Below are 72089 nucleotides of genomic sequence, written 5' to 3' on the forward strand. Positions count from 1 at the left end.
CATAAAGGCATATTTTTGCTTATTTTTTAATTTTTTTGGATATCTCTTTGAAAGAATTACAAGCATAGTAGTAAGACGTAATTCCAGAACACCTGAGATAACCCCTAGTTTTGGTGGGGTTCGTGTTGCTTATTCTTTAGTTTTCTATGTTGTATGATGTGTTCTATTGTTTGTCTGTTTATCTTTTTCATTTTTAGCCATGGCGTTATCAGTTTATTTTCGATTTTATGAGTTTGACTGTCCCTCTGATATCTTTCGTCCCTCTTTTAGATCCGATTTATACTACTTTGTCCAACGAATAAACTTTAAAAACATCAAACATGAGCACATCCTTAATAGGTTCCTGGTCATCATTATCATATAGATGCTTTTTTATCTATTATATATTTCTCCAGCCAAATATGTCGATATTAAACAAACAAATTATCTTAGAAATATATTTTTATGACTTTTCATTGATTATATATTATGTATATATATGAAGTGAGAAATAATTCAATTATGCGTATTTATATGAAGTAAAGCACATCCAAAAACTGCTAAAGCATTACTTCGGATGACCCCATCAAGGTCATCCTCGTAAAATGGTCAGATATAATTCTCTTCTACAATTATATAATATAGTATTAATTAGAAGTGAATTGGTGAATAATTCAGACTTAAGTGAATTAAAGTTCTTCCTACAGAAAATCGGGTAATATTGTAGGACTTGCGAATATCATGGCAAATATTATCCTACACGTGCCAAACAATTTCAATAGCTCTCGAATCGAAACTGTTAGAACGTCCAATCAGATACAAAATGGAAGAGCAATAAAACCCAACAATTTCTTTTTAAAATTTGTTCCAAATATTTATAAAGCTAAATATGCCTTACTGTTCCAATCTATGGCAAGATTGTAAAGACTTGCTATGTTTTTTTTATAGTTTTTGTAAGAGGTGAATTAAATATACAAAATTGACTTAAGCTGTTGTGATAGCTGAGGCAGGTTTTTTCTTGTCCTTGTCAACAGTGCTTGTGCAGAAAGATTTTCTTTAAATCTTCTACAAGGTTATAAAAAGGAATATGCATACTAGTACCATTGTTAATTTTTTCTTGAAAGTGATTCTATTATAGTTTGTAAAAGTATATATTTTCTGAAACAATATCCGCTCCTCAGCAAACACAGAATAACCAACGAAAAAAAGAAAGTAAAACATCATCGAGAAAATCTGCTTCCTCATTTGACATGAAAACCAATTCAAGTGATAATAAATAGATATAATCAATTAAAAACCCTTTTCCGGTTATTTTGAAGAAGGAATTCGACAAAATTGAAGAACTGAATTAAAGTAATGTCTTTTGCTTTTTGTGCTTTTTTAAATTTTAAATATATGTCTTATAGTATCTGTGAGATCAATGAAACTTGCCTGTACCAACTTTTTGTTGTTGTTCATTCTTCGGTTAGCAGAGGAGCGGCTAGAGAGGGAATATATACAAAGAGAAACTATATGAAATAAGTATTAGTAAAGCATTGTAAGCTAATTTGACAATGGCACTTGTATAAATATTATTATTAATAAACTTAATGAAGATTGAAAGATTTCCTTCTACGTAAATACTGCTATCTAGGACGGGAACGAACTGCCTCAGCTATCGCTATAGCTATGTCACTGTATTTAAATCTCATTGGTCAACATTTCTAACAGAGATATATTTAAAACTTTAAAAAAAATGCAAAGGAACACTATTTTTATTCCTGTTTTTCTATTTTGTCTTCTTAAAAAACAGGAAAGGTTTCTTTTGTGTGTGTTATCTATTTTGCTATGCGTGTACTTATTTTGTGTCCTTGGTGAATACCCCATATCCTTCTTTTCTTTTCTATTGAAATGTTGCCAAGAGTGTTACACTTTAAATCGTAATATAACGTAATGGTTCCCAAAATTGCACCTATTTTCATTTTTAGACAGTTTTTTCAAATTGTTTTTTTAATGATCCAGACAAAAATTTCAATTTTGTGTTTACTTTGTAGACGCGTCCTTCTTTACTATATATTGACGTGCATTATATCAAGTCACAAAATTACCAATGGTTTATTCTTCAATTTTTCAATAGGTGCAATTAGGATACTCGATGCAATTTGAGTTATTAACGTTGTATGTAAACGATCTAATAAGACTTTATTAGATATATGCGAAAAATGATAGGTAAGAAATTTATAGATATTCTAAATTGTAAAGTGCTCTAATAAAAGAAGGGAGGGTGGTAATAATAAATTTCTCTAATTTTGACTAATCGTTGTACGAAACAGTAAAACAAAACCACAAATTAAATTCTAATTCGTAAACGCAAACGAATATAAAATATTTATCAAATAACCACAAACTCTCACATGGGAGACGCCACTTGCAGAGACAAGTGCACATTTTATTATTCGTATATGTATAATGAAATCAATGTTTTTTTGTGTAAATACACCGAACATTCTCAGCTGGTACTGGTTACCGCATACTAAAGATGAACAAATCTGAAAATAAATAATATAAAATTATTATATTATTTATTTGGAAAAGTGCTACTGTTCACTTTAACCAGTCGGAAACCAGGTTGAAATAGAACAAAAGAATCGAAGCTCTTTGTTAGAGAAGGCGATAAATGTTTACTGTATTGTTTACTATAGTGACAAAATTTTTAAAAGTTAATAGAAACAAACAAAATTGCAATTTTCTTCTCAATTACGAGGTGTTTTATTTTAAAAACACCATTTGCATAAGTTTTCAATTTATCTAGTACATAGATAAGCAGAACAATTAGATATCAAGTCGACGACATGGGTATCTTTCAAGTTGAATGAAGAAAATGCATAACCTCCGATTTTTATGAAAAAATTACCACGGACGGAAAACATATCAATCTATTAGTTCAGTAATTTTCGTGTCTGCCCTTCCATTATGTGACTGAAGAAAAAATTTCCAAAAAATGGGTAACAATTGTATCGAAAAGAGAAAATCGAGTGCACCTTTTTATGTTAAGGCGTGTTTGAGTTGAGTATTTTGTTTTGATATCGTACAAAGTAAAAATATTTCATACATCGTCTCGCTTCAGATTCTATCATTTTTATATATTAAAGCTACAGGTGGACTTTATAACACAAAAAAATCACAGTACTAAAAGATGAAATAGATGGGTCAAGTGAAATACCTATCTAATGAGTCACAAAAACAGAGAAGGTGTGTTCGAATAGCTATTTTTTAACTGAAAGTACTTGACGACAGTCTTTCAAGTTGGATGATGAAAATGCATATCTTCGAAAAATTCTATTTTTTTGTGTGTGATTACTAGGGTTTATAGTCTTCATACACTAAAAAAATCTAGTCTGCCCTTCCACGAAATATCTAATTAGAATTTTTTTAAATGTTTATGAATTTTCGAAAATTCCACCTGACAACCGACCAGACAATAGTTTTAAGTTCAATCAATGCAGACAAGATTATTAACTGATGCTCATTAGCTAGTTGATACATTTGTCTTTTAAAATACAACTGACATATAAGGATCGTAATGGTGCAATGTGGATAAATTTATCGGTTTCCAAGAGCAATATTGGTAGCGCGTCATCCCTACAATGGCTTTCATTTCTACGATTGTGAAAATGAACAGGCGTAATGGGGAGATAATTTTGACGAAGTAGACTCCTGACTGTAACTGCAATGGCTCGAATGACTTTAAACTACTTGAATTCACTTGTGCATGAAACTTTAAACCCCTTTCAAACCGACCTTACTATAAATAACTAAACACGTGTTAACTATAAACAACAACAACATTCTTCATGTTCGACTTTTGTACAACTTTGATAATTACATCTATCCTTATGCCTAAGCTTTCATCCATACTATGAATAAAAGGCAGACAGTGGCTAAAGTGTGTCTGACCAAAGAGCCAAGGTATGTCAACGGAGAAAGGCATATATAGTTTCAAAGTTTTGGTCTGGCAAGACCCAACCATTCCACGTTTTTTTTTAAATTTCCCACGGCAAAGCTTTCATAGATTCTAGTTACAAATGATGGACATTTGCCTAAGTTTTCCCGGGTCGAACGGATTATGTGGTTAATACATCTTAATTATATATTTAATTTGTAAGATATCTAATAAACTTAATTAGATATCTTATAAAGTCTGCAATATATCTTGTATTCCTCAAGAAATATCTTCTTTAATTTGAAATTGATAAAATATCATAATCATACTGAAGGATATCTGTTATCCAAAATAGTTATAGATTATTACCTCAAATATTTCCTTTTTTTATTATTGGTGTTGTTTTGTATTCTTTTTAGGCGTTTATGTATATATTGATTTATACAATATATAATTAAACACCCACTCAGTCAGTCTATGCGGCCAAATGCATTCATTTTGTAAGTTGTTATTGTAGTATAGCCAAGACATATTCAGGAATCATTGATGTCGACATTTATTTTTATATTTTATGATTACGTGAAAAGTTTTTAAATATTCAATGCAGTTATTAATCTAATGAACCGTCATTATTTTATGAACTAATTGTCTAGCTAGTTTAATATGTTAAGAATAATTAGATTCTAATCAATCTGTCCTTCAAAGGACACTTTGAATGGTTATATGAAACGAGATTCTTGTAATTATGATGTTATTAAAACTATTATACCAATGCATACATATGTACTTAAATAAGTTCGACATGCAAATCTATTACTTATATTTTGATTCTATAACGTCTAATCGACAATTAATTTGTTATTCCTTGATTATGGATAGCAAGCTAATTAATTTTCGACATTGTTGCCGAATTTTGCAGGATCGTGACATTGATAAAAAGTAAAATCACAAAAATACTGAACTCCAAAGAAAATTTAAAACGGAAAGTCCGTAATCTAATGGAAATCAAAAGTTCAAACCGCCAAACGAATGGATAACAACTGTCATATTCCTCACCTGGTCCAAGCATTTTTTTATGAACAAATATGGTGGATTTAACCTGATTTATAGCTAGCTAAATCTCTCACTTTTATGACAGTCGCAACAAGTTCCATCATAGACAACGATGTGTGAACAAAATAAACATGTTACCTCATTGGATCTCGGTGCAGAACCTTATATAATTTAAACTGCTTTTATATAATTTCAAAATTATGCATGGCATAGCGTCTACCTATCACTAGGAACTTATTAGCGCCTATTTTAACATTGCTTCTAATGTATATGAACAAAAAGAAAGGGAGTGAAGGTCGTTCAACCTTTTATAAGTTGGTTATTGTTTGGTTTGTTGGTTCGTTGGTTTGTTGATAAATTGGTTGCATCAAACATAGAAGCATATTTTTCATATAGATTAGTTGATCGGTAGATTTATTGATTGGTTAAAATTTTCATTCTGTCAAATTTGACGTATTTCTTATCCATTAATCGTATACTGTAAACCAAGTAATTTTTGCGGATACTTTATTTCGCGATATACCAATTCTAGTCCCTTTCGCTGCTTTTAAAATTCGCGACTATCGTATTTACTTGATGTCAATTAAGAAAGATTTACTTGTTCGCGACGATTTATCACGGTGGGTATGGTTGTCCTGCGAGAGAACGTACTGTGCTGGTGATTTGGTCCTGACGGGTGCTGGTGGGTCCTGATTCTGTGCTGGTGGGTTTGTTTACATTGTATCAGAACGGCAATAAAACGACTGTTTTGTTGCTTAATTTTTCTCTGATGTGTCATAAGTACCATGCAAAGTATATTACAACAATATTATATTGCAAAAGTCGTGCAAGTTCTTTAAACGGAATTGTCCTGACGCTGTGCTGGTGATAAGAAAAACGGTCCTGGTTCTGTGCTCCTATGTCCTGGTTCTGTGCTTTTATATTTTAGTTAAAAGTGGCATATATTCAAGAGAATTGATGCTGTACTGTTGTTGACTAATTAGCTGTTGTCTGCTTTCTTGAAATTGACATTGTTGTGAATCTGTTTACTGTTATTATGAGAGAAAAAATACCCCTATTTAAAAAAAAATGAAATTAACTGTAATCTTATTTATTGGCCTGTTAATGGAACCCTTCTTGCCCCCTTTTAAGTTAAGAAAATATGTTTACGATTTTCGGGATTACGATCATTTTGCAAGATCACCAAAATACGTTGTAATTTATACAATACTTAATATAATGTAGATGATGTGGTATGTTTGTTGTCAATGGACAAATTTCCATAAGAAACCAAAGGAAGTATGTGTTAACAACCATACGTCATCGTACGACCTTCAACAATAACCCATAAAATAAAAATGTGAAAGGTTTTGCATAAATATAAATAAAGGATTTTCTGAGCGTTTGAATCATGTCTTTAGCAGCTTAAAACACATTTGTTTGTGAACAATTGAGTGTTGACTATAAGAATGACAATAGTATTGCGGGTTTGTTTGTTTGGTGTTTTTTTTGGGGGAGGGTGGGGGAGGGAGGGGGATAAGTTAGAGCGAGGTTACAGTGAAAGCTTCGAATAGTTTCCCGTAAAATTTTAAAGGTGGATTGTAAAAGAAAAATGTATCTTATATTAGCCTTGGTCACACCTTACCGGATAGCTCGAACGGACGCCTAACGGATAACTTTTTCTCAATCCGTTCATGTCCGTTGGACGTCCGTTCTTATCCGTTAGGCGTCCGTCCATATCCGTTGCATGTCCGTTAAGCGTCCGTTTTATTCGTTGACATCCGTTCTGTCCGGTGGAACATTTTGAGCATGTTCAAACTTTGAACGGACGTCCAAAGGATAAAATGTCCGTTGAACGTCCGTTAGGCATCCGTTTTGTACGGTACTCGTCCGTTTTGTATCCGTTACGTATCCGTTATGCATTCGTTGGAGATCCGGTAGACCAATTCACCAACGGATGTCTACCGGACGCCTAACGGATAAAACGGATGTAAAACGGATATTAACGGAAGGATAACGGATAAAACGGATGACTACCGGATGTAAAATGGACAAATGCCAATTGAAATTTCTCATGGTTTATTGCCTTTAATTTTTAGATGGTTTATTGCCTTTAATTTTCAGATTATTTTGTTCATCCGTTTTATCCGTTACGCTTCCATAGCGGTGTCTGTTTTATCCGGTACTCGTCCGTTGGATGTTCGTTACTACACCAACGGACTCCCAACAGATACAAATTTTGTCAACGGATAACTTTTTTTTTATCCGTTAGGCGTCCGTTCGAGCTATCCGGTAAGGTGTGACCGAGGCTATAGCTATTAAGAATCACTTGCTGTAAGATTTTTCCAACATATTTTTTTTTGTCTAAGCGGTTATCAGGTATTTGTTTTTCGAAAATTCGATAAAACACTAAAAGAATCACTATTTTATGAAAGGGCAAGCTAGAATATGTCAGAGAATGAAGACGAGATAACCTAGAAAACACTAAAAAACCTAAGATTTCTTAGCTTTTTCATTTCAAAATAAATATTTTTGATAAAGAATTACGGGGGAGGAAGTGAACAATGTGTCCTACTTTTCTATATTTAAATATTTTTCATGAATAAAAATCAAGTGTGCCTTGATTATAATTGAAAATGAGTAAATGGAAAAAATACCCAACTAAAATACACTTTTATTTTAATACTGGTAATATCACTAAGCTTTTAAGTTTTGTGTGTCAAACACACCATCTCTGTTGTTATGGCTCCTTACTAAGATATTTCACTTCATTCATTTTTTTTCTGCATTTTTTTATATTGTGAATTCATAGAATTATTTATAAAACATAAACACGCCTGGAAAGTAAAATGCGTACTCGGCTGTCTGTAATCGACCATTTTTAGACACCCCAGGCTCCTAAAAAACAAGCCGGGGTGGGGGTTCCAAGATGCAAATTAAGTACTTATATCAATATTTTATCTTTTCGTGTACGGTTTATGACAATGTCAATTACGAAATGTGCATATATCAAGGGGAAACTTCTTGCAAAGCATTATTATTTATTATAGTTCATTATTGTATTTAGTAGAAAAAAGAGAATTTAGTGAAAATAAAATCACTATTTTTGTAGAAAATTCACAGACCTTTGTACAGAGATTTTTGTTATGTTTACCATGGGATTAACACAAGGGTTCATTACCGAGTAAACAAATCAAAATGTCTATCTACCTTGCACATTTCAGAAAATTCGGATCAGATAACGAAACTAGGTCCAGCAACATTTATAAGCAATTTAAGATTTTGACCCTCACAGTTTCCATTCACCACAAATATTCTCGTTACAACGAATCATTTTAAATACAAAAATACCAGTTGCAGCCTTTCGTTTATCTATTAATATATGTATACGGATGAAGTTATGAAAGGCAGCAGGGTCATCATGGTGAGGAGTCCATGTCATCTGAAATAAATGCTAAGCATAGATCTAGAAAGCGACAGATAATCATGACATTAACTTAAACTCTCTTCTTTTCGACTTTTTTCGAACAAATTGATACATAAAATGAATTATATAGTATTGTGGAATTTTTAACTTATTTTAGATACTATATATTGTTATCTGATATTGGACGAAAGATGTTGCCCTTTTATGTTATTATGTAATACAAGTTAAGATCATTTGAAAACACATATTAAACAGCCAAATGGATGCACAAGAGCTAAAATAGGAGTCATAGATCCTGTTGGCAACAATTATCTGCCCAATTTTATTGATTTTGTAACATTTGTTTCAAATATGACCAACTTCTTATCCAAAATCACCAGCACCGTATCAGGACCCACCAGCACAATGACAGGACCCACCAGCACAGTATCAGGACATGCATAAATTGAGAAAATGCTAAATTTTAAGAAATTGCAATGTTTTTTCACAAAATTGTTTTGTCGTGTGGATTGCGGTATAGAAAGCGGACTCTATGAGCATTTTTGTTTTATTTTTTCAGTTCGAGATTTTCTGAAAATGAGCATTTTTGTGTTACGCTTACTGAAACAGTTTAGAGGGTCAATTTTTTAATGGTTTATATATGAACCCATAAGAAACGAAATTGAAAAATCTCAACTGTTTTCTTCCATTTTTTATGAGTGAAAACGTCAAAAATCATCATTTTCGTCTTTGTTTACATTTTTTCATTGATCACCAGCACCCGTCAGGACCGAATCACCAGCACAGTACGTTCTCTCGCAGGACAACCATACCCACCGTGATTTATATTCGCGTTATTTTTCTACTCGCGAAAGTCGCGAAAATAAATCGCTCACGAAAATAAGTTTGTTTACAGTATATAATCGATTGAAAGGTTTGGTCGACTTCTTGATTGAATGATTTATTGATTATCGTTTTGTCACATTAACTGAGTTGTATATTTCATGTTTGTTAATTGATTGATTGATTGATTGTTTCCCTCATTTTCAGTGACATATCTAACTTTTTACTCTTTAAATGACAAATGCATGGCACCCCTTTTCAGCACTGTTGTTGTGTGTTAACTTTCATTATCAATCTTCAATGAAAAGTCATCCATGTCTTGCATTCTATAGTGCTTTGATAGTCATGTGGTATTATAAAAAAAAAATAGAAGAGAAAATCCGGATGTTCCATTGGACGAGAAGAGACGAGTATGTTCTAAAGACGAGAGACATACATATACTAGTATACATAAAGCTTAAATGAATAAAGGCTAAATTATTACTTTTTTTTTTAAAGTTATGTCTTCAGTCTTCAAACAACACACATTTATGTAAGTTAATACGTCTTATAAACAAACGAGTGTGTGTGTGTGTGAGTGTTCGTTGCTATATATATTGAGGACATCATGTATTGCATATTGATAATACGTTATTCCTCTTGGCTTTCGAAACATCATTAAGCAAGGTGTTTTAAGTAGTAACTTGTAAAACACTTAATTTGCCTTGAAATAACAAACCATTCACCGGAACATATTTTGCAGTCTAAGCCGTCCTTTATTTGGTCATGGTTTACTTCAGTGCAAATTATTGGTTACTGCAATCCAAACAAATTTTTTTTCCACAACCAGGACAACTCTTTCATTATTATTGTCATGAACAGAAAAACTCGGTCATGAAACTATTACAACACCCATGTCTAAAGAAGTATAATTATTCGCGCTTCTTTAAGCTTTATAGATTAAAATAATATAACTATCTACTGAACAAGATATTTAAATTATTTTGTGTGAACGCAATCAACATCGGACAATGGGGTTATTTGAAGGAATTTCTAAATTGGCTGTTTTATCAACCTTTGTGACTGCTGTTGGATTTCTTGTACATTTAGTCGGTTATGGAGCACCATACTGGGGAAAAGATGATAGTTTAGATGTTGGGCTTTGGAAATATTGTTTAAAAAAGAAGTGTTATGATGTAGTTGGTGGTGATTTTCAAATTGAAGGTTTGTATTTTTTATTTTTTTTTTAAATTAACTGTTTTTTTTTTTAAATGCGTATGTTGTCTGAAATATAATAGTTAAAACAATTAGTGAGTTTTTCTTCGTCTTACTTTTATTAAAATTTACGCTGAAAGCCTTTTTTAAAATCATTTTAAAAGTATATATATACCATGAACATACATGTATACTATAAATATAGTGTATCTTCTATTTCATCAATTCCAGTTTTATTATTCACGGCGGTCACTGAAACATTAAGACAGTCTCTTTATAATATATCAGTGACCACAGTAGAAGTTAAACTTGAAATTGATAAGAAATAGCATATACACTTTATTCATAGTCTATGTATGTTTATATTATACAGTCTACAGAAATACGAGAAAGTAATTGAAATGAATAGAAAAACAAAAATAATTGATTTTGGGGAAAAAGAGGGAAGGATAGACAAAAATTGTCCCGTCCCAAAAAACATGTACCTATAACTTTCCTGAAATTCTCGAGTTATAACCAGTCCTAATCTTTTACAAAATGTCATCCTTACTTTGGCAAGTCATTCTGCTATTTATTCTAACTTCAAGAAATTTAAAAAACTTGATGAATATCTTATATACTTTATAAAATATTTTATATAGTTAATGAGATATCTATAAAATAACTTATAGATTATATAAGATATTTTATAAATATAAACGATATCTTAAATACAAAATATTCATAAGATATCTCATATTCTATAAAAGATATCTCATATTCTATATAAGATATCTCATATTCTTAATAAGATATCTTATATTCTTTATAAGCTATCTCATATTCGTTATAAGATATCTTATAACGTATATAAGATATCTTATAAACAGTATGATATACCCTTTATAATATATGAGATATCCTTTATAATATATGGATATCCTTTATAATATATGAGATATCCTTTACAAAATGTATATATAATAATTAAGATATCTCAAATAATTAAATTATAAAAGATATCTTATCTATTAAAGATATGCTATACTAGTATATTATATTAGATATCTTGAAATTCTAATAAATCGTTAAACGGCTTACATATACTTTCAACCACGCTCTAAATGCCCGCGATGTCGTTGTTGTGCTCTTTAAAGTGTCCATGATTAAAACGTTGCTTCAAATCTGCCAGATCAGATGAAGTATATGTTTTAGGCAATGCACGTTAGTGTCTACCTGTGTTTATGTCATTATATTAAAAAGGAGACTGAACAAAACCCGAAATCGTCATATTTTAAATTGAAAATAACTGCACGTACGTGTTTTATTTTAGGATGGATGAAGGCAGTCCAAGCCTTCGAGACACTCGCATTTCTAGCTAATCTAGCAACGTTAGCCTTAATGGGACTAAGATTTACAGTCATGAAAGAACAGAAGATATTGCCAATTGGCATCATTTTATTTCAGTTTGCTTCAGGTTGTACATGTAACATTAAGATAGACGAAAAATTGCTAACTAGTCCTTTCAAGTATACAGAACACTGACATTTATGTTTTTTCTTTCGTTTGAACTAACATTTAACAAAATCTTAAAAGTTTATATATTTCGACCTGAAAAATCTCTTCCGTAATATTTTTTTTTCATGACATTGAACTCTGTATTCAACTATATAAACAAAATGAATTAACATTTTTAGCTTTGAGTCATTATGTGTGATTTGTGTTTCTTTAAGCCTTGTATTGTTTCTGGTAAATTACTGTTTTAGTGAACTGAAAGACCTTTTGTCTGATTTTTGAACTGTTTTATTGAAATATCTGAAATAGGCTCTCGTGGCGGTACAGCATTTTGTTAACCAATCGCCAATTATTTAGTATCTCAATTTACTGTATAATAAGACTTAATAATGTTTTGTTTTGTTAAAATATATAAGCGTGTAAATTGTATGTCATAAATGATTCTCTTTAAAATGATAAAATTTTCAAAGAATGAACTATTTTAAATGTTAACATTCTCAAAATTACGAATATTTTGTTAAAAAGTAAGAACTGGCAAATCAGAACTTTCATTCCTTTTGTTTCAACGATGAAAACAAAGAATGTTAATAGTGTCTCAAGGAACTTTAGACAATTCTGATATACTAGATATAAGATCATCATTTTTAAAAATACTGCCAAAAAATAATTCCGTATATTGTAATGGTATTGCTATGCAGAGCGTTTAAAAGCAATTACCAAACTGTCTCATTTTATTCTTATAGATTTAGTAGGATGATAACATTCTTTTTAAGGTCACTGATTAAGTCAATATTTTGTGCACATATTTAAAATTTTCTGTAAATTTTGTCTTTGTCAACTATTAAATCTATTCACCGACCAATTTACAAACGAGGGTCTAAATGGGATTCTTCATTTCTGTATTCCTTACTACTTTGTCAACTTTCTCTTTTCTCTATTAATTTTGACAATTATTCTCTATTTTCAATTTTACATCCCAGCTCCTTTGTTCTAACTGGGGTGATCTGAGCCGGATCACCCCTACCAGATCACACCAGCTTGAGTTTCTTTGTTATGCATGCTTTCCTTTGTTCTGTAACATTTTGGCGGGAATGTCAAATCCACTATAAAACTTATAATTAAATGTACAATTATACGGAAAAGACTATCTATCAAAATTCACGTAGAAAAAATCCAGTGTATATGCTGGGATTCGAACTCAAGACCTTTAGCATATCAAGCCACGACACAACCACTACACCAGGACGACTGGATACGAACTATCAGTAATTTAACATACTTAAAGGAAGCAAGATATTTTTATAATTGGGGCGAGTTGGCAGACCTTTATTCAGTGGGGTTTAAACCCTTTCGTTAAAAAGTGTGTGTCAGTGATTGTTCAGTTTGATTTTACACTTTTTCAAAAGTTGGCAGAGTCGGTAAACAAGAGTGGGGCGATTTTTTCATAAAGTGGCGATATAGGTTGGGCCGATTGGAAGGTGGGGCGAGTTGACATTGTATTATATCTACTTATCGTGTTCGGGGGTCAAAAAGGGTATAAATCATATAGTAATGTATAAAGTATATTATAATGGTTGTGTGGCGTTCTAAACTAGATTTTATGAATTGTAAATGGTTTTTCGTCTAATCTAAAACAGCTGGGATGTAAAATAGTTATCCCACTCGGACTTGGTGTGTCAGTGTTAGATCACCCTCTGGCCTCCGGCCATCGGGGTGATCTTACACTGACACACCGCGTCATCGTGGGATAACTATTAAGTACACACCATTTCAAAGTACACACCGAAAAATAAGTCAGTTTGACCACAGCACAACAATACAATGAATAGAAATTCACAAAGAGGTCACGTACGCCGTTTCAGAATCAAATCAACCTGGTCCGAGACCACAATTATTTCGAAGTGCATTTCTTTTAGAACATAAATGAAAATAAAAAAAAATCCCACCTGCGCTTTCTCAAAGAAATTTTTACAGTGTGTTGTACTACTTTTGGGACAAATTATATCAAAATTATATCGGCTCTAACTCAAAATATGGACAATTTTATGTTTAGGGCGTCTTGAAATCTTTTGACAGCTTCCGAAGTGCTAATTTTTAACCTTTTTCAGCTTGATCAAATCACTACTTTCCTTTAAAATTCTGGACCCAAATTTTTTTACAGTGTAATTTCACCCTCTTCTTGCAATTTGAGGCATTAAACATGGAGAAATAAATTTGGAAGGGGTATAAAAATTAATGGCAAGTAACCCACTGTCAACACTATAGGGACTATATTCGTGAACAACGAAAACGAAAATCAAGGGACGACGAACAACGAAAACGAAAATCAAGGGACGACAATTGACGAAAACGAAAATCAAGGGACGACAATTGTGGTCTCGGACCACCTGGGTAATATTATGATAATAAGCATACATCAAAATTGTGTGATTGGTTTAAAACATCACCAACAATGCAATCAATGACGTAGCGTTATCTTCATTTTGGCGTACAAACACCGAGGTTGCTCATAGTCCTTACATTATGAAAAGGCGTAATTATTTTTATACCAAAAGAGATGCCACGGTTACCAATTTTAAAGTTGTTTTCTATTTTCTGCATATGAATAAATAAATAATGTATATAAATCTTTTATTTCAGTTGGTCTTATCCTTCTAGGTGTGATCATATTTGGTGTCAAAAGCCCTTTTTCTACCTATGGATTCGCGTTTGGTTTTGAGATTACATCTGCAAACATGATTCTTGTTGCTGGTATCTTTAGTTTCGTGGATTGGAGAAGCACTTCTTTACCTGCAGTTAAACAATAGTACAATCGAAACAAGCATTGCAAGTTGGATTTATTAATATTACTACAGAACTTTCGTGTATATTGTGTTTGAGCTTCCGAGTACTAGTATATTGTTATAAAAATACTGTAAATGTTAATCCTGCTATTACAAACTAGGTTGGATGTAAGAGATAAACATATTTACCCACTAACCATGAATTTTTTACAAGAGTGCGCTTATTTCCAAAAAAGTTTTGTAAACGTTGTGTGCCGTTTTCTATAGTTTGTTAAGCGTTACAAAAGTAGAAACAAATTCATCGTTTAATCAGTGTTTACTGACCCTGTTTGAACTGTCAGAAACGTAAACAAACTTATAACGCGGGAAAACAGCTTCTAAAGAAAATGTTTTAGACACACAGGACTTCTGTGCATGTCTAATTTTATTGTCAGTTCTTCGTCGTCATCAGATGAATGTAAAATAGCAGCACTGAAAAAAGGATGGCATACACCTAATATACCAAAATTTGAGTAATTGTTGTCATTGTTTTGGGTTATGACACTCAGGATTATACCTCTTTTTCTTTCCTCAGAATCAATCTTTTTTTAGTTGGCAAAATATGAATAGATAATTGATTCAATGTTAAAGTTTGAAAGAAATGCAGCATATATTTTAAGAAACGACGAACGACAAACTGTAGACGGATTTTTAACGAGTCTATAGTTAGTCAAAGTTTATGCAAAACGCATGTTAGAAACAAATGACCGTGTGTTCGCTGAACCGTTTGTATCGTTTGTGTAAGAAGCAAATGCACTCTTGATATTCCAAGTTATTGTCATTTAAGGATGCTCGCTTGTCATGTTTTGGGATTTTTGTCAGATCTTTGGAAACCTCTGGTTTTATCCATTTGAATACCTTAACAATATTTGCAAATTGATCCCCATTTTTCTTTTTTTTTTAATCTTTTAAATGTATAATGATAAGCCATCTGTAAAAGTCTTATAAAATTGTAAATATTCTTTAATAGTTTTTGAGAACTTTTAAAAACTTTAAATTTATAAAAAGTCAAAAGTTAGAGAACATTTCCGCGCCAAAATTTCAATGGCTTTTATCTTGAAAACAAGCACATTGACATATACATTATATATATTTTGCTCTTTTGATTCTTTTATTAATCCAATATAAATATATATATAATAGTGTTATGAAAAGCTTATTATTTTGAAACTTAGTAGCGAACTCCCTTAAAAAGCACAATGAATGATAGGATTTTATATTCTTTGGTGTGTGGCTATTGCCTTCAAGAAAGTTGTCTTTAAACACATATTTGTTTTTCCTTTTGTAATTTTATCATTGAAGAAAACCCGAATATTTGGATTTTATTTTTAAAGGCAGTACATTTGAATTTAAGAGCCACGAAAGCTCATAAAAGAAAGAATTATGATTTTCTGCATGTCGATTTAACCATTTTTTTTAAAAATACTAACAACCTTAACATCAGTCAGTTAAATTATTATTATTATGCTTATAGATATTTAAAACATGTTTGACGTATTGTTTTCAATTTTTTTCTTGACGAACTTTGTTCACCATTCATATATATATTTGCTTAACTGAAACTTATAAAACTTATTTATAGTCTTCACCAGTTCATTGTAACATATACTTGAATTGCCGTGATCGTCTCAAGCGAGAAAATCAATCTCGTTGAGGTAACCAACGATAATCTATAAATAAAGCAGTTGTTGAGACAGCTGGTGGTTGAAATAGCTTTTAAAAAATGAGTACATCATACATGATTTATTCTTGATTTAAGCTTAAATAAATCAAAAGAATAAAAAACGGTGTCCCGATTTTAACAATTATAGTTAACGATACATTCATTTTTGTTGTTGCGATAGTATTTTTTGCTGCATTGTACACCTCTTAATGTTGAGATGATACTTTATGTGATTTTGTCAGCTATTCAGAATAATCTTCCCGTACTTGTGTAACAATATTTCGGCACCACTTGCGTATGGCGTTTTTTTCTCTGATGCATACGTTCATTGTGAGCTTGTTGACGTTATAAAGTTTGTTAACTGACGTCGACCCAAACAAGAATTTTTTGTCCCACGTTTTTTGTTATCCCTCTGTAAGTTTTGTGGTAGCAATCATGAACTAATTAACCTAACAACGTTATTTACCATTGCTTGACGTCCAATGATTAAAAGTTATCCATGTTCAGGACCAGAACAAATTAACAATCAATACAATAGGTAGGTTATGTTATAGATAATCGACCGATATGAAAGTTAGGACTGCTACTGGAAAATGAGAGTAGTTTGAGAGGAACAGGAATTTATCTTTTCAACAAGTCACTTCCATACCAATACAGTAAGCGTGACACTCTCTCCATACAAAGCATCTGATTTAACCGAAACACTGTCGCTGTGGCTGTGAATATAGACCCCACATAGCTGAACGGACGTCCTACAGTAGAAGTGTTTTACTGCTATCACAAAAGACCAAAAGAATACATATGTCTGCACCTCTATTGTCCTTGTTTTGAAGAGAACAGTCCTAAAGGAAAAGTCCAGACCAACATTTCCTCTCCAAAAGTCAAAACTGAAAAAAAAAATTACTTGTACATGTATTAATGAATAGAAACTTATTTATCCGAGTATAATGTTTTCCATTCATCTACACTGAATTTGAATTTAGAGATCGCAACTTTATAATAAATGATAACGTTTGGTTCTATAGTGAATACTTTATATCCTATCGCACTAGAGATAAAGGATACAACATATTCAGTTAAGTCTGCATCATATCTTGACTTACATCTAATTGACAATGAGGGTCGGTTGAAAACAAAACTTTACGACAAAAGTGATGATTTCAGCTTTCCAATTGTGACCTTTCCATTTCTGAGAAGCGACATTCCAGCAGCACCTGCATACAGGGTATATATCTCCCAATTGATACGATATTCCCGTGCTTGTTTTTCCTATCATGATTTTCTTGATATAGGGTTGCTGCTCACAAGGAAGCTATTAAACCAAGAGTTCCAAATGGTGAAAATGAAATCATCCCTTCGTAAATTTTACGGACGCCATCAGGTCAGGAGTTTATTGACAGTTTTCACAGATGATATCGGATATGTTCCTCACGTTGTAACTACAATCCCCTTCCCTTTCATGACTTTGACCTACCGATTTAGACTATTTACCGGATGTGTTATAACATGACCAACACGACGGGTGCCACATGTGGAGCAGGATCTGCTTACCCTTCCGGAGCACCTGAGATCACCCTTAGATTTTGGTGGGGTTCGTGTTGCTTATTTTTTATTTTTCATGTTGTGTCATGTGTACTATTGTTTGTCTGTTTGTCTTTTTCATTTTTAGCCATGGCCTTTTCAGTTGATTTTCGATTTATGAGGTTGACTGTCCCTTTGGTATCTTTCGTCCCTCTTTTAAAAAGAGAATTACAACCATAGTAGTAACACGTAATTTAAGATCCGAGTTATGCTACTTTGTCAGACGAATAAAAATTGAAAACAGCACGTTTAAGAATTTCTTGCGTCAGAAGTGCTTTTCTGGATTTACCTTCACCAGGAACGCTCAAAGCCAAACATTTGAAATTCAAAGATAGATAAGTATCGAAAATAGTTGAAGAGCTGTTTGTCAAAAATAACTAAAATAAATAGCAAAATTCATCTAAAGCCAACTTTGCCTGAGGGAGTTGAAACCTTAGTTTCATAATAATTTTTTAAATTAATAAACTTTAAAAACACCAAACATGAGCACATCTTTAACTAATGAAGTGATAGAGAATTCAATTTTATGTTATCAAGCACACCAAGAAATTACTACAAGTTTATTAGTAATATACTCAGGTACACATTGTTTGCAACTAAAGCATTACTTCGGATGACCTCATTCAGGTCATACTCGTAAAAAGGTAAGCTATGATTTTCTATTGCAATTATAAAATACAGTACTAATTAGAAGTGCATTGGTGTATAATTCAAACTTAATTGAATTAAAGTTGTCTTTCTTGCTTCAGAAATCAGTAATATAGTAGGACTAACGATTTGATTTTGATTCTTTTGTCTTTTTAATGCAACATTTAAGTACCGCATTTTGGCTATTTCGTGGCGGCCAGTTTTTATTGGTGGAGGGAGCCGGAGTGCCCGGAGAAATCCACCGACCCTCGATAGGAAAACTGTCAACCCTAGTCAATTAAAATTGGAGTCGAGTGCAACAGCAAAAGCGGGGTTCGAACTCAATAGCACAGTGTTGACTGGCTAGTGATTACAGTAGTAATTACTTAGACCACTCGGCCACCGAAGCCCCTAGGACTTATGAATAACATGGCAAACGTTATCGTACATGTGACAAACAATTTCAATAGCGCTCGAATCGAAATTGTTAGAAACTCTAATCAAATACGAAATTGAACAGCACTTAAACCTTGAAATTTCTTTCTAAACCTTGTGGGAAAATACAACTCTTACGTTCTATATTCTTTCTTTTCCAATCCATAGCAAGATTTTAATGACTTGTTATCTGTAAACGTTGATGATCAATGAAACATACATACACATAATTGACATAGCTGTTGCGATACTGAGGCAACTTGGTCTCGTCCTAGTCTGCATTGCTTGCGTAGCAGGATTGTTTTCAATCTTCCTCAAGGTTATGAAAAGGAATATTCACTCAAGTACCATTGCCTAATCTTCTTGAAAGTGATTTCATTATAGTTTTGTATTAGAGTATATTCTCTCAGACAATATTCGCTCCTCAGCAAAAAAAAAAAAAGAAGAACTAGTATCTCAATTGTTTGTAAAACAATTGAAAGGTCTTTCCTGTAAAAGTGATGTTTTCGTAATGTTCTTTGTACGACCTTTCGTTTGATATACGACAAGCATACCTTTTGAAACTTTTCGCTTTTTACACTTAATGACCTCATCCGTCTACATTTTTGAGATCGGAATTATGATATATGTAACACGGGGTAGATGAGCTTTCATTTGATATGCGACAACGCCATGTTCTAAAAAGTTTGATTTTTGCACTTAATAACCCCATCCAACTAATTTTGGGAATTTGATATTTCAAATGTACACATAATGACCTTTCATTTGATATACAACAACCCTATCGTAAAAGAAAATTTATTTTTTTGCACTCAATGACCCCATTCAACCAATTTTTGGGGGACATCAATTTGAAATTTGAAATGTACGCTTTATGTTCTTTCATTTGATATGCGACAACCTTACCATCTGAGAAATTTGAATTTTTGCACTAAATGACCCATCCTTCCACCTGGGATGAAAAAGAGGTTTAAATTTTTCATTTTTAAGTAGAGTTTATCGAGACCTTCAATTTGATATATCAGATGACCTCTTTTGACAAAGTGTCAAAAATGATGCAATATCAAAGTTCTGTATATAAAGTTAGGAGCTGCCGGAAGTCGTCTATAAAGCATTTCTTTACAAAATGTGTATCAAATTAAACAAGTTTCAGATATAATTTATAAAACAAGCAGAATTTGATATTTCAATTGAAAAATAAAAACTGCCCTACACTAAAAAATAAATAAGTCGCACAGCGGGATGGATCCGCAGAAATTTGGAGTCAAACGAAATTCACGGGCAAATCATGCATACAAAATACAAAGTCAATGCAAAACATGAAAATTTCAAAATGATTTTTTGGTGTTTTTTTCAATGGAATGTTTTTGGTATTTGGTCAAACATATAACTATGTTAACCTCTTCAATTTCTTAAACATTTTAAGTGGTAAGCTGTTGTTGATTCAGAAATACATACCACAGCTCGCAAAATTTCAAACTGCATTATCTCTAAAACGACAATAGATATCTCAAATCTGTTAAATGGTAAATGATCTACAGTTGAAGGACAACATTATAGAAAAAGAATTGGGACAACCACCATTCAACTCAGGACTACTTGACCTTTCAAATATCACAAGGTCAAGGTCATAGTATAATGTGAAGGTCAAGGTGAAATTTCATCATGACCTGACATTGACCTCAAATTGAAGGTCTGGAATTACTGATCATCTTTGCAGTTTATAGTAGGTTGATATCTGTTACCTTTAAAAAGATATACACACAATACTATACTTTTAAGAATCATCCCGTTGTAACTTTTGAAAAGACGGTCAGACATTTTTGGGCTTATTGTATAAAATGTAGACCTCGTCGAGAAGAACATTTTATACGCTGTATGTATGCAGGAAAGTCTTATCGTTTTCCTAATATGTAAGCTTGAAATTGCAGCGTAATTTTTTTTTGCACTCGGTGACCTTTGACCTTGGGTGCATATTAAAGGTCATATAGATTTAAGATTATTGGTGAAGGTTACAAGTCTCTATGACTTTCGGTTCTCGAATATAAATTTTTGAAAAAATCTTTTTAATTTTTAAAGGGAAATAACTCCTTATAAGGGTTAATAACAAATTAATTGTTTATGTTTATAAACATTGCCATCTGTTCTAATACATGCTGTCACTTTCAATTTAATTCTATCTCTAATACTTTTTGAAAAAAATGCAAATGAAAGAAATTGCTTCAAGGGGATATAACTCTCAAAGTAGATGATGAAATCGTATGCAGCCTCATATGGTAATACATCATGATGAGATCTACCTATTGTCCAAATAAAGTCATGATATCTTTTAACACATTTTGGGGGGACCATGTTGAAAAAAATCAATAAAAGGGAGGTAACTTCTTAAGGGGAAGGTGAAATCCTACAAAAGTTCATCTGGTAAAAGTTCATGTTGAGCTCTATCGATGGTTTAATTTTGGTATTGATAACTCCAATAGAAGCGGTAGGAGGGCGAGCCAAACAAATGCTGGAAGAAAAAAAAGAAAAAACTAGTATCTCAATTGTTTGTAAAACAATTGAAAGGTCTTTCCTGTAAAAGTGATGTTTTCGTATTGTACTTTTTACGACCTTTCGTTTGATATACGACAAGCATACCTTCTGAAACTTTTCGTTTTTTACACTTAATGACCTCATCCGCCTACATTTTTGAGATCGGATTATGATATATGGAACAGAGTAGATGAGCTTTCATTTGATATGCGACAACACCATGTTCTAGAAAGTTTGATTTTTGCACTTAATTACCCTATCCAACTAATTTTTGGAGGTCGGGAATTTGATATTTCCAATGTACACATCATTACCTTTCATTTGATATACAACAACCTTACCTTAAAAGAACATTTATTTTTTGCACTCAATGACCCCATCCAACCCATTTTTGGGAGACCTCAATTTGAAATTTGAAATGTACGCTTTATGTTCTTTCATTTGATATGCGACAACCTTACGATCTGAGAAATTTGAATGTTTGCACTAAATGACCCCACCCGTTCCCCTGGGATGAAAAGGGGGTTTAAATTTTTCATTTTTAAGTAGAGTTTATTTAGACCTTTAATTTGATATATCAGATGACCCCATTTGACAAAGTGCAAATAATGATGCAATATAAACTATATAAATAGAAGTTATGAAACTTACAAAGTCAATGCAAAACTTGAAAATTTCAAATTGATTTTTTGGTGTTTTTTCCATGAAATGTTTTTGGTATTTGGTCAAACCTCTTCAATTTCTAAAACATTTTAAGTGGTAAGCTCTTGATGATTCAGAAATACATGCCTCCGCTCGCAAAACTTCAAACTGCATTATCTCTAAAACGACAATAGATATCTCAAATCTGTTAAATGATAAATGATCTACAGTTGAAGGAAAACATTATAGAAAAAGATTTGGGACAATTTCAAAGTTCACCAGGTCACAATTAATCATCAAATATATGATGCAATACAAAACTTGAGAACCGGAAGTCGTAGAGACATAGGAATATCACCATTCAACTCAGGACCACTTGACCTTTCAAATATCACAAGGTCAAGGTCATAGTATAATGTCAAGGTCAAGGTGAAATTTCATCATGACCTGACATTGACCTCAAATTGAAGGTCTTGAACTACTGATCATCTTTGCAGTTTATAGTAGGTTGATATCTGTTACCTTTAAAAAGATATACACACAATACTATACTTTTAAAAATCATCCCGTCGTAACTTTTGAACAGACAGTCGGACTCTTTTGAGCTCAGTGTTTAAAATGTAGAGCTCGTCGAGAGGAACATTTTAAACGCTGTAAGTATGCAGCAAACTCTTATCGTTTTCTTAATATGAAAGCTTGAAATTGCAGCGTAATTTTTTTTTGCACTTGGTGACCTTTGACCTTGGGTGCAAATTAAAGGTCACATGAACTTAAGATTATTGATGTAGGTCCCAAGTCTTTATGACTTCCGGTTCTTGAGATACAATTTTTAAAAAATTGTGTATTTTTTTTCAAGGGAAATAACTCCTTATAAGGGTTAACAACAAAATGATTGTATATGTGTATTATCATTGCCATCTGGTCTTGTACATGTTGCCGTTTTCAAATCGATTCTATCTTGAATACTTTTTGAGAAAAATGTAAAAGAAAGAAATTGCTTCAAGGGGAGATAACTCTCATAGGAAATGATAAAATCCTTAGCAGCCTCATATGGTAACACATCATAATGAGATCTAACTATTGTTCAAATAAGGTTATGATATTTTAAAAAACAACGAAGGGGGGCCATGTCGAAAAAAAACAATAAAAGGGAGATAACTTCTAAAGGGGATGATGAAATCCTACACAGCCTCATCTGGTAATACTTCATGATGAGGTCTACCGATGGTCCATATTTGGTCTTGATAACTCCAATAGAAACAAGGGGAGGCCATGTTAAACAAATGCTGGATGAAAAAAAAAAAAAAAAAAAAAACAGGAGAAAAACAATAAGGTCTTTCCTCGCGGAGAGGAAAGACCTTAAAAACATTAGAAAAACAATAAGGTCTTTCCCATGTAGGGGAAAGACCTTAATGAACAAATAAAACAAAAGGAAAGTAAATAATGGTATTGAACATCTGCTTTCTCATTGTGTCCTAACAATGCATCTACTTGATACAATATAAATTTTACTAAAGAGACACAACAATCAAATTATACTACAATAACATCACAAATAACTGTATTTCTTAATATATAGTTATAAGTTTTCTGTCTCATATATATAAATGCAATGGGAGATTTTAATATAACATTTCTGGCAAGCTGTGTTCTGTCAACAGCCTCTCAGTAAACAGATGGATTCCTGGTTTTAGGTTGTCCTTGTGTCAGCTTGTATGAGCGTCATAATTCACCTTTCCCGTTTGTCCACTGTTTCCATATAACATGAACTGTTATTCTTTATGCGATATGTAATGAGCTGTGACCCACAAGCCCTGTACAAAATATAAAATAATAAACGCAGTAATTCATTCTCTAAAATATGTCATTACATGATCAGTTGTGGTACAGATAAAATGACTAAAGGTTAGAAATTTGACCTGATTGTCTAATATACAATTTGAATGCATCGGATTTCCATCTACCTAAAGTTCTAATGGTTTCTGTGGACAATCCTTTTGCAAAGCCTATCCTGAAACTATGAGGTTTGTAATATGCTCTGCTGAGCCCACAAAAGTTTAAAGCATCATTCAAAGCATGTTGAAATAATTGTCTAGAAACAGCTTCTCCACTGGAGTTGAGAAATAATGGACCTGTTGTATTATTTCTCAAAGTTAAGTAGTTTGTAAGTGCTGTTACTGCACACATATTGTCATTTTTATTCTTAGCTATTTCTAAGTGGAATTGTTTTCCATTTGAATGTTTGAAGTCCATGAAAGTGATGACTGCTTTCTTGTGTAAGACAACAGCTTGACTTACACTAATAACGTGATTGTAATTTTTGTTGTTGACTGTCATCTCACCGATTCTTAAAAGAGCATGGTATGCTAGGGTGAACATTGCTTTGAATAGCAGTTGATCATACTTATTAGATATTGTCTGTTTCAATGCATCTACTAATTGATTCAAAATCGTACTAGTGATTGGAAGTCTCATATCTTGAGTTCTTCCCTTGTGCACTGATTTCAGTACCTTATCCATAATGAATGAATCCGTTGGATCAGGCCAATTATTAATTTTGTGTGTAAAACCAATAGCTGAGATGTATGTTGAGATAGAACTTGCAGCAAGTTCTTTGGATTTCAAATGGGCTATAAATAGTATGAGATCTGCACTAGTAAGTGGTAACTGAAATTTTATGCCATATTCTTCAGCAAAACTCTTATAGTGTATAAATGCTCTTCCATAAGTTTTTTGTGAGGAGTCGGATAAAATGTTGTTAAAAATTTGATTCAAGGGTTCCTGTAGCTTGGCAAATCTGGTAGATTTGGAACTGATTTGGGAACAGTGTCTGCCCATGGTGCTAACCGATGAAATTTCTGTACCTGTTGACGAGAAAGTGCATCTGCCAATACATTTTTTGAACCATATATGTGTTTTGCCTTAAAGTTCACATTGTTTCTTAAGCAGTGTAGAACTAGTCTCCTTATGAGAAACATGATTAAAGCATCGTTAGATGTTTGTTTATTGATTACAGACACTAAATCTATATTGTCTGTATGAAAATATATGCATTGGTTTTTAATTTGGTGTCCCCATATTTCTACTGCCAAGACTATTGGATATAGTTCTAAAAAGGCAATATTTTGCTTTTGCCATTTTGCGTCCCATTTGCCTAAGAACCACTGTGCACCAAACAAAGCACCATAACCTAATGTACCGGAGGCATCTGTAAACAAATGTAGTTGATCAGATGTTAACCAACGATCTGATAAAATCAATGACTTCCCGTTAAAGTTCCTTAAAAAATTTTGCCATGTATTTAGATCTTGCTGAACCGATTTTGTCATTCGTATTCTATGGAAGGATTTTTTAACCCCTATTGTTAAGTCTATAAGTCTTCTGAGGAATGCCCTTCCTGGGATGACAACTGCACAAGCAAAGTTGAGTGTACCAATGATAGATTGAAGTTCCCTCAATGTATTTTTTCCTTTTGTAACACCACAGTTATAATATTGTTGCATTTATCGAGCTTATCAATATGAAGTCTTACTTTCATCAACTGAGTGTCTATTTCGTAACCAACAAAACTCATGACTTGGGATGGCTGGAATGTTTTTTCCTTAGAAATTGGTATACCCATATCTTTACAAATTGCAAGAAAACGATTTAATTTTTTCTTACACCCATCTTCGGTTTTATCGACTATCATGAAATCATCTAAAATATGCACCATGTGTGTAATCAGTAATTTCTTCCTTGCAATCCATTCAATTGCTGAGCTAAATTTCTCAAAAATTTGACAACTAGAACTACAACCCATTTGTAGATTTTTATCGTAATAGTATTTCCCCTCCCACATGAAGCCAAATAGTTTGTATTGTGATTCTGTTATGTTTATAATTCTAAATGCACTGGATATGTCAGTTTTTGCACAAAAACTTGTTCTTCCTACTGTCTTAATCAGTTCTATTGCATCCTGAATGGAAGCATACTGTACACTGCAATTGTCTTGTGGTATATTGTCATTGATTGATGAGCCTTCAGGGAAGGATAAGTGGTGGATCATTCTATATGTCCCAGGCATTTTCTTTTCTGCTAGTCCCAAAGGGGATAATTGCATTTCTGTAAAAGGTTTTACATCAAAAGGGCCAACAAATCTATTCGCATTAATTTCATTTTGAATTTTTTGTCTCACAATCTCCGGTTTTGTCTTTGCTGATAATAAATTATCAACTGTATTATGATTAACAGAACACCTGAATCCAACATCGAATCCAAATTTAAAGCCGTTAACCAAATAATTGTACATTTTTATATTATATCCTTTTAACCAATATCCAAGCCTATCAACCTTGACTGGTGTATTGCTATGAAAATTATATTTAACCTCATTTTCTAGTGGGGACAGTTTTTTCTGTCCTTGGGGAAGAGGTGTCGTCTCTGTTGTTAGATACGGAGGGACCACGAAAGGGCTGGTTATTCCCACCTTGTATCTTTTTTATGTTGTTACTGTTTTGTGTGAACTTGTAGGGTAGCCGAACCGGTTTTTTACATGCTGAAAATGAGTGGTTAAAACCACAGTTAAAACATCTGTGCTGAAACTTGCATTTATCATTGAACTTGCACCCTAAACCCTTATGAAAAGAAAACTCCAACTGGCCAGCGAGTATTTCCACTTTTGTTATTGTCATTCCCAGTTTTCAGGTTTCCTTGTAGTTTAGCTCTCATATACAGTTCTAGGTGTGTACACCCCCATTGCGCTTCTCCTCTTTCTATTAATTTCCTAAATTCTATATCATACATTTGCCAGTTCCCCCCTTCTCGTGACATTTCCAGGATTATTTCCATGTGGTGGGGAATTACAGACCCTAATTTAGGGTTTTTAGTGCAAATTATTGCCGTGAATTTGTTCCAGGCTGATAGCCATTGGTTTAGAGTTAATGTTTTCTTGTTCTGTTCTTCAGTAATGGACAATTCAGGGTTGTCAGCCCCATGAACCAGTTGTAGTCTGTATTTTGTCTCATCATTTTCTAATAGGGCGTGGAAGTTGATGTATTGTCCCGCCCAGATTTGTTGTTTAATTTTATCTGGTATGTTTCCCCCAGGTTTGAGGGAGCAACTTACAAAGGCTGATTGACCCCCAATAATTTGTTTGTCAACGGTTGGTTGTACAGCCAGAACCTCTGGACTGACAACTACAATGTTATTGTCATTGTTTTGCTCTCCACTACCTTGTATATTTCTGTTCAGATTTTCCACGTGATGTTGTACTTCAGCCTCCTGAACGTCTGAATTGCCATTATTTTTTGAAGCTATCTTGTCGAAAATTTCTTCCATTCTCCTTTCCATACGGCTAGCTACCCTTTCTGTGACACGATTGGTTAACTCCTCCATGACATCTGGGGACATAACTGTTGGATTATTTGGAGGATTTGGAGGCCCACTTGGCCTCACAGTTGAATTTTGCTTTCTCTGGGCAGCCGTCTTCATTTTCTTAATGGCACCTGCCACTCCAAACGAGGCTTGTCTTTTGGGAGGCATTGTCTAGAATATACTAATGCAAAATTAATACGATACTTCCAATATAGTATTTTTCATTTATAATAGGCCTATAATTTTTTTTTTAATTTAATTTGTCTATTTGTTTTTCTTTATATTTCAGCCTGATTATTCATGTTAATCTGTTTAAATAATTAAATCTGGAGATACTCCCCAGTTAAAATTGTTTGTGTTAGATGTAAAAAGCATTCTGCTGTAAAAAAAAAAAATATATATAATTTTCTATTGTTTACTATGCATGACCTACTTTATTGTCATTGTTATAAAAGTCAAGACTGGTAATAATGTGCTGTGTACTCTGATATCAATCAAAACAGTAATATGTGGGTTTGATATGTAAATTTGTGTGTTAACGTGTATTTATATATGGTAAGTACTACTCGAAACATGATTATGCATCATAATGTCGATTGTCATTCTGTTGCGAGTATCCACCGGAAGTTTACAAAATATTACAAAATTTTCAAATGCGGTTCAGATACGTGTTAATTTCCGTTTTCTGATTTAATCTCTTTGCAGGCATAGATAATTGCTCCTCTTACTGACTTGTATATATGGTATTGACCTTTTGTATTCAGATGTACTCCATCGGAATTAAATTTATCTTTGCATGAATTTTTATGTGTGGTGTCGAAGGAAAATCTTTTGTTATGATCCCAAAAGATAAATTTCGATTATTTTTCAACCTCGATTTTTATAATGTTATTTATTTTTTGTGCTTTTTCGAAAGACATATTCTTGTATTCTCTATCTCTGACGCTATCTTTCATTAATCTGAAATTATCCCGTGGAAAGCGTGGCATGATGGCACATATTACTACTCGTCGCACGCCATACGTATTTGTCAGGATCGAACAAAAACTTATCATTTTATATGCCACTTCCTCAACCGACGTGTCATCTACTACATCGTTACCACCAGCTAGTAGAACAACACAATCGGGTTTAATAAGTTTAACTATGCCCAAGTCGAACTTCATCATTTTATGAATAGTTCTTCCTCCTACGCCATGCCACTCCACATTTGAAGTTTTTATCAAATTAAAGTCTAAATGGTGTCTATGATCGTGTCCTGCTTTCAGGTAGTTGTGAAGCCGATGGCAAATGGAATGACATAGTATGAGTGTGTTTAAAGGCATGCTTAGATAAACATATAAAAATATATATGAAATTGAATGTCACCAAATTTCTGTACTTGTTTCTCCTTCGGCAGCAATTTGGAAAAGAGGCTGGATATTCAAACATGTGCTTGTAGCAGCGCCCCCTTTCAATTAAAGAATTCCAGAGAGTTTCAAGTCAGATAATAACATATGTACCTACTTAACTATTTTTACATATTTCCAAAAATTTACAGAACATGATAACACAAGACTGAATACAATAAAAATTAACAGTCTTTATTTGTGCCATAAAGTCACCTATGCTGCACATAAGTGTATTTTCTTATTGTTCCTTTTTAAAGTTTCAAATAAATGTCTTAAAGATTCTTTTAAGATCAATGAAACTAAACTTCTTTCTTTTGTGTTCATTCTTCGTTTTGCTGAGGAGCGGGTAGAGAGAATATATACTTAAGAAAAACTATTTGAATAACTTTTAGTAAAGCATTGTAAGAAACAATGGCACTTGTTAGTCATTAACTTAATGAAAATTGAAATATTTCGTTCTACGTAAATACTACCGACTAGGACGAGAACAAACCTGCCTCAGCTATAGCCACAGCTTTGTCACTTGTGTGTATTAAAATCTCATTGGTCAACATTTCGAACAGAGATACATTTAAAACTAGAAATAAAATATAAAAAGCAAAGGAACAGTATTTTATTCCTGTTCTTCCATTTTTTCTACTTCCTTCTTTTTGTGTGTGTGTTTTTGTTGCTTTGCATGTAATCATTTTGTTTCCTTAGTGAATACCATATCCTGATTTTCGTTTCCATTGAAATGGTGTCAAGAGTGTAAAACTTTAAATTGTAATATAACGAAATAGTTTCCAATTGCACCTATTTTGACTGTTTTTTTCACCTGGGTTTTTTGAATGATACAGACAAAAGTTTCAATTCAGTGTTTATTTTGTAGACGTGTCCTTCTTAACTATACAGTTACAACATCATAATTTTGAATTGGTATTGAATTATGGAAAAATGGACTTGAACCGACCGACCTCCTTACAATCCATGATTCTGAACTGAGTACCCAAATTGCATCCAATATCTTCTTTAATTTGAACTTGATAAAATTTCTTCTTTTATTTGATGTAAACAAATTATTTAAATATTAAATCAGATATCTTATTTTTTTGGAAATTAAAATAGATTGATATGATTCATTTTACATGATAATCATACTGAAGGACATTTATAAAAGAATTATTTATAGATACTTACATTAAATTTTTCCTTTTTTTATTATTGGTGTTGTTTGGTATTTTTTGTATGCGTTTATATAATATTAGTCATCACCAGTGTCTGAACAGAAAGTTAATGATCCAGGGGTATGTCAAAGAAATTCTGGTCCTTTTTCTAAAAAAAAATCATCTAAAGATACCAAGACCTTGTCGATAAATATTCCTTATTAATTTAACATATAATATACGATGGTCTTAATGTATAGAATCTAGGTACTGCATTGTTTTTCATCTTAATAACGTATTATAGTATTCTTTTATTTGCTTTGACAATTATAACTTTTAATGCTAAGTCGACTGTAATTTTCGTAATATCGATTTGACGTGGCTCCGTACTTATACGACCCGTCATTGTGTTGTTGTGCTAGAGTAAGTTTCCGTATTCTTGTCTTTCAATTAGATTATTTGCATTGTTTGTATGACTTTTTGTTTTTCTCTGTTGACATATTTGTGTGTTCTTATAGTGATTAAGATTATAACAAAATGTTAAATATTTTTAATATTTTTAGCTATTATGTCTGTTTGTTTTGTTCACACCTCGTTGTCAAAACAATGGAATTATATGTGGCTGTCATGCATGTTAAGCTAGCTTTAAAACCAGATTTAAATTCTCCCTCGCCATGCTCGTCCGAATTTACTAAAATCCTTGGTATGATAAATAAAACAAAACTCTAGCTATAGGTTTAGATGCTCGCAGTAACTTTTCTAGTAAGCAATGTTTAATAACATTATAATCCAACATATTATAAGTACAAACACAATTGTCCAATACATTTAAATGGGCTGAAATAAAACTTGGTATTATAATCATATACATTATGAGATGACAATAAACTGCAAACTGACTGTCGTAGTTACTGTGAGCACTTTCGATGCACTGACACCCACAAGTGTTCTTTCTTAATATAACGGAACCCCACCTTTTAAACCGCCATTTTTCACGTGCATATATTACCCATATATATATATTTATAACCAAAAGAAGAACCCGTTATACAACTACTCTCACTAACCAGTTTTGAACTTAAAAATAGTATAACTATAACACAGGGGAAACTCCAAGTCATAACGAAAAGAAATTTAAATAATCCACCATTTTCTACATAAGAAAATGCCTGTATGACAATTGTTATCTATATGTTTGATTTGTTTGAGAATTTGATTTCGCCATTTTCTTAAGGACTTTCCGTTTTAAGAATTATCCTCGGAGTTCGATATATTTTTTATTTTACTTTTTTTCTTATTTATTAATTTACCGTTTCCTTAAAGTCATATGAAACGAGTGACTGTTGAAAAATGATGTTAATCCAATTCTCGAACCATGGATGCAAAAAGCTTTTTATTTGCATGAACTATCTATGTATTAATACATGAATGTGATGTCTTGCTGTATGTTTGTGTTGTAAATGCATCTGATGTTATTAAATAAATTTTGTTATTTATTTAATATTTGTCAGTTAAATATCTCTTCTTATATGATTACTTTACTTCACTTTTTAAAGTTGTGTCTTAAAGGTTACAAACTTCTCAAATTTATGTAAGTTAATACGAGTTTTAAGCAAGCGAGTGTGACTTCAGGCTGGATTGTGTGTTGTTCTTGTATATATTGAGGACATTTTGGTAATACGCCATTCCTCATGGCTTTTGAAAAAACCATTAAGCAAGGTGTTTTAAGCAGTTATTAAAACACTTATTTTGCCTTAAAATATCAAACTACTTATCGGAACAGATTTTGCAGACTAAGCAGTCCTTTATTTTGTCATGGTTTATTTCAGTGTAAGGCAACTTCAATCCAAACATTGTTTTCTACAAACAGGACAACTCAATTAAACTGTCATGTACGGAAAAACTCGGTCATGAAATTTTTAAAACACCCATGTATAAGGAAGTATTTATTCTTCGCACTTCTTTAAGCTTGATGCATACATAGTATAAATATCTACCGAACAAGCTTATTCAGGTATTTAAGTTATATGGTGCGGACGCAATCAACATCGGACCATGGGTTTATTTGATGGAATTTCGAAATTTATTCTTGTATCAGCAATTTTGACTGCTGTTGGATTTCTTGTACATTTGATCGGTTATGGAGCACCGTACTGGTTAAAAATTGGTGATCTTAATACAGGACTTTGGAAATATTGTTTTGGCAGCCAATGTATTAATACAGTTAGCGAGCCTTTCAAAAATACATTTGCAATATACGAAGGTTTGTATTACTTTATTAATTCAAGTCGTCAATAATTGTATCTAATGAAATAATTACAATTTTCTTTTCGTCTTGATATCTTTCAATTTCCGTAGAAAGCCTCTTTTTTTAAATCATTTCACAGGAATTCTATAATATAATTCACTCTTTATTGTCCATGTTTAAAACATTGCCTCGGGTCTGCAAGATCAGATTATTATATACGGGACGATACACGTTAATTTCAAGCGTATACGTCATTGACTTAAAAAAGGGGCTTCTCAAAACCCCGAATGGTCTCAACTTAAAGTGTAAATAATTGCTCTAAATTAAAGTGCAGTGTTTGTTTTCAGGATGGTTGGCGGCAGTTCAAGCCTTTGAGACACTTGCCTTTCTAGCCAATCTAGCGACAATGGCCGTTATGGGACTAAGATTTACAGTCATGAAAGAGCAGAAGATATTGCCAATTGGCATCTTTATATTTCAGTTTGCTTCAGGTTGTATATGTAACATGAAGATAGACAGGTCATTGCTAGTTGACCGAACTGACATCTATTTTTTTCGTTTGACCTGATCTTTAACAAACATTCTTCAAAGTCTATATATGCGCACTTGACAAAGCTCTTCAGTGGACTCTTTTGTATTGACAAGGAGTTCTGTATTTAACTATATACACCACATTACACTAAATAGGTTTAGCTTTGAGTCATTATATGTGATTTGTGTTACTTCAAGCGTTGTATTGTTTCTCGTAAATTAATTTTTTAGTTTGCTCTGATATTTTTCCCTGGTCGCGGTCTTTTCTATTATTCCTTCTACAGTGATTCACAAGATTGTGCAATATAAACGACCCCGGTTTTGAATAAACATTTATACTTTTCATGTTGAAAATAGGCAGATCGATCATATTTTGCTTCATTTTCACTGCTTGCGTTTTGGATTAAATTGTGAGGATAACTTTTACAGTTAAATAATATTAGCTTTTAACTTAAGTTTTTGTGAATTAAAAGACCTTTAGTATGATTTTTTAAACTGTTTTGTTAAAATATTTGAAATAGGCTCTCTCCGCGATATAGCCTTTTGTTAAGGAATCGCCATTTGATTGGTTATTCAATTTACTGTATAATTAAGACTTGATAATGCTATGTTTTGTAAAAATACACAAGCATGTAAATTATAATTCACGAATGATTCTCTTTAAAATGATAACCTTTTCAAAGGATGGAAACACGTGATCTGCAAAATTTCGAAAATTTCTAAAGAATGCGATTTTTTGATAATGTTAACATTCTCAAAAAGAACTGGCAATCAGACCTTTCAACGATGAAAATAACACGAATGTTTATGTTTCAAGTAACTTTCGATAAATCTGACATAACATATATAAGATCATTGTTTTTAATCATATTCATATAGCTTTGTTTTTAGACTTGTCCATTTAGCAAAAAAGAAACACTGAACAAAATATAATAGTAACTGAACAAAATATAATAGTAACCATAAATGTTAAAAAAAACACCACACCAAACAATGGTATTCTCTGTTAAATTCAGAGTGTAACTGTCTTTTTAAGGATGTAGTCAGGTAAAAAATAAAATCTTGAATTAAAAATTGTTACTTTGAAGAACATTAGGTAATGTTCAAAACAAGCTAAAGATTTTGATAAAAGAGGGACGAAAGATACCAGAGGGACAGTCAAACTCATAAATCGAAAATAAACTGACAACGCCATGGCTAAAAATGAAAAAGACAAACAGACAAACAATAGTACACATGACACAACATAGAAAACTGAAGAGTAAACAACACGAACCCCAACAAATACTAGGGGTGGTCTCAGGTGCTCCGGAAGGGTAGACAGATCCTGCTCCACATGTATATAAGTGTTGAACTCCTTTTGGAGATCCTTGATTTTAAAGAAATGGCGAGATGATGATGACTCGGACTTTAACTTTATATTTAGCATTGACATTAATTTGGGTCTCAAATCATTAGAAAAGATATCTAGAATCTACTTAAACTTTGGAAAATGACCTTGTATGAGCTGTATAATTATCATGTATAAGAAACATTAGTGATATGGGGACATAATATTTTATACTGTATAGTAGGAATGAAATCAAGGAGTCCGAACATCTGACTTGACTACATCCCTTAAGCAATTGATGCTACTTTAATAATAAATTCCAATGCCCAGTTCATATCAAATTAGTGTAATCAGTTATGTGTAAATTAAGAAGGGAGCAGTTGTATGACTACAGCACAACAATGAATCAAAATTCATCAAGTAATCACGCCGTGTCAGAATCTTATCACCTAATATTTTAATAAAAAAAGAGTACATCAAACTATTGTGATTGGTTTAGTAGGTCACCAACAATGGAAATTCAACCAATGACGTAGCGTTATTTTCATTTTGGTGTACAAACAATGAGGTTGCCGATAGTCCTTAGTTTTCTAACTTTAAATCAAAAGAGTTGCCACGTTTAAATATTTTTTTTTCTCAATTATCTTCATATGAATAAATAAATATTTTATATCAATCTTTTATTTCAGTTGGTCTTACCCTTCTTGGTGTGATCATATATGGTGCCAAAAGTCCTTTATCTAACTATGGATATGCATTTGTTTTTGAGATTATATCTGCGATCATAATTCTTGTTGCTGGAGTCTTCAGTTTCTTGGATTGGAGAGGCGCTTCTGTACCTGCTTAAACAATAGTACAATCATTGCAAGTTACATTCATTACTTTTGCTACTGAACTGCCGTGTATGAAGACTGTACTTTGACTTATAATAATTTACTGTTACAAATTGTGACTTTGGTGAGAGGGTGTAAACGTCAGAAATATTCACCCACTAACCATGAATGTTTCACTTAATATTCCAAATTATCGTCTTTTGAAAAGCATAGTGAACAATAGGATTTGATATTCTTTGATGTGTGAATTGCAAGAAAGTTGTCTTTAAACAAATATCGGTTTTTCTTTTGCCATTTTATCATTAAAGAGAACCTTTATGTTTGCATATTTAAAAAAAAATGTATTCTTTATAGGGAGTGAATACAAATTTAAAAGCCAATAAAGCTTTATAGAAGACAGAATTTTGATTTTCCTTCATGTCGATTGAATCAATGCTAAAAAAAAACTGATGAAGCGAAACTTTCTTATTTACATAATCAGTAAAAAAGTAACAACTTTAACACCAGTCAGTCATATTATCACTATATATTGTTACGCTCTGGCCCTTGGCCTTATTTCATAAACTTAAACGTGTATTTTTCATCGTGTATAATTTGTGGCCTCCGTTTCACACTTCTCCATGCAGATGTCCCCGAGTACGCCTCGTATGGTATTTTTATGAGAGGAGTGGTTTACCTGTACTTAAACCTATCTAATGATTCTATTTAATTGATGTGTCATCTTCATTTAACGGTGCATTTGCCCAAATTTGTCTCAGTTTATCGTGACTTTCACTTGTCGGCGCCATTCCTCATGTCTTGTTTTTCTTGTGTACTACGTCATATTTATGGGCGGGGCCAAAGTATAAATAGCAAGGTTTGCGTGCACCGAGTAGGATTTTTCACCTCAATGCAGAACGATCGCAGAACTAAACTTGCAATCGAAATTATATTGCACCAAGCAAATTATATTTAAACTTATGCAGTAACATGACGCAAATTCATTTAAGATTTAACCAGAGATTGGTAATTGTTTATTCTGAAACTTTGTAAAGAGAATTTAATTCATTGTTCGGAGAATATCATAAAACCTGCGTCTGCCGTATTGCACCAAGTAGCGTACTCGGTGTTTACATTTTGGCTAGCACCAAGCAGATTTGCTCGGTGCTGCACCAAGTGGAATTACTTGGTGAAAAGTATTTTTCTTTAATAGAAAGCTTTTAGATATTTAAATATTAGTCTTTTATGATCCTTATAAAATTATGAGGTTAAAAATATATAACCTGCACCAAGCAGTATCTGAAATTATTTGCTCGATGTGCACCAAGTAAATTTCTAGCACCGACTAGATTCTTGCACCGACTAAATTGTTTGCACCGACTAGATTTCTTTGCACCAAATTATTATAATATAGCAGTTATGAATAAAATGTATCTTTGTTTATATTAAGATAACTCTATTCATGTGTTTTATGAACTACTGTATCTGTTGTGAATTACTTCAGCTGAATTGATAATAATATTTAATACAATTTATGAACTCCATTATGGTTTTTATTATTACTTCCTTCACCAGAGGCCCACAAAAGTAACTACGGGTGTATATCCTGACAAGAAAACCCTGGAATGTTACAATGTATAAATATCTATGCAACATGTCTGACATATTGTTTTCATTTTTTTCTCGAAGAAATTTCTCAACATTTATATATGTATAATTATACTCTAAACATCAGCACAACAATGTTTAACCTGCAAAATTTGCCGGGATTCGTACTCGTACTATCGGGTACCGAGACAACACCGCATGCAATGTGTCCATGGCTCTAGACCACTCGGCCATGTAAACTGAACAAATAATTCAGCATTATGTGGCCTTGTGTGAGTTCCTTTCCTACTTAGTAGTATAGAGTTGTAACACAGTACATGGTATATAAGGCATGAAAGGAAATTGATTGCAGATAATCTTAATCGTAATGGATCGCAATCATATTAACGGTACCAATTTTTCTGCAGCAGATACGCATTTTAACAATCAATGTCTCTTTAGTGATGCGCGAGGCTAAAATATTTGAAACAAAAATCACATTTTTTTTCATCCGTTACTCGTGTGTTTATAATGGTTTTATAATTAAGGGTAAACTGTCGCGGATATATTACCAGTGCTTATACACTGAAATGTTATTAGTCTATCAATAAAACAATCCACAAATTGATATCTATTTTTTTTTAAAGAGAGACGGAATTTTAAATTTCAAGGATGTTTTGGAAAAAAGACTTCCTTAATCATAATTTTTTTCTTAAGAAATATCTCATTTACGATGAGTTTTGTATTGGCTTTTCTTGTTTGTATAAATAAAAAAAAAAAATGAAGAAATAGCAGGAAGTGTCCGGTAAGGTCATTTCATACGTGCTTATTGGTAGGACAAACAGACAACACAGACTTATTCTGATTAACATCATATCACGGTGGAATCTAAATTTTGTTATTCAAAAACATGAGAAGTTTATACAACAATGTAAAGGATGCAATTGAAATTTCTTTAATCATTTTTTAAAGAGATATAATTTGACGAGTTTCAAATTTCAAGAGTGTCAGTTTTGAAAAAAAATCATAACTCACTGTTTTTTTTCTAGATCTCATTAACTTTGTGTGTTGTATTGCCTTTTGCTAGTAATATAAAATCAAAAATGAAGAAATAGTAGGACGTTTCCACGAATTTGATTGATTACGTGCTGTGCTTATTGGTAGGACAAAGCGACAGCACTGTCTTATTTCTAACATTGTCTAAATAAAATAAAATTACGGTAGATTTTGAAATTTTTAATTAAAAAAAGAGAAGTTTTTTACAACAATGAATAGGAAGTAAGAGAAGAAGATATACCAATAAAATTCCAGAAGTTAATAATATATAACTAATGAAATGTATCTGTGGTATCCTTTATTTCATGTTCAATGGGATAGATGCCATCACACACAAACATATATAGTTACCAAAAATTAACAGATGAATAGAAGGCTGTAACTTATAAAGCGGAACGATCATGATCGTTTCTTGTCGTTTTTCTGAAGAAAAATTTCAAATGAATTTTACTTAAAACGTAAAACAAAAATCAAAGTAAAGATCATTTGCATTGCATATGTGCTCATTGGTGTCACACACCGTCAACCCATTCTTATTTCTAAAACAAATCATGTCGCGGTAGGATTTGAAATTTGTAAATGATAATAGAGAAGATCCGCGTGCCGATTTACATTCGGTGTCTTTTCTACCTCAGGAATAGTTACCTTAGCTGTATTTTAGGAATTTTTGCCCTTAATGCTCTTCAACTGTGTACTCAATTTGACCTTTTTAACTTTTTTGGATTCAAGCGTCACTGATGAGTCTTTTGTAGACGAAACGCGCGTCTGGCGTAAATACAAAATGTAATCCTTGTATCTATGATGAGTTTATTTGGGGTAAATACAAAATACAAAATTTAATCATGGTATCTATGATGAGTTTATTGGTCAATGAGACTAATTTCGTTAATCTATATTTGAATGGATGTAAATAGCAAGATCAGTCCGTTGATTGCAATTATCGAAAACAAAATTGGGAGGCATGTACAATCCTTATATTCACGATTTTTTGTTTTTATTGTATACTTATAATATTTTGGTATTTCACATGATCATGCTTTTCTCCGACTGCTAATAACGTCTTTGTACCTAATCGGTTGAAAATGGTCCGATTGATACTCTAGTTTTCGAGAATATGATTTATCATAATTTCATAGTATATACCTTTTTATAGACCAACTTAAACTTAGCTGTTATTGACTTTGAACAATCTTTCAGGAACTTTGTGTCTGTTGTCTTTATTTTAGTTGTCTTTGTGCTGATTTCGACAGGTATTCTTATATTATAATATTAAACCATGGCCATCGTTTTAGGTAATGTATTGAGCGGTCACAAACAATGTTCGAACAGCGGTATATTACTGTTGCCTTTATTTACCCTTACGCCATTATATATTTCCCTGTCTCAAACTGTAATTCACTGATTTGGCCACACCAATTTGATTCCTTGTTCGACGGACCCGCCCGCACCTATTTTTTTCAAAACAGAATTTTTTTATTTTTTTTTATATTCCCGCTTCCCGCATCCGGAAATGTAATCATGTCCATTTCCAGCACCGTTTTCTTTTTTGTAAATATTATAAATAGATATCAACATTTGTTTTTAAATCACAGTCTAACCTGTATATAACGATTTTAAACATAAATGCACCCCACCACACTTTGTAAATGTCTGTGAGAATATTTGTTTCAGCATGAATAGATATAGGAATATGTGGTGTGAGTGCCAATGAGACAACTCTCCATACAAATAACAATTTAAAAAGTAAACCATTTATGAAACCTATTTATCCAAAGCGGGAGTGCTCCAATATAAATTTATAACCGCGGAAATACCTGTAAAGAACAAAAAAATGGTTAATTTCCCCTTACTTATATTCCCTATCAAAAAATGTTCGTTGTTAGAATAAAGTACAAAGAACTTCTGAACGATTTTCCTTCAACTGCAATTATATTGTATGCTGGCGAAACAAAACTATCCATAACCGCTGCATGTTTATGCACCTGTCCTGATTGATTGAAGGGCCTGTCGTTCAGCAGTTATCGTTTGTTGATGTTGTTCATTGGTATTTTCCCTTTTGGATATACATGATATATAAATTAGATCGTTGGTGTTCCTGTTCGAATTGTGTACGCTAATAGTTTTGGGGTCCTTTATAGCCTGCTAGTTGGTCTGTATCAAAGCCCTGTGTAAAAGGCCGTACTTTGACCTGTGTTTGTTATTATCAGGTTGAGAACAACCCTCCCTCAGACAAGGGGTCATTTTACTGATGTAGAAAAGAAAATAGAAATACCAAGGATTTGTATAGTTCTTCTATACAAAACCTTTAAAAACTTAGAATTTTGTACTCAAAAAGAGGAGAGTTACATCATATTTTAAACAACTTTTTCTAAAAGAGGGGCCCACTTATTTTGAATAATATTAAACTGTTAAAGTAAATGTGATAACATGGTTAAAGTCCAGGAATATTACAAAATTCTTGGACATGTTTTGACCATTTAATACCAGATAGATATATAGTTCTTTGAGAAAATACGAGCCCTTTTGTACAAACAAATATATTATAACTTATATTGATCCCTCATAAAACATGTAAAAGGGATATTTATAACATTAAGGGGTTGTCCCCAAACAGATTATGACTTGGATGGAGAATTGTCTCATTGTCAGGCACACATACATAGACCAGATTTAATTATTTCTTTGTGAACAGAAAAAAAAAACTTCTGAAATTAAAGAAATGTCAAAGTACAAGTGATAAATCAAGCTTTAATATTGTCAAAACCTACTATTTTATGTTTACAAAAATCAATTATAATCGCTCGCCTTTACTTTTCAAGCTTCGCCTCAAAAATTTGCAAATTAAATATTTTTTTATTAAAATTTTCAAATCGCTCGCTCGCCCCAAATTTTGGAGTCCAAAAATCCGTAGAACAAGAAATTAAATTGGTGTGGCCTTAATAGTTTAAACATATGTATTTTAAGTGGATTGGGAAACAAGTTTTGCGGGTGCGAGTGCTGCCATGTAGCGGCATTAGCCTGCTCTTTTGCGAAATTTACAAGAGTGTCTTTAACGTGCAAGAGATATGGCTCTCTCTTAACACGGGTCAGCCATTTATCGTCTCTTTCCGACGGACTATCATCGTTTCCTCAAGAACATACTCGCAAATGGTGTCAAGGGAGAGTCGACAATTCAATCCCTGAAACTTTCATCCCGGAACGGAAATCGAACCAGGAACCTTTGCGTTTAGTAGTCCGATGCTCTAACCACTACACAACGGCTCTCAGTGGTTGTCGTTGGTTGCTCTATGTTATTATATCTGTTTTATGTTTTGTTATAAATCAGGTCGTTACCTTTTTCGTTTACAAAGTTTCACATTTTGTCATTCCAATGTCGATGCCTTTTATAGCCGACTATATGGTATCGGTTTTGCTCATTGTTGAAGGACGTACATATAATTTCTAAAATCAAATTCAGTTAGACCTTGTTGGATAGTTCATAGGTAATCAAATTATTTCTCGTCATTTTCTATTTTTTTTTAATCAAGCAAAAAGGAGATATTAAAGAAGCCGTCGACTACCACAACAACAAACGTAACTGGAACACTTCCGTTGTTATCTGAGAAACAAGTACAAATGTATATCATAATGGTCCGCAAAATAATAATGACCATTTACTACCATATGTGTACTAGATTGCTTGTAAACAGCAACTTTCTAGCGAGGAAATCATGATTGGAAACACAAGCCCCGAAATATAGTACCAGCATAGAGAAATATGCCACTTAAATGTTTCTACATACGAATGGGTGGTCACAATGAAAAAATGTTATCAACTCTTTCGTCCAAAATTTAAGTTATCAGCCTACTCTAATTGTCAATTTCTAGATGCTATTCAAGATATTATTAATTACGCAGTGTGTCTGTGACATATAATACGACATATTATATGGGGTCAGTCAATTCCTTTTCGGTTGAGAGCGAAGTGTACTAGTGACATAATACGATATATATTGAGGACTCGAATTGATACGGCACTAGTCTAAATACCGCATGTTAAGATTTGAATTTTACTGACCCCATGTACATTGTATACGGCTAAATCAAAAACTCAAACAATTCTTGTTAACAAATTGATAACAACTGCCACATTCTTAGTAAAGGCATTTTCTTATGTAGAAAATGGTGGATAAACCATGGTTTTATAGCTGGTTAAACCTTTCACTTGTATGACAGTCACATGCAATTCCATTTTATTGACAACGATGTTTGAACAAAACAAACATACATAACAATTGTCACAAGTAGGGATGCGTTACAGCAGTCAACATTGTGTTATAATCTTAATCATAAAAAAATCAATAGTCATCTTTAACTGATATCAACTATCATGAAATAAAATATATGAAACAAATACGATTTTTTTTCAAGATATAAAAATCTTACCAATTAAATATCAAATGGTATTATTAAATGATTTTCAAGGTTCAATTTAGAGTGATTGTCTGATCATTATTTCCTGACAAAATAACTTTTTTATACTTTAATTCAAAACATTTTTCTAGACTGAAATGAGCAGGGTGTTAAAATGCTTTCAGACTTTTTCTATTAAATCTCCATCCAAAGGATTTATGGACCTTTACCTTATTTAAATCAGGCTTTGTTGTTAAAATATGCAACAAATCGTCGTGTGAATGTAATAATGATGTAGTTTCCATTTATAAGGGGTTATTTTTATTAATAATAGCGGTAAGGGAATTTCTCAAAGCCGATACCAGTTACCGAAACCAATTTGAAAAAATAATATCAGAATAACTATGTAATACAATTATTATATCTCTATGTGTATAATTTGTATGCCCTTTGTAAGAACCATTCAAACAGATCAGATCTTGAGTATCATTTTACGAACATTTTGAAAAATTTAAACTCTACATACAATTTTATAGTTAAATTAATATCTAGGATTTATGGACCTTTACCTTATTTAAATCAGGCTTTGTTGTTAAAATATGCAACAAATCGTCGTGTGAATCTAATAATGATGTAGTTTCCATCTGGCCGTTATTGTGGTAAAAATTAAGATGGAAGTTTAAAAAAGGAATATATCATAAATATGTGACGTTATACGTTTCTTTGCTATAAAGGTTTAAAGCAAAACATATCAAACAAAATATAGATACACTCAAACAATGAGCATCAGTATACATGTTTGTTTAGGAGGAATGCTTTCTGAATTATTAGATAGTAGTACATGTGAACGTCTTTATAAGGGGTTATTTTTATTAATAATAGCGGTAAGGGAATTTCTCAAAGCCGATACCAGTTACCGAAACCAATTTGAAAAAAAATAATATCAGAATAACTATGTAATACAATTATTATATCTCTATGTGTATAATTTGCATGACCTTTGTAACAACCATTCAAACAGATCAGATCTTGAGTATCATTTTACGACCATTTTGAAAAATTTAAACTCTACATACAATTTTATAGTTAAATTAATATCTCTTCATACTAAATATCCGACGATTGAATCTTAGCTATACGAAATGTGGTTGGTGTTATAGTGTACTTTTATTTGAGTCGTTATGCCGACTTAGTAACTCGTTTTAACGACTTAGTTTACACCCTGTAATTCATTAGCTTACTCGTTATAACGACTTGAAAGAAATCTATACCCTGACACAAATCGGTTTCTGTGGTGGTGACTCTATAAGCCTGTTATTCTTGAATGTGTCTTATCCAAAATGTGTCAACCAAGCGGTTTATATAAATAAAATGTTTTAACTAACTTTTTTTCCCATTAACAAACTTTTAACGAACTGGCTCAAAACCTTTGAATATATAGACTATCGTTTTTTTTACATATCTGCATACAACCGGTCTACATACATAATGTTATTCGACGAAGTCCACATTTCCATCATTTAAAGCATTTGACATTGATGGTATATCGAGGACTATTTTAAATTATTCGCAACTATTATAGGCTCTGTGCGATTAACATCTTGACATAGATATTGTAAAGATAGACACTTTGCATTATTGTTAAACATATATTGACCTCTAGCTGTCCTTTAACTATTTCTGTCATTGACTATTAATTGCTGTCTAATTTGCGTTAAACAATCAGATTATCCCATTTCATTAAAATCAATTATCATTATATCATTATCCAGTGTATATAAAGTGCGAATCCAGTCACCTCATTTTCACTGTTGTATGCGAGTATGTTCATTGTAGAATAAAGGATCATGGGAAAACTTTATTTGTTTACGTTTTGAAAATACCAAAATAATTGATTTAAAACTACATTTTAACATATTTTCATTATGATGTGTCTTTTTAATGTAAAATAACAGTATTAAAGTTCAAATATGTGTAAAAAAACCAACATAAGATAGGATATCAGTTATTAAAAGCGATCCATTTTCACTATAGTTGCGATGAATTATCACTGTATGGCATTCATTTCTGATGTAGAATTTTCGAAAAATGCGATGAATTTTTATTGTAGATTACTGTAATAATTAAACTTGCAACTAATGAAAAACTTATTTGATTACTTTGATATTTATATCTATTTATAACTTTTATATGTCTATAGAAACTGGCTGGCCATTTATACGTTTTTCCACAGTATTGACATGTGTGAACTGTAAACTGAAATGTTTCCCCGCAATGTTTTTTTTCCGGTTCGTATATTGCTATGATGTCGTTATCGTCTGCGTCGTCCGAAGACCCATTTGGTTTCCGATCAACTTTAATTTAAGTATATGGATCTATATAAATTTTAAAGAAGGTTCAATACCACAAAAGGAAGGTTGGGATAATGTTGGGGATGATGGTTCCAACCGTTAACGAAAAAGGGGCATAAAAGAAGCATGTTTTTAGTTTTAGGATAATTACTTGTGTATAAGAATTTTGATTGTTCTGAAATTGTTCCACATTGTTCAATACCACAAGTAGAATGTTAGGTTTCATTTTTGGGTTATGGTACTAACAGTTTGGGAATGAAGGAACAAAAAGGGAAAAAAACAATCATGTTTGTAGTTTCCGGACAATTACTTGTTTGACGTTTTTGGATCTTTTTCGCATTATCACAAATGGAAGACTGGGATTTTGTTCGGGGATAATTGCCCCAAACATGCAGAAATTAGGGGCAAAATAAATGGCAAAACAAACATTTTTCTAGTTTCCAGACAATATCGTGTGTTCAAGTGTATGGACCTCTCTAAAATTGTACTACAAGGTTCATTACCAGAAAGGAAAGACTGGGATTTGGTTTGATGGTTATTTATCCTAGAAGGCAAAAACAAAATGTTATGGGCGGGAAGAAACCTTCAGTTGCACTGTCACGGAATAGAAGTTGTTCCTTCATAATATAAGTTCCAAAAGGAAAAGATATTCTGGAATATTATTTCCACAGGAAGAAATATTACAGTATATGTTCCTAACGGAATAAATGTTATAGAATATTTGTTCCAGCAGGAATAGATATTATGACAATGTTTATAACAAAGTTTCCATTGAAACTTCTGTTAGGTGGAACAAATATACGTTGATAGCACAGTATTGCGCATACGATTAAAGATCTTCGACCACATTTACCTTGTGTCAGAAACCTGTATAACGTCATAAATTTGATCACAATCCAAATTCAGATAGTATCAAGCTTTAATATTATGTCCAAATTTGCCCCAACTGTTCAGGGTTCGATCTCTGCGGTCCGCGAAGCATTTTTAATGTTTTAATATAAAACGAGCAGATGTGATTAAAAGTTCCTGTTGCTTTCTTCATATGGTAAGCTATGCCAGCATAGGCGTATCCAGGGGGCCGTGGAAAAATTTGGTTGATTATATAGGGAATCACTGAAGCATGACTTCAGCCGCGTCCCCCCTTTTTAGGTCAGCCATCGGACCTGCCTTACAAAAAGTTCTGGATCCGCCACTGCCCAGTTCTGCTTTTGAAGTGTTTGGAACAATGAGTACAAATCAGTCTTTTTCCATGCTATCAGTTGTTATGCTTATTGAGAAGTCTTAAAAATTCACACTGGTCACATTTGTTTAACCCATTAGTGTGGATCTTCTTATGCCTGGGAAAACTAGCTACCCATTTTGTCTTGAAAGGACAATACGTGCATTGGTATGAAGACCCCTCCTTAACTTTCTTTCTTTTTTCTGTGATTCATCTTCACTTGCCTCCCCTATTGTTGAGCCCCCAAATGCCTCAACATCCATATTCTGAAGGAAAGATAGTTTTTAGCTCGATTGTTGCTTGCATGTTCTTTACTGTATAAAATGAAACGACAATGTGACATATAATTATCCAACGTCATTAAAGCTTGAAATGCAAGTCAAGTTGTGTAGGGCAAACTTTGTCTGTCAAAAACGTATACTGATAAAGTTGCTTTGGAACATGATGTACGTGTTGTACAGCACCCTTGATACTACCGCATAGGTCGAACCACCCTGAACAGTTTGGAGTAAGTATGTACACAACATTCAAGCTAGACTTCATTTTTGATGAAATCAAAAAAATGTTGAATTTCGGACCCTTTGGGCCTCAATGTGGACCATTTCGATAACTTGGCCCGAAATACAAAAATCCCAAATTTAAAAACACGGTAGGATTCAGCATTCCAAAGTACCCCAAATATTCAACTGTTGTTGAAATCCAAAAGAATTTATTTCTTGACAGTTTGGACCCAACAAACTTGTTAAATGGGCCAAAAATTAAAAAAATAATAATAAACACAATCATGTATGGATTCAGCCTACCAAAGAACCTCAAATTTTATTTTGGACCCTTTGGGCCAATTTAAAACCGGACCCAAAATCAAAATCTTACTTCAAAACCTCATAGAAATTGGTCAAGAAGTGATTTATAAAAAATATTAGAAAGTATTGTTGTATTTATCCCATTCTATTTCGATAGACATGCGAGATGTACGTATTCAGTGATGAAGTTTCAATGCATTGGATAAATATAACTACACTTTAAATAAAGATTCTGATGAATTATGAAAAATTCTATGACATGCTTCTTCTGATTGGTAGTTATCAAAAGTACCAGGATTATAATTTCATACGCCAGACGCGCGTTTCGTCTACATAAGACTCATCAGTGACGCTCAGATCAAAATAGTGAAAAAGCCAAAACATATACAAAGTTGAAGAGCATTGAGGACCAAAAATTCCAAAAAGTTGTGCCAAATACGGCTAAGATAATCTACTCCTGGGGTAAGAAAATCCTTAGTTTTTCGAAAAGTTCAAAGTTTTGTAAACAGAAAATTTATAAAAATGACCATATAATTGATATTCATGTCAACACCGAAGTGCTGACTACTGGGCTGGTGATACCCTCGGGGACGAAACGTCCACCAGCAGTGGCATCGACCCAGTGGTGTAAATAGTTATCAAAAGTACCAGGATTATAATTTCATACGCCAGACGCGCGTTTCGTCTACATAAGACTAAATAGACACAAACTCGAAATCCAATGATAAAATTTGTTTGCACATGCGTATAATGACTACTGCAGAAACATGACTTTTATCAAATTGGCATGCATTTGAAAATATTTTGCATTAATCTAAGAAACACTTTCAACTCTGAAATGATCCACATATTGTTATATTATGACAACGATGTGTTTTATTTGAAATAAATATTAATTCTATTGAATTTATTGGAGTGTTCAATCAAACTTTTCATCTCAAAGTCAGCACTATCAAATCCTTTTCTTACTTTAATTATTGTTGGTGCAAGTCGGCTGAATTTGTAATTTAATGCATAAAAATTAATAAAATTCATACAGTGAAAATGCACCGCATATGCAATACTAATGAATCGCTCTACAGTGAAAATGAAAGTAAAGTATCATTATTCAACAGTAAACATGACTCGCATAAAGATAGCATCAAAGTGGAATTCAATACAATATGGGCAAACTGAATAACAAAAGCTATTCTACGTTATATAACATTAATAATTGTGTTGTAATGAATATTTTTTTGCAACTACATCTTCCCTGCTAGCTTTTAATCACCTGCACGATTTGTTCGTAAAACGTCCTAAATATTCACCTATTTCGGTATATATTTCACGTATGGATGGCTCTCGGCGCGTTAAAACCCCGTTCCCATCTCTTATTTTGTATAACTTGTATTATTTATTACTAAATATAGTACATGTGAACAATTTTCTTCATTTTCTTCAAAAATCATAATTTTTTCGTCTGTTTATTTACCATTCTACATCAGAAATGCATGGCATATACATTGAAAATGGTATTTTAGCATCCGCACTTTACATACACTGATTATCTATGAAGTTATTATTACGGGTTCAGCTAAAGTAGCAAGTTGGCGCCTTTTAAAACATTTAACATTTAACGTTTTGTTGAGAATGAGTCTTTGCTCATTATTATTCATACGAGACTCAAACAAAATATTTTTCTTCATTATTTTGAATATAAAAAAAATGTCCTCGAATTAATTTAATTTATTCTAAAGAATTTATCTCTGTTAAACCCCTAAAATTAAGAAATGCCAACTCAAATAAGCATATTTGTTAAATTTGCAATAAAAGCTTCCGTCAAATATATCCGCATTTAAAAGCAAAATAGAGTAAACAAACACAGATTGAATGGCAGACAGATTTATTCCGCTTTTTCCATCAGGAATTCTTCCTCAGTAGTTTAATGTCAGTTCACATGCTTGTCTACGTTAAAACAAAACAAAAAATAGATTACATATAAAGATAAAGGTATAAGATGACAGAAAGAGTTTAATTATGATCTTTTTCTCCGCTTTTTCATCTGGAATTGTTCCTCAATTGTTATATATCAGTAGACGTGTACGCCTGTGTAAAAAAAATCCGAATAATGTCTTTTAAAAAACCCGCGTAGATAAAATTTGCGTCGTTAAGATACTTCCTTCAATAAAAAAATAGATGATGTACGGTTCATATAAGGATACAGATATCAGATGGCACAAAGAGTTTGATTATAATCTTTTTTCTCCGGTTTTCATCGGGAATTGTTCCTCAGTTGTTATGTATCAGTACAAGTGTACGTCTATGTTAAAAAATGTTAATTATGTATTCTAAATAAACTGCGTAGATAAAATGGCCTCGTTAAGATATTTCCTTCAATGAATACGTTTTAAAGGTCAATATAACAAATGAAATTTGGACACGATAGAAATTTTCCAAATCCAAGGCCTTTGATAGTATCTGTAATATCTAGTCAACACTTTTCTACTCTCAGTGTGATATAGAGCTTGACATGTTAAATATTACCTTGCAAACAAATACAATACTATCGGAATGCGTTTTGTCTATGTACCAATAAGGTCAATGGTCTAGTTATCCATATTGAAGCCTTTAAGAATAGGATGATAAGGTAACAAAATCTGTCACTTGACAGTGGCAGATCAAGAATATTTTTATTTTTTTTGTTGTAAAAAATATGGGGTACACGCTCTACGCCCACTAGACCCACCACTGCTGTACGTCATATACCAAAAAAAAGGAGAGCATAGATACACATGTATATATATATAACAACGCGACATACACAAGAACGCAACACATTACAAAAAATGAACAGTGTTACACAGGAAAGGTTATGAGATAGAATTTGATCGGAAAATATTTCGAGAGGTCAATGGTAAAAGGGGAGATGTCAATAAGCTATCAATCAACCAAAATAACATCTATAATTCAACATACGGCCTTTCGGAGTCTAGAAAAAAATGGAGACATTTATCAGAGACACTCGACGATCCGTCGTTAACAGTCAATTTCCCCAAAATGACAAAAAATGACAAAAATACCAAACTCCGAAACGGGCATACTTTCAGTCTGTAGAAGAAAAAGACTACATGATTCGAAATCAGATGAGCGTATCCTCAAATTTCAGAAACAAAATGCACAAAGTCTGGTTTTCTAAGTTTAATATCTTATTTATGAAGCTTACATGGGAGAGCTCTTAACAATATTTCATTAGTAATATGTTATTGTTTTCATAATAGTTTATCTACGCTGCAAATTCGTTTGTTTAGTTTAGTCTAGTTTAAACATATTTGTTTATAGTGGATTGGGAAAAAAGTTATTTAAGGAATGACTGTGATTTTTTTTCTGTCTATGAAGAAATAACATAAAAGATTTGGTGTACACTGAATAACGCGCGTAGCGGATTATTTAACAGTGTGCACCACAATTTTTATGTTATTTCGAATAGACAGAAAAATATTACAGTCATTTCTTATAATTTAGTTCTAAATTCCATTTTAAACCGTAGAAAACCTTGAAAAAACGTTGATGACGTCACGGTCACATGACTAAATTGTGTCTATGGTCTGATAACAAAATAACGTCAGCCAATCAGAAGACTCGTTACATCCAAAATTAAATTATTGCAACTAATATTAATCCCTTTCCACTTTGCAGATTCGAGTGCTGCCTTTTAGCGGCATTAGCCTACTCTTTGTCAAAATCTACACGGGTGTACTTTACGTGAAAGAGATATGTCTTTCTCTTAACACGGGGCAGTCATGTATCGTCCCCTTCCGACGTACTATCGTCGATTCCTCAAGAACATGCTCGCAAATGTTGTCAAGGGCCAGCCGAAAATTAGTTCCCTGAAATTTTCTCCCCGGACCGGGAATCGAACCAGGAACCTTTGTGTTAGTAGTCCGATGCACTTACCGCTACACCAATGCTTTACGATGTGCCACGAAATATGACAATATGTGCCTTAGTTACAGTTCAAAGGGAGATAAACATAGTTTTTTAAAAAGGTTTTGATGAATCTCTCAATATATGATCTACTGTATGAATTATTCTGTTCATTAATTGTTGTATTGTCATGAAAAAAAGTAAATACAACAATGTTATTGGCTACCTGATATAAAGTAGATCGAACAGAATAAGGAGCACTTATTAACCAAATCAAATATTAAACTAACCTAAACGTCATTACAGCTGTAGTTTACACAAAATAGATATAAGAAGATGTGATATGAGTGCTAATGCGACAACTCTCCCTCTAAGTCAGGTTTTCAACACGAGCATTGGCTCACATCGAACAGAAATCTATAAAAGGTTAAAAAAATGACTAGTGTTAAACTTTTCAAACAGGACAACCAACGGTCTAATCTATATAAAAAAAACGAGAAACGAGAAGCACTTATGAACCACATCAACAAACGAAAACTACTAAACATTAGGTTCCTGACAAGTGTAAACAAAAGTTCATTACAGTGTCGGTAAAACAGACTTCTGGATGTCATATGGTGTTCTGTGTCATTAGGTTAATGTCCCATTAACAAATGAAAATAAAAATCTTCTTGTGTTGGTATAATACACGAAAAAAAAGTAGTACCTTTTTATTACATATATTTAAGCCAGATACATTCCCAACATTCTAATATAACATCTGATTCGATTTGCAGATATTTCTTTGTTAAACTCCGACCTTCATTTGTGGTTTAAATTTTATGATAAACATTACTTGTTTTCAAAAAAGATATATAGAGAATCAATAAAGGCAACAGTAGTATACAGCTGTTCAATAGTCATAAATCGATTTAGCGAAAAAATAAATCCGGGTTACAAGCTAACATGATAACATCTGCCATATTTATGACTGGGTGTAGGACATTTTAAGAAAAAAACATGGTGGATTTTATATCTAGCTTAACACTATAGAATCAACAAACATGTCGAAAAAGATAAACAAAAAGGCATTATGACAAAGCACATAAGCAAAAATGAAATACAAGATACAAAAAAAAAACATATAGCACAACAACACATTGGCGAGACGCACAAGTAAAGACCTGCACCAAAATAATATTACCAAAAATGAACAAAGACAAATGCATGAACATTTTAACAAGTGGATACGTATTTTTTATCAACAAGATCTTGGTATCTTCCGATGATTTCTTTTGTCTTAAACTGGACGTTTGAAACGTTCTTTAACACAACCCTGGTTCCACAACTTTCTGCTCATTTAATAATGACGTTTTATAAAGTCTGAGTAGCAGTTACAAGCTCTTGCATACCGAATTAGGTTAATGTATATACCATATGCAGGTGAAGTTAGTATATTGCTACTAAGGTTGTGGAAATTGGTAGTTTCAAAATCAAAATAACTTGTTTGTCATATACTCTAGTACTGAGATGACCGCTTAGTCAAATTCGAGATATAGGTAAAAAATTGACGGAAGCAATGTCTATTGTTTTTTTTTTTAGTTTCTAGCTATATGAATGGGTAAAACAATCCCAATTTTGAGGATCTTTCAAATTGGAAAGTCCATCATCTAAACCAAACGATTCTACTTATCACTGTATCAAGAAAAAGAAAATTATCAAAAATAACATCATCTAAAAGGCAAAGACTAATGTTTTGGAAGACGCATAGTTGCAGTTGTAAAACAATTTTTAAAAAAGTCGTAAAAAATAGTACAGAAACACAAACGCCTGTATTTTTTGCTTTAATAACGATCAAATAGGTGAGTTTGTTTTAACTTGATAGCAAACAGCCGTTCTGTAGTAACTGAATTTCCCTCCTGTTCGTGTTGCTTCATCTCTAGTTTTCGTGAAGTGGTTTGTTGGCTTGCTTCTTTGTCTTCATTTTTCTTATTTGCCATGATTATGTTTCTTTTACTTGATGAATTTTCGTATTGCAAGTGTGGTTCTTTTTTCCCAATCTTTTAAATATTCAAAATTACGTATTATGCAATCTTTTTTAGTTATATAAAGACCAACAAATTTATTACAGTATAATACATCTATATAACCATTGACAAAAATTGTTTAGAGATGACGTTATTAAGTTGAAAAACTTGTGTCTAATCCATTTGTAAACTAAGCAATTGTAATTAAAACTGTTTTTATTTGTTACATTTGTTATAGAATAAATCAATTTTAATCGAAAGGCAATTTCTAGCAGAGTAAAATTAAACAAAGGTTTGTATGGACTATACAAATCCTTGAAATCATGTATATATCGTGATTTGGTAAAATTTTGCATGGTACAATACATAATAAAAACATGTATGATCTTTCCCTTTAAATAACTGAACTCAACCTCCCTATAATGTTTGGTGAAAGCAATCGTTAGTTGTCCAGTGTGCTTCTATTCAAATATAAAAACGAAGATGTGGTATGATGGCCAATGAGACAACTATCCACAAAAGACCAAAATGAAACAGACATTAACAACTAAAGGTCACCGTACAGCCTTCAACAATCAGCAAAGCCCATACTGCATAGTCAGCTATAAAAGGCCCCGATAAGACAATGTAAAACAATTCAAACGAGAAAACTAACGGCCTTATTTATGTAAAAAACAATGAATGAAAAACAAATATGTAACACATAAACAAACGACAACCACTGAATTACAGGCTCCTGACTTGGGACAGGCACATACATAAATAATGTGGCGGGATTAAACATGTTAGCGGGACCCCAACCCTCCCCTAACCTGGGACAGTGGTATAACAGTACAACATAAGAAGGAACTATAACAAGAGGCTGTCACAACGACAGCAAACCGGATTTATTAACATTTATTTGTGTCCTGGCAATATCACAAGAACCATTACTGATGAATGGTGAAAGTGAAAATCGTCAATATCAAATTTGACCTCCATTTTGTCATCAGTATCAACATATTAAAATTTGAAAAGCTTAGATTGAATGGTTCATGAGTAAATGCAACAACGTGAATGGAAACGCCATTTTACGATCTTTCAAGAACCATAACTCCTGAACGGTAAAAGTCAAAATCGTCATTATTGAACTTGACCTCTATTTTGTCATCAGTAACAACATATTAAAATTTCAAAAGCTTTGGTTGAATGGTTCATGAGAAAATGCACGGACACGACGGGAAACACCAATTTTCAATCTTTCAAGAACCATAACTCCTGAACGATAAAAGTCAAAATCGTCATTATTGAACTTGACCTCCATTTTATCATCAGTTACAGCATATTAAAATTTCGGAAGCTTTGGTAGAACAGTTCATGCGTAAATGCACGGACACGACTGGAAACTCCATTTTTCAATCTTTCAAGAACCATAACTCCTGAACGGTAAAAGTCAAAATTTTCATTATTGAACTTGACCTCCATTCTGTCATCAGTAACAACATATTAAAATTTGGGAAGCTTTGGTAGAACAGTTCATTCGTAAATGCACGGACACGACTGGAAACTCCATTTTTCAATCTTTCAAGAACCATAACTCCTGAACGGTAAAAGTCAAAATCGCCATTATTGAACTTGACCTTCGTATAGTTGTCAGTAATAACATATTAAATTTTTAAAAGCTTTGGTTGAACGGTTCGTGAGTTAATGCACGGACAACATTTGATTGCCGCCCGCCCGACAGCCCGACCGCCCACCCGCCCGCCGTACATCCCCAAATCAATAACCGACATTTTTGTCACAAAAATCCGGTTAAAAATCAGTTGAAAAAGGCTTAACTCATCAGATGGACAAAAATACAAGTGGACGTACGTGGCCGGGTACTTATACATCCCGAAACAAAAGACACAATGAACAGATCTGAGAGTACTCGCAGTTATCTGACAGCTAGTTCAAAGCCACTAACAACTAATCAAAAAATCATGCATCTAAGACTACACTATCAATCCGTACACATCCAACATCCAATGGATTTAGTGTAAAGACGTCATAAACAGCCAGAGAAAAACATGACCTTGTGCAATGCCAAGTTACAGGTATTGACAGATTGTAGATCCATGAATATGTATATGTATACTTTGTTGTGTTATTAGAATGCACACATACATGAATTAATGGACACATTTTACAACCCAATCCATCCTGTATAGAAATAATCCGTGTAATTCATTGTTGTCTCAAATCCTGATCCTGGCTTAGCTGGCCATTTGAAGTATGTCACTTCTCCACCAGCCAACCATCCAGACCACCAACCAAAGCTTCCAACCGTTATAATTGTATGGTTGCAATATGCAAATGTTGCCATGTCGACCTCAGCTCTGTTTTGTATAAATTCTACAAATATATCAGAAGGCATATTTTTTTGGCCCAAGCTATTTCATTATATTGAACTATAAATATAATATTTCTATATCTGTCCTTGAAATAATTGATAGCTCTAATCAGATATTCCGGTGAAGCCACACTAAATCCTTGTCTATTATAAGCCAGTTAACCTCTTTGTATATGGACACCTACTAAAGTTGTATTATACTAGTTGTACTAGATACATTGTTGTATTTATGGAGGATTTTGACTATATTTTCCCTAACATTATTCACAATTTCTGCACGAAACGTGAGTTGCTTTTTCAATTCCTTAATAAAAAGAAAGAAATATATTCACGATTGTAAGTAATGCCGTAATCTAAAACTTTCTTTTTGATTAAAATTTGTAAGATTGTTAATTTGTTTCTTTCATTAGACATGGTTTCTTTGTCCCCAAGTATTATGTATTTCACTATGTGCGAACTGTTCCCTGTTTCTAAGATCAATAGAACCGGAAATGTTCCACAGAGTTGTATACCATTCAATCAATATGTATATGACGCCTATAACTACATAACATGAAAAATATATCTTGATCCATTTTGACATCAGGGTAAGACTTGTAAGGTTATTGAACTGAATTTCGTGTCTCTTTTTCGTGAATGAAAAATTATTACTTTTTCATTTTCAATGACTAGTAGTGCTATGCTTCTGTTTACCATATCCTTGCCTTTATTTTTGACAGACACCAAAATCATTTAATGATAATTACAAAAAATGTATAAACCAATTTTTTTTTATTTAACGTCAAATAGCAAAATATTACGGACATATATCAGAACAGGAACATATAACAGTGAAATGAGAATGAATTTTATTTGTAGTAGACCGACACACTGAATCTAATTTTAAATTGCAAGTTAGCAAAGCGACATTTCGAACAAAGGCATCACACACCCCTAACAAATCGTTCAAACTCTGTGCCGATACGTCATTGCATTTGCCCAATGGGCCAAGTGAGCTTTTCTCATCACTTAGCGTCCGTCAAGTCAAAAACCTTCTCCTCTGAAATAGCTGGTCCACTTTTAACCACACTTAGTCATAATCATCATTGAGTATTAACTGTGTCCGACGACCCCCAAATGCAAACAAACATGGCCGCCAAGGCTAAAGATTTAACAAAGGGGTAAAATGTAGTTTTTGACTTATATCTTTGAAACTAATGCATTTAAAGTAAATTTGACAGTTGGTAAAAAGGTTCATTAGGTTAAGGTCTATCATCCCTGAAATTTTCAGAAGAATCAGACAAGATGTTGTTGGTTTGCTGCCCCTGAATTGGTAATTAAAAGAATATTTTGCAGTTGTTGGTAATTATCTTGAATATTATAATAGATAAAGATGTAATCTGTAAGCAGCAATCATGTTCAGCAAAGTTCAATCTACAAATAAGTCAACACGATCATAATTGACAATTGGCCCCCTAAGGAGTTATTGACCTTGAAAATAAATTATAAAAAAAAAATCGCAAATTTTTGTGATTTTTTACAAAAATAGTGCCCTCTGTAACTACGTGGACAAATGGAACCAAATCTTCCCACAATATTCCTTAGAGTATGTAGTTTTAGAAATATTTCCAATAACTCCTCCTACCAATCAACACGGCCGACATGGCTAAAAATGGAAAATAGGGGGGAAATACAGTTTTTAGCTTATATCTCTGAAACTAAGAGGTAAACTGTAAGCAGCAATAATGTTCAATAAAGTTATATCTTCAAAAAAGTCAACATGATCAAAATTGACAATTGACCCCTCCGTTAAATTTAATTTTTAACAATTTTATGACATTTTTGTAATCTTGTACAAAAAAATCTTCCACTCGGAAACAAATTCAACCACACTTGGCCACAATCATCATAAGGATATGTATAGATAGCTATCAAAGGTACCAGGATTATAATTTAGTAAGCCAGACGCGCGTTTCGTCTACATAAGACTCATCAGTGACTCTCATATCAAAATATTTATAAAGCTAAACAAGTTCAAAGTTGAAGAGCATTGAGGATCTAAAATTCCAAAAAGATGTGCCAAATACGGCTAAGGTAATCTATGCCTGGGATAAGAAAATCCTTAGTTTTTCGAAAAAATCAAACGTTTGTAAACAGGAAAATAATAAAAATGACCACATTATTGATATTCATGTCAACACCTAAGTGTTGACTACTGGGCTGGTGATACCCTCGGAGACGACACGTCCACCAGCAGTGGCATCGACTCAGTGGTGTAAATAGTTATCAAAGGTACTAGCATTATAATTTATGTTTGTTAAACAATTGTGTCATATGACTCTGTCTGCCAACGACCATAGCCGACATGGCTATAAAATAGAACATAAGTGTAAAATGAAGTGTATAGCTTAAATCCTTTTAACTAAAGCAAAGGTATATGGTTGCATTATTTCATGAATCAATTGTAAACAAAAGTATCAGGTGAGCGACACAACCTTTTTATTTTTTTTCTTCAAAATGACACGAATTGAAGATCACGAAATGTCCATGAACATGCTTGGAGGTCAAATTTCAGAATGACCTTGACCTTTGTCTGTATAATGACAAACTCTTTTAAAAATATTACACTGATAGAATAAAATTGAGAATGGAAATGGGGAATGTGTCATAGACACAACAACCCAACCAAAGAGAAGACCCAGCTGGAGGCCACCAATGGGTCTTCAACTAAGAGAGTAACTCCCGCAATCCGGAATCGGCCTTTATCTGGTCCCTAAACACAAATGTGTACTAGTTCAGTGAAAATGGACGTTATTCTTAACTCCAAAACATATAAATGTACTTGAAAAGTGGAAAATGTTCTAGTTATTAAGGACACCTTTGTTATACATGTATTTTGATGGAAAAGATTTTATCTTTCCTTTTCCGTGAAACCTCTGTTAACGGTTGTTTTATACCTTTTGGTAACCGGAAATGTAAAACATAATATATCCTGTATTTTGCTATTTTACGGGAGTGTATACTTTTCTTAAGCTTGTCTGCGGTGAACAGTTAATGTCGTCTGTCATACATGTGGTTGTTTGATGGCAGTAGAATAAAATTGAAATTAGTGAAAGCGTGACTTCAATCTTATAGTCCCCCTAGACAACTCAAAGGATTGAGGCCAACGACATGCTGAAGGACGTCTAAAGACTTTTAGAGTTATCTGTAGATATTTAATTTATTTGCGATATTGTTGGTGAACATATGTGAAAACACGTGGAAATAGACAAAATGAACGACAATAAGCCAAAATCAGCTTCACAAGTTTTCATTTTGATTACCCACCTGTAAATATGAGTGAAAGTAAACTCAGATATCTAGAAACAAAAAGTTAGTTCAAGGACAGAAACGTAAATTAAGTGGTGGTTTAAAAGATGTGCATCCGCGAACAATCAACTGCAGTACGTTAAAGACAATTTGGGACTTAAATTACAGAGCCATCCTAAAATATTGCATTACGTTTGGATATGAACGAATGATCTCAAGTCAAAAGATGATAAATTTCTTTCTTTAAAATCAAGAGATAATTCAAATATTAATCAATTGACAAAAATTTCAAAGAGATTCACGCTTTTATATAAGATTTTCCGACTGTAAAGCTTGCCTTTCGAGAATTACTGTTTTATCAAATTTTTCATTGGAATGCCTTTTAAATCATGCTACTCCTGGACCGTTCAAAAATGACAATAACTTACTGATTTAACAAATTGATGCAGTAAACAGCTTTATCCGTGAAACCAATATTTTACTACGAAAATATTCACAAAATTTAATTGCGGCATCAAGAATTGTAGGAAATGCTCGGGCAGTAAGTCCAGATACACATTCAAATATTATAACTATTTTATTGACCGAATTCATCCTTGTCCAGCTGTTGCCAGACTGTGGTTACTCAGAATCTGTGAATTGACAAGAAAGGAACTGTCTTAGAGTATTAGAAAATATACTGTATCGCCAGTACTTCCTACATGAACAGTGTTGTTTCTTTATTTATTTTTTACACAATAAGCCATCTCATTTTTTGGTAATTTGTCCTAAATAATTAGTGATAAAGTATCGCCAGTTTATTTTTAATTGCCTTTCAGTTTAAAATGTACATACAGAAAATGTGGCATAAACTTTATTTTCTACCAGTTATAAGATTGTCGTAGATGAAATTTAGGGAATCAGTTCAATTTACTTGTTTTGGTGATGATTGCACCGCTACGCAAACAGAAATAACACTTCGTTTAAAATTAAGCAACGATTGCATGCTTTTTAGAGTGATGATTGCATCGCTAAACTGAAATTACTCTTCGTTTAAAAATTAGCTTGCGAGCTGGGTAAAGTGATGAATGCATCGCTAAACTTATATACACTCCGTAAAGCAATACCCATGGTTGGACTTTTGAGGAAGAAATATATATTCTGCTGTTTTGGTTGATGATCGTATCGCTAATTTGCATAACAATCATTGCGGGATTTAGACAGTTGGATTTAAGAATTGATTTCAAAGTATTAACTTTGCAGAAGGACATAGTCTTCTTGTTTGTGACGTTTGTTTGTGATGATAGCAACTATAATTGCATTGACATTTAGTTTTGGTTAGTTAAATACAGGACTAAAGTACTTTTGTTTACTGTTATTTTCGTATGATATTACGATTGATTTTAACAAATTTGTTTTAACGGTTCCCTCAAGACAATACAAAGGATTGAGGCCAACGGTGAGCAAAACATGTTTTTAGTTTTTAGTCGAGCCATTTTGGTCTTTTTGCAATGATATTAGGGACAAATGACTATGGCAAAGATCATAAGGTGAAAGGTCAAGGTCATGTCATTTATAACGAAATTTGTGTCTTTCACCCCTTTTTAGAATTTATATGTGTTTTGAAGCTTTTTAATGCATTTTATGTCTATTTTAATATATATTTTAAAATATGAAAAGCAAAGACATATCACAGACAATGAAATTTCACTTGTTTCAGATTAATTATTTTTGATATCCATATATTGCACATTTAACTACTTGTAGCTTTATATAGAGTAACTTACATGCATTATTGTCATTTTATTTATTTTCTTTTGTTACATCTTTTGACATCGGTCTCGGACTTCTCTTGAACTGAATTTTAATGTGCGTATTGTTATGCGTTTACTTGTCTACATTGGCTAGAGGTATAGGGGGAGGGTTGAAATCTCATAAACATGTTTAACCCCGCCGCAATTTTGCGCCTGTCCCAAGTCAGGAGCCTCTGACCTTTGTTCGTCTTGTATGATTTTTAATTTTAGTTTCTTGTGTATAATTCGGAGTTTGACGTCCATTATCACTGTACTAGTATACATATTTTTAGGGGCTAGCTGAAGGACACCTACGGGTGCGGGAATTCTTGCTACATTGAAGACCCATTTGGTGGCCTTCGGCTGTTGTCTGCTCTATGGTCGGGTTGTTGTCGCTTTGACACATTCCCCATTTCCTTTCTCAATTTTATGCTTTGTTTTCACGTTAAAACAAATATTCTGAAATACATTAGTTAAACGTAAATTCGGAAATCAAACTGTTTTCACATGACAGTATTCCCAATATCATATGAGTTGGCACTTTCCCATTCATATCTTAGGCATACCGTACATTTCTTTATCATATAATTAGTGTTAAATCTAGGTAAACTATATTTGCAATACGACCAATGGCAATCGTCCTGAATCAGCTATTCATGACGATATCGATATAGTCAGGATTGGTAAAGTTATTTTTACAACCCTCATCTGTATGACGTCACGTCGTCGATAATAGTCACGGTTATAAATGCTTTATCAAACCCCCTATTCTGTGTTATGTCATGTCACGTGAAAAAACATCTACTGGATCATTGTCTGATTCATGTTAATGGCGAAAATGCAAAAAAGTAGGAATAACACCAATACACAAGCCTTCGAAATTCTGATCTATTTTGATGAATGTTCTCATTTGTTACAGAATGCATTTTATACATTATGAGCATATTTTTAACCGCCTCGTCGAAAGTTGGAAAAGATAGATTTGGCTATTACTGTTTGTCCTTTTTGGTAACAATGCCCCTCGTGTGTTAAGTTAGTGTTGTTATTTAAACGCTATTTGCAACAATGTCATACCAGCAGGGGGTTGGCTAGCTATACAACTAGGTTCAACCCAGCATTATTCGTAAAATGTCCTGCACCAAGTCAGAAATATGGAAGTTGTTATCTTATAGTCCGTTTTTATCTACATTGGCGTTTGATTTTTGTTACATGCAGTTCAGTGTTTTTGTTGTTCCGTTATCTTCCCGATTTGAAAATAAAAAAAATCGTTTAAAAGATAAAATCAGTAATGATTTTCAACATAAAATTGGTAGCATACGCTATAAATTTATTACTTTAAGATACCATACGGCATAATTTAGTAATAGTGAACAAAAAGGTAAAACATGCTTCACCGAGGAACAAGTGATAACTATACTGGAGTTTCTTATTGACAACATATTTGTCGGTATTCCTATGGGAACGAACTGTGCGCCTCTCCTTGCCGACCTCTTTTTTATATGAATCGACGTTCCTTCAGACACTTGTCAAAAACAAGAAGACCAAAGAATTCATATCATTTAATTTCACTTTCAGATATATTGATGATGTTCTTTCCATTAACAATCCAAACTTTTTTAAATTGATTCTATTGATATACTCCCAAGAACTTGAAATTAAAGAAACAACAGACACAGCTACCGCTGCCTCGAATTTAACATACATGGTCATCTCAGTTCCATAATCTATGACAAATGAGACGATTTTAATATTGACATTTTCAATTCCCCCCACCTAAGTAGCAATATACCAACTTCATCTGTATATCGGGTGTATATTTCCCAATTTATTCGTTATTCAAGAGCTTGCAGTTCCTACTCATACTTTTTAAAACATCACAAGTGTCTTAGCAAAAAGTTAATGAACCGGAGGTATGTCAAAGTACGTCTCCTCATTTTTCTAAAAAAAAGTTCATCGGAAGGTAACAAGACCTTGTTGATGAATATTCCCTATCAACTTCCCAAATGATACACAATGGTCCTAAAGTATAGATTCGGGGTACTGACGTTGTTTATTATCTTAATAACGTGTTAAACTATTCTTTGTTTTATCTTTATGAATATTACTTTTATTGTTTAGTCTGTTTTTATCGATATCCATTTGACTTGGCTCAGTACTTTTACATCCCGTCATTATGTCATTGTTCTATAATAATTTTCGTGATTTTGTCTTTCATTTTCGATAATGTGCCTTGTCTTTTTACCGTTTGGTGTTTCTTTGATACATATATGACGTGGATTTGTACTTATACATCCCGTTATTGTGTTATTGTACTATGTTAAATTTGTGTATTCTTGTTTTGAAATTTTGCTTATATGCTTGATCTTAATGCCATTTTGTGCTTCTTTGTTACAAATTCGTTTGGTGTTTTTATAGTGATTAAGATTATAAACTGTTCTACCCCTATTTTTGACATTTTTACCTACTGTGTCTGTTTGTTTTGTTCGCACATCGTTGTCAATACAATGGAATTTGATGTAACTGTCATACAAGTGATTGGTTTAGCTAGCTTTAAAACCAGGTTTAATCCACCGTTTTCGACATAAGACAATCCCTGTACCAAGTCAGGAATATGACAGTCGTTATCCATTCAATTGATGTGTTTGAACTTTTGATTTTGTCATTTGATTAGGGACTTTCCTATTGAATTTTCATCGGAGTTCAGTATTTTTGTGATTTTACTTTTTCCTCTTTTAGTTGATATATTTCTCCGTTTTGGTTTGCGACCCGGATTCACTTCGCTTAGTCGGTTTATGAGTATTGAACAGCGGCATACTTCTGTTGCTTTTATTTATAAGTGTTTATGATATAAAACGCACAGCGAGCAAATTCTAAATTCTATATATCATGTTTTTTCTGTTATGTTAATACCACAATACCTTATTGTTTGTCATTTTTACTTGCTACTGTCGCTTGTTGTGTATATCCACTTGAATTATCTGAAAATATAAGAGAAAATATCATACAAATCAGGTGTTCGGATAACGCTATTTGAAATATCTTTCGTAATACTAATAAAAATAATATATATTCACAACGTAAATACGTTTATCCTGAGACTTATATGTGGTAGAACTTAGTCTCAGGTTTATCTATAATTGCGAAAACCTGTATTATGATATTTCAACAATCCCCCTATATCTTTAACCAATGTAGAATGATCATAAATACATCATGACACACACTAAATCTCAGTTAAAAAGAAATCTGAGTCCGATGTCAGAAAAAGTAACAGAAAAAAACAAAATGACAGTTGAACAAAGGAGTACATGCAGTTATTGCCATGCTAGATCCAGACCTCAATTAAACTGATTGATGGATTATGTTTTCGTAATTTTTAAGGGGTTTAGTATCGTACCATTATAAAATATATATGAAAAGAATATTGCAATGAAAGATTGGTAAGTTGGTGATAAAAATTCGGCTAATAGCATCTGTCTTTAATGAGGGACCAATTATTTAGCAATAGCTGTTACATCTATGGTATAACTTAGTATGGTTGTGTGTACTATGATGGTCAGTTTTGCACTGGACTCCAGGCACTAAAGACAAACATGCGTTCCAAAGTAAAAAGTAGGGGTCCAAAACATGCATGTGTTCGGAGACAATATACCAGTCAAAAACGAGGGCGAGAAAATTAATAATTAAAAGTACATAATAGAATACAAATATTACAATTTCGAGATAGAGATGCAATCATCAACATTTTGATATATGTTCAAACGTCATCCTTGTCCATATGTCGATAGTCGTATTTAGTATATTTTCATTCATTAAATATAATTAACTACATGTATTTTGATTGTGCATAGATTGTAGTTTTTAGTTCAGTTATTTCACTCAAATAGTTACATTTATTTATGTGAATAAAAGTGAAAACAGATTTTTATAGATTTTCGTGTCCTTTTTATATACCTAGTTTATATTCTACATTCGTATGGGGAATATCGATTAATAAACATCCATTCAAAAACTTGTGCAATACGAACTCTACTGGGGACAATATTCGTCAATTATCATTCAATAACCTTTTTATGATATAGCTCGCTAAAAATAATGTTTGAAACATATGTTTAAACAGAAATTTAATTTTATTTTATTGCAGCATAAAAAATTTCATTCAGCTCAAGCGTGTGTCTAGCGTATACCTGTACGCTACACGCACGTAATACATACGCTACAAGCGCGTTAAAAATGCTACAGACAAGTTTGAGACCCGTTTAGGGCACGTTGTATACGCTTCAAGATCGTTCGACTTTCACTTAAACGTATGCGGGCGTGTTTGTAACAAATACCTCATAACACTTATAGAACGTCCAAGATACAACCGGGACGCGTCTCAAATACGTTCTAGAGACTTTTTTCCTTCGTTGCGTGCATTCCATCTACGTTAGACAAACGCCAGGTATGCGCCAACTTACGTTATTTAAATGTCCGGTAAACGCTCAGGTACGCTTCTCGTACGCCCAATACACGCTTAAAGCTCGTTTTGCACACGATACAGATATGATTGACAGGTTGAATCAGAATGCATCCAAAATTACTAGCGTATTGGAAGCGTACATGATTTTTTTTACCACGCCCGATGTACGTCGGAGCTATACGCTGATGTCAAACTTTGTCAAATTCACGAAGTTGTCTCAGTTTAGAGGGAGGGTTTGTGTCCAGCAAATAAGTGTAACATCGCTGCATATATATATGTTATTATAGGATTAAACGCCTTTTAAAATGAATTTATTGGTGTATAAACTCGACCAATTCACTCACAAACAAATAAAAGGCCGAAGATAATGAACATATTTTTCCACACTCATATAAACCTCTATCACATGCATATTGTATATTTATGCCATTGAATAGGCCTGGCGCATGAATATATTTGGTGGTTAACTCAAAACTATGTACTCAATGAAATTTGTTATCTGATAAAAAATAAACTACAAAAACTCTAATTATCATTCAAACAAATGTTTTTGTGTTTATTATTTAATTTAACAATTAACGTGCAGTGAAAATAATGTGTGCTAACGTCGGTGTTATTATCCCCCCCCCCCTCCTTGTTTACATTGGTTAGGAAAGAAGTTCGATCAACGTTGTGTATCGGAAAAAATAAACAACGTCAAGATCAACTACCGGAAGTCCTCTCGACCAATCATATCAACGTATTTCCTAATATGCAAATCATATAAGAATTATACATGTATGTACTTGTCTTAAGTCAGGAGCCTGCAATTTTAGTTATTGTCACTTGTTGCTGTGTTTCATATTTGTTTGTCGTTGTTTGTGTTTTAAATTATAATAAATGTGGCTACTGGTTTGTCAAAATCAATTATTTTCTTTAGTCATTTTTAGCTGAGTCAAGTCTCTATGTAAAAGGTCATTTTGTAAACTATAATTCCTTATTCTTACTACTTAGTGTCTTTGATGGAGAGTTGTCTCATTGGCAATCATATCTCATCTTCTTTTGTTTTTAAATACAGGACAGCATTTGCTTGTATGACAATCATTATAACCTGTTCTACTGCCAACACCCGGTAAACCTAACCATAGATGGCCACAATGATAGCACCCGGCATTATCTGATCTTAGGGAAATTTCTTTAATGTCTGGAAGCTGTTGTTTTACTGCCATTAATGTGTGCTCTAATAAGGAAACAACAGCAAACCAATCTTGCCTAACTGCATCAATCACATGGGTATATGTACGATGCTGAAAATATAAAAAAATATTGTCAGTAACAAATATAAAATATTGTAATAAAAAGAGGATTTATTTAAGGAAATTCAGTGTTTTTATAATATATAAACCATGTTTTACACTTCCTATACTTTGTTTCAATACAGTGTGCTCATTGTTTTATATATAGCTAGACATGTACACATTACAATCATTCCATACACCAAATTTAGTAGTCCTATTGCATACAGTATATGAAAAACAGACAAAAACACAAAAACTTAACTATAACCACTGAACCATGAAAATGAGGTCAAGGTCAGATGACACCTGCCAGTTGGACATATTCACCTTACAGTCCTTCCATACACCGAATATACAAGACCTATTGCTTATATTATGGGAGATATGGACTTGACCATCAAAACTAAACCTTGTTCACTGTTCCATGAAATGAGGTCAAGGTCAAGTGGAAACTGTCTGAAGGGCATGATGACCTTGCAAAGTACGCACATACCAAATATAGTTATCCTATTACTCATATAAAGAGAGAAATTAACATTACAAAAAATCTTAACTTTTTTAATCTTAGGCTTATTTAAAATTGAAAGCAATTTTTTTGTATTGTTTGATTAGAATGTGTGTTAAATTAATTCTACATGTCTATATTTTGGTGATATGATTTTCTGATATACCAGTACTTACACAAATATTATTGTCTGTATCTACATATATCAATACTGTGACATGCCAATATTTACCCCTCTGACCAAATCAGTCTGTTTGCTTTTCTCTAAATCTTTGAGGAAGAAACTTCATCGCCCAATCCATAATAATGATTCCTTGGCCTTGCAGCAATGATCCTAATCTTTCCAGCCTCCAACTATCTTGATTGATGGTTCTTACAATATGTGCTCCCCAGTTCTCTATCTTGATAATGGAATCATCCAAATCTTTGTTGAACTCTTCTTTTAATTCTTCAGATGTTGTAGAGGAATTATTAACCTGTCTGATTTTGTCACACATATCTGTAAAAAGTTGACATTTTTCACATTTGAAAAGATGATGATGGTTACAAATTGACTGAAAAGCTAAGTTCTTAGGATCACTTAAAAGCCAGGTCCAACAATGAGTTGCACACTAATTTTCTTCCTGCACATGCAGTTTGTAATCTGTTTTCATATACAACTTACTACTGATAATAGAATTGGTCAGTTCTTTTGATTCTTCAGAGTTTATAACATTCATACTGTGAAGATCTTCTACCAAATTGATCAGATTATCATATCCTTCACTACCTTCAGCTGCTATATTGTCCAGTCCATGGAGGCTTGTACGTTTAGATGCTGCACATGCTTCTAATATTTCAAATAAGAAGAAATGCCTAAAGGTTGAAATTCTACTTCCCTGCAGTAACTCTGGTACATCTGTATTAATTTTGTATGGCAAGCTGTTCTAACAACATTTGGAATAGTGATTGTATTTCCTGATTCCATCTTCAAATCTCTGGTTCCATAAGACACAATTTGGACAAATGATGGATAAAAAAACCTGAGTGCATGTTGCAACTTTTCATCATCCATACGTTTTCTATTTTATTTTCGTTTTTCAGCAGTTGCATACCGGAAGAAAATGCAGTAGTTATATCTAATATAGCTTGATCTATTCTATAGGTTGTCAAGTCTGGAATAGCTTTCATCAATTCTTGCTTACTCAGCTGTTTGGATATCAAAGCTAGAAGTTGGCGTCTTACTCTATTATCTGTTGTTACATTGTAGAGTTGAAGGATTTCCTGTACTAAGTCTGTTTGTACAACATTTTGATCATGTGGATTTTTCATCTCCCTCAGAAAAATCTTCTTCACAGCAACTCCTTGGCCTGGAGCAATTGCCTCCATAACGCAGTCAACAGACTGATTTGCCTTTCTCTTGATGTACCTCAGGGTACTCTCTTTATTCTTATCTAATGGCGTTTCAAGTTGATATTTTAATGGACTAAAGGAACCCTTGCTTACTGAGACCAGTGCTGTGTTTATTCTGTTAAGGTTGTGTATACCAACATCATCACTCCAGTTGGAAATTTGGGAGTCCTGGCTTAAATCTATTGATTGAGATGTTTGGGAGGTCTAGCTTAAATCTGTAAGTTCCTCTGTGTTACTTTGCTGCAAAAATAATATATAGTTTTCTCATTAAACCTTACATCAATGTTGAAAGCATTTGTGAGTAATTGTGTCCAAAAACTTGAAAAATCCACTGTTTTGTAATGAATAAAACCCCATAAATCAGAAAAGTATAGTCTAAATTCTATAAAGATCAAAAGGGGGCTCATGTCGATATCAATAAACAATACACAAAAGTTTCTTGCAAACTGGTGAGGTTGTTTTTGACTTATTGTTGGAAAAATGGAAAATCCCCCCTTTTTTAATAATAAAACCCAGAAAACTCGGAAAATGTAAATCCGTAATTCATAAAAGAAAAAAAGGGAGCTCAAGTCAATAGATATTAACAATTCACCAAAGTTTCATATATAGATATAAGAAGATGTGGTATGAGTGCCAATGAGTCAACTCTCCATCCAAATAACAATTTATAAATATAAACCGTTATAGGTCAAGGTACGGCCTTCAACACGGAGCCTTGGCTCACACTGAACAGCAAGCTATAAAGGGCTCCAAAAATTACTAATGTAAAACCATCCAAATGGGAAAACCAATGGTCTAATCTATATAAAAACGAGAAACATGTATGAACTATATAAACAAACGACAACTTCTGTACATCAGATTCCTGACTTAGGACAGGTGCAAACATTTACAGCGGGATTTAACATTTTGAGGTACCAAACCTTCTCCCTGTTCTGAAACAATAGTATACCATCACAACATAGAAAAAACATGCATATTGGTTAAAGCAGATTTGAGTTAATGTCCAGCATGTTGACGACCAACGGATAGGTATACTGACAACAGTAGAAAGTCCCCATCAGCTGAACTGAACAAAAGTTAAACATAAACTTAATATGTAACTCATCATGGTAAACTCACATATATAAAAAGAGCAGCTCAATATTTGAAGGCCTTTATAAAACTAGAGGCTCTTAAGTGCCTGTGTCGCTCACCTTGGTATATGTGCATATTATACAAATTACACAGATGGATTCATGACAAAATTGTGTTTTGGTGATGATGATGTGTTTGTAGATCTTACTTTACTTAACATTCTTGCTACTTACAGTTTTCTCTATCTATAATAAACTTGGCCCTTATATTACAGAGGGAAATTTTTTGTAAAAATTTACAAAAATTTACCAAATTTATGAAAATTGTTAAAAATTGACTATAAAGGGCAATAACTCCTTAAGTTAAGGGGTCAAATGACCATTTTGGTCATGTTGAATTATTTGTAGATCTTACTTTGCTTAACATTATTGCTGTTTACAGTTTATCTCTATCTATAATAGTATTCAAGATAATAACCAAAAATGGCAAAGTTTCTTTAAAATTACAAATTGGGTGGCAGCAACCCAACAACAATTCATCTGGAAATTTCAGGGCAGATAGATCTTGACTTGATAAACAATTTAACCACGTCAAATTTGCTTTAAATGCTTCGGTTTTAGAGTTATAAGCCAAAATCATCATTTTGACTCTATGTTCTATTTTTAGCCATGGCAGCCATCTTGGTTAGTTGGCCGGGTCACCGAACACAATTTTTCAACTGAATTTAGATACCCCAATGATGGTTGTGGCCAAGTTTGGTTAAATTTGACCCCGTAGTTTTAGAGGAGAGGATTTTTGTAAAAGTTAACGACGACGGACGCCAAGTGATGAGAAAAAAGTCTATAAGTTATAACTTATGTAAGTCTAAAGCCTGTGGATTTGAAAAAAAATCAGCAGAGTGGAACAAAACATTACCTTGATCTGAAACTCATCATAGTAAATTCGCACACCAAAAATCAGCCCAATAATTCTCATAATGTTTATATGATTTATATTAGGAAATACATTCATATGATTGGTTGAGCAGGCTTCAGGTAGTCACTCTTGAAGTTGTATATTTTTTTTTATAGACAATCTGACAGAACTACTTTTTTTGTAAGCAAAGAAAAAAGATGATGTGGCCAGTTGCTGTGAAGAATATAACACAGACCAACTGGACGTTAAAAATACATGGATTAAACGCCTTTTGAACATGTTGAAAGAAATTGATTGATGTATAATCTGGACTGAGCTACTCACAAACATATTATAAAAGTCCTTCGGAGCCTTGCATTCTTCCTGTTTCTAAGACTTGTACAAATAAATTTCATATTTTGATACAATGTATGGTTATTGTCTATATATACATGTACATGTATATGAGTGAGCACAAAATAAGATCTTGATCGACCTTAATATTAGAGGTGAACTTACAGACAAAACCAAATGCTATTTCTCCTTTAAAAACTCTATCGGTCAGACAAGTTCAAAATGAAAATTCTTCACACAGTCAGTATGGAGGATGCTACAGGCAATGGGAATAGTTGGAAAGGCAAGAAATACAGCAGTAAGACAACTAGGGGAAGCAGCAGAGCGTTCATCTTGCTGGTTATGGCATCGCCGAGATGATCTGAGCTGGAAGCCGAGTGCTGATGAGTAGAGGTTTGGCCACCTCTACTGACCCGCCAACCAGAGGATGTAATGGTACAGGGTCGAAACATCTGGTGAAGGTTGGAACCATCTGAAGACATCAAAGCACCGGCAGAGAGCGACAGGGATTCATAGATGAAGGAAGATGAGCAGTCAAGAGAATATGACAGCAGAAAAGCAGAATACCACCATTTGTAAGTAATAATCATTAAAGATATAATAACCTCGTTTGTCTTTCTTAATCTGTTTGATTATCTTTGTGGTCTTACTTTCTGATCATCCTAAAAAACATGTTAAATTTCAACAATAAAGAAACAAGATAAGTATGACAAAAAAATGGAAAATATTTTTATGCATGAATTTTATAAGTTTGAGGACCATAACTCTGCAAAGTTTCATGAGACCTGTCATGGTTGAACTTTATGCCAAATTTCAATTCAATAGCTTTCAGTATTAAAAAAATAAATGTAGAAAACCAATTATTTGAGTGAATTTTCGAAGTCAAGGACCATAACTCTGCAAAAAATCATCAGACCTGAACAAAATTCAATCTATAATTTGCAATATGGTCAAACGATCGCATATAAACAAGGCAATATTACTTTTTTTCTATATAGAACAGCCAAGGGATGTTGTTTTTTTTTATATTTTGTAATGCCAAATTAGATATTAAATATGTTGCTTCTGAATTTAACTTACCCTTATGTCATACTTTTCACTTATATCGTTACTCATGTTATTTGCTTCACCAAATTTCAGTATATCCTCCTGAAAATAAAATTAAACCATATAATAACACAGAATAATATTATTGTGTTTATCAAGTTAAAAAGAAATCTTGTGAAGTGTATATATATATTTAGAGGGACTCAAAAAACAGTTTATATTGAGATTAAAGATGATTAGCCTGCTGTCTAATTTTCTTATATAAAATGAAGCATACGTCTTGGTCAATAACTGTTATACATGTTAAATCAGCCTAAATATAACTTAATTTACCTGTATAACTATCTTCAGTCAATGGCATTGTATTAAAAATAATCAAGAATATCTGTCCAAAAGAAACCATGCTCAGATTTTTAATCTCTTTGTCAAATGAAATTGAGGGCAACATCCTAGTCATTTTTCTAGTTTGTGATGCATTTTTGGAGGTAATTATCAATGCAACCTGTGTTCAGTGAACCAAAGTATTCAGACCAAAACCCAAATTTAACATTCTTGTTAAAAAGTCCCCATCAAATTGACTATGTTTGAACTGCAAAGTTTCAAGTTGATGCAATAAAACTATCATAAACTACCCTGACCAAAAACTTAAACCTGAAAAAAAGCTGTTTCACACAATCCCATTTTCATGTTCAATGAACCATGAAATTTGAACCAGAACCCTAACTTGCAATACATTTTTAGAAAATCCCAATCATAATGACTATAAGCTGATGCAACTATAACTTGGTCATAAAATATATATCGACCAAAATCTTTAACCTGACATGAGACAGACGGACGGACAAACGTATGGACAAAAGCACAGAACCGAAAACATAATGCTTCTACTACTATGGTAGGCTGGGCATAAACATTTGGATGAGCATGCAGTTCTGTTATCATCATTATTTTAAAAACATGTTAAAAGGAACTCAAAAAGTTTGACAATATAAAAAGGAAGATGAGTTACGAGTGCCAAAGAGACAATATTTACTCTCCATCCAAGTCACAATGTAATTAAGTTAAAAAGTATAGGTCAAAGTACGACATTCAACAAGGAGTCTTGGGTCACACCAAACAACTATCTGTTGAGGTTCCAAAATGACCAGGGTAAAACATTTCAATCAAGAAAACCAACAGTATAATCTATATACAAACAGAGAAAAGAAAAACACCTATAAACTACATGTTTGTATTGTTGGACAGGTCAGTGTGTTTTTTCAAGTTAAAAATTATCACAGTAGTATAATTTGCTCCACATCTATCATCTACTGACCTTTTTAAAAATCAACAATCAGCTGTAATCTTATAAC

At 32.8% G+C, this 72089-nt stretch overlaps 2 protein-coding genes and 1 long non-coding RNA gene across 5 annotated transcripts; 2 read left to right on the top strand and 1 right to left on the bottom strand.

The window, feature by feature from the left end:
- The first annotated feature begins 10069 nt into the window (after nt 1-10069).
- Nucleotides 10070-16057, top strand: LOC143064028 (uncharacterized). The gene is made up of 3 exons (XM_076236525.1): nt 10070-10385; nt 11689-11832; nt 14511-16057. The coding sequence occupies exons 1-3, from the start codon at nt 10193-10195 to the stop codon at nt 14675-14677; spliced, it is 504 nt and encodes a 167-aa protein (XP_076092640.1). The 5' UTR covers nt 10070-10192; the 3' UTR covers nt 14678-16057.
- A 7547-nt stretch (nt 16058-23604) lies between these two features.
- LOC143064029 (uncharacterized) lies at nt 23605-28148 on the bottom strand. 3 transcript variants are annotated; one of them, XR_012975168.1, is made up of 2 exons: nt 27961-28061; nt 23605-27698 (listed from the first exon to the last, which is right to left on the bottom strand). XR_012975168.1 is itself a non-coding variant. In XM_076236526.1 (2 exons), exons 1-2 carry the CDS (start codon nt 28100-28102, stop codon nt 26790-26792), a joined length of 921 nt encoding a protein of 306 aa, XP_076092641.1. In that variant the 5' UTR covers nt 28103-28148; the 3' UTR covers nt 23605-26789. The 3 variants fall into 3 exon arrangements, 2 of the variants coding, with proteins under 2 accessions (XP_076092641.1, XP_076092642.1); XM_076236526.1 differs by lacking the exon at nt 27961-28061 and adding an exon at nt 28091-28148; XM_076236527.1 differs by lacking the exon at nt 27961-28061 and adding an exon at nt 28094-28146.
- Nucleotides 28149-31742: 3594 nt separating this feature from the next.
- Nucleotides 31743-36592, top strand: LOC143064030 (uncharacterized). Its single transcript, XR_012975169.1, has 3 exons — nt 31743-32323; nt 32656-32799; nt 34859-36592. It is a non-coding gene; the product is annotated as an uncharacterized LOC143064030 (long non-coding RNA).
- The last annotated feature ends 35497 nt before the right edge of the window (nt 36593-72089 follow it).

The sequence above is a fragment of the Mytilus galloprovincialis genome, chromosome 2 (assembly GCF_965363235.1).
Source record: "Mytilus galloprovincialis chromosome 2, xbMytGall1.hap1.1, whole genome shotgun sequence".
Lineage (NCBI taxonomy): Eukaryota > Metazoa > Mollusca > Bivalvia > Mytilida > Mytilidae > Mytilus > Mytilus galloprovincialis.

Bases quoted from the DNA above. Each gene is read 5' to 3' on its own strand.
- LOC143064028 (XM_076236525.1), top strand. From the start codon at position 10,193: ATGGGGTTATTTGAAGGAATTTCTAAATTGGCTGTTTTATCAACCTTT. The intron at 10,386-11,688 runs GTTTGTATTTTT...GTTTTATTTTAG, and splicing joins TGGTGATTTTCAAATTGAAG to GATGGATGAAGGCAGTCCAA. The intron at 11,833-14,510 runs GTTGTACATGTA...CTTTTATTTCAG, and splicing joins TTTATTTCAGTTTGCTTCAG to TTGGTCTTATCCTTCTAGGT.